General features: G+C 34.3%; 2 protein-coding genes across 2 annotated transcripts; both read left to right on the forward strand.

The window, feature by feature from the left end:
* Positions 1–12,644: 12,644 nt before the first annotated feature.
* Positions 12,645–16,295, forward strand: LOC121241834 (cold-regulated protein 27-like). The gene is made up of 5 exons (XM_041139685.1): positions 12,645–12,821; positions 13,307–13,495; positions 13,611–13,917; positions 15,584–15,696; positions 15,808–16,295. The coding sequence occupies exons 1-5, from the start codon at positions 12,723–12,725 to the stop codon at positions 15,874–15,876; spliced, it is 777 nt and encodes a 258-aa protein (XP_040995619.1). The 5' UTR covers positions 12,645–12,722; the 3' UTR covers positions 15,877–16,295.
* A 32,639-nt stretch (positions 16,296–48,934) lies between these two features.
* LOC121241835 (abscisic acid 8'-hydroxylase CYP707A1-like) lies at positions 48,935–52,367 on the forward strand. The gene is made up of 9 exons (XM_041139686.1): positions 48,935–49,252; positions 49,369–49,690; positions 49,929–50,078; positions 50,195–50,443; positions 50,682–50,771; positions 50,907–50,985; positions 51,214–51,320; positions 51,423–51,541; positions 52,034–52,367. Exons 1-9 carry the CDS (start codon positions 49,047–49,049, stop codon positions 52,131–52,133), a joined length of 1,422 nt encoding a protein of 473 aa, XP_040995620.1. The 5' UTR covers positions 48,935–49,046; the 3' UTR covers positions 52,134–52,367.
* Positions 52,368–60,948: the final 8,581 nt, after the last annotated feature.

Below are 60,948 nucleotides of genomic sequence, written 5' to 3' on the forward strand. Positions count from 1 at the left end.
TGACATGAAATGTGTAGACATGAGCAATACTTGACATGCTTCTGATATATGCAAAAGAGCGAATATGATACCATTGAGATTTTTATACATGTGGTATGAAATGATTTGGATCTGTTTTTGATCAAATGGAAATGATATGAATATGTTTCGCACGTGTTTTGATATGATATGGATATGATAACTTTGGCATACTTATCTATTCTGAATCTGATTCTGAATATGGTTCTGATATGATGATACGGGTTCACGTGATATAGTTGGTACCAACATGATATGATATGATATGAGTGCACCCACTTTGGAAACAAAGTGGTCTTTTACGTGTTCTTTCCTGTGTGCACACTCGGGGCTCCGAGATTGAAAAAGGAGAAGTTTCACAACATGATACTGCCTGGTTTGGCCACCGGGGATAGCACAACCCTACCACGGGGGTTAAACATGGTATATGACATAATATGATATAATAAAATGAAGATGTGCAGTTACGTTATGCCAAAGCAGCTTTTGAATATGAATTTGGTTTATGAGTATGAAAAGATTTTAAAAGTCGCTCTGATTTTTCCTGATAATACGTTTTGAGATGTGCATATGAAAATGAAATGATTTATTTCTGCATACTAAACTTTCTAAAATTGGCTCATGTTTACATAGTAGTATATGTTTTCTGCTTACTGAGTTATGGATAACTCACCCTCTTATCTTCATATATTTTCAGATGACATTGATTACCTAGCTGGGGGTCAAGAATAGAATTGAAGCTGGCTAAATATGGATGGAAGGTTGGATACCTAAGAGTACCATTGTTAGTAGATAGATTTAACTTGAGTATTTGAAGTACTTTATGTTGTTTGGACCTATTGAGACCTAAAGATGTATTGTTTAATTTTGTTGAGGTTATTGGGAGATTTTGGACCGCCTTGGTTTATGTTTTTGAAATGATGACTTATGGAGTTTGTATTATGATTATTTGGAAAATATGAGTTTGTGTGCTAATCATGAAGTCCTTGGAGTTTTAAGTGCTTGGAGAGACAGGTTTGTAAGTAACATGTAGTAATTCTCCGACCCTTCCGGGTGCGGGGCGTTACATGGGGTCAGTACACAACCTCGCACATAGGGTTAAGTATATTGGCCAATTATATCAGTCAGTTAAATTTGACCAGTCAGTTAATTTAGATAAATTAGTCATTCATAACATAAGCATCAGAATGAACAATCACGAATTTAAGCTCTCAATATGAAAACTTCTATGAAAACCTTACGTTTATTATGTTTACGATGTGATGGATTTTCTACTGAGTCTTCGACTCATTTTAGTTTATTTCATGTTTTAACCACCCAAGTGAGGATGATGAACACGAGCAGACAAGCCAGACTTAGATGGAGCAGTTAAATTTTAATTCTAGATCTCATTAATTATTTAGTTTGATTTACTAAATTATGAAATCTCTTGCTAGATTATATTTTATGAAAAACACGTGATACTCCTAGCTTACGGTAAGGGTGTGTTACAGTATATTTCAATATTCACTTGAATTCAAAGTCTACCAATGTATGGAATGTGACCATGAAGAAAATTCTGAAGATAAAGACTATACATATACAACTTTCTTCAAAGGTGATCAGTACTCAAGATTTAACAAGTTTGGTTATGTCTACTTTCTCTATTTTTTTTTCCATTCAAACATCCATGTTCCTGTTCATAACAAAAAAAAAAAAAAAATTGTGGGTTCTAGTTCTTCCACACACAAGTTATGTGGGATCTGATCACAATAGAAAAATGTTGGAAAAGAGAGAAAAATAGGTATTGAAAATGAAAATTACAAAATATCTATCTAATTGCATATGCATAAATATTGAAATGAGATTGTAGATCATGTCATGGGAATAAAATGTTGTTGAGATCGAAGAAAAAGTTAAGAAGAATATGTAAAATAGTTCTTGTATTGGAACAAATAAATTTACGATGCCTGGTTCGATTATATCCTATATATATAAATCTGCCAAACCAAAATATGTGAAAAGAAAAAGAAAAACAAAGGTTCTATTGTTTTACATGGTTAGTGGCTGATGGTGATGGAGGAGAAGATCACATCAACGCTGGCAGACGAAGCTTAAATCAAAGAGAATCTGAAAGAAATATGAAACAAAAGTTCGCGAAGTGATATAGTGTCAAACCAGTACACGAGGAAGCCGGTGGTGGAAGAGGCCGATGGTGATGGAGGTGGCCGATGGTGGTGGAGGACAGAGATCGAAGAGGGAAAGAGAATCGCCAGAAAGAGTTGTGTCGAAGAGAATCAGTGGAGAGAGTTGAATTGAAGAGAATCATTGAAGGGAAGGAAGGATGGACTTCAGAGGCATTTTTGTCATTTAACCAGAATTATAGTGGAAATTATAAAATAGTTCAGTTCATGCGCATGTAGTCCCTGAATGGGGACTGTACGTAGACAGACTCTTATTTGGTACATCCCACCTCCTCCTCTTTTATTTTAATTTTCTTTAATGAATGTTTGCTTATAAAAAAAAAACCAAATAAAAGCTAATGGGAATTCAACACCACACCCTAGAAAAAAAGTTGAGTTTTACTCTGGCGATTCAGGAAGCAGTTACTCAAGGAAACCGTCTCTCTCTTGGGGCTCTAAGGTGAGAGGAATTGTTTTTTCAAGAGCTATCTCTCTTACACTATCGTGAGGGATATTGTATGCTTTTGGGCAAACTTTTTCTGAACTACGAGTGGATAAATAGTAAGTATTCTGATAATGCCTGATGATTTATCCTATTGTCTGCTTTGTAAATTATTCACTGATAGAGTTATTCATAAGAATATTATTCAGACTACCAAGTGTAATGTATGGCGACTCTCAGGCGATGTGTCTTTTACTATTTTTGGCTCCAATCTCTTTCTTATTGAATTTTCTAATGACAATGATCATGATAAGGTTATACTAGGTTGTCCATGGTTGTTTGAAAAAGTTTTATTTAGTATATAGGCTTTTGAAGGTCTTGTTTCTCCGAAAGATGTTGACTTTAATCTAGTTCCTTTTTAGATCCAACTTCACAATTTACCTCTAGCTTGCATGAATCAAACTGTTGGGGACCAAATTGGTTCAATGGTTGGGATTGTACAATAAGTTGATGTCGATGAAAGTGGTACTAGATGGGGTAAGATTCTGCGAATTAAAGTCCTTTTAAATGTAACACAACCTTTATCTCAGGGTCGAATTGTGATCATACAAGGAATTTCTATCTGGATTACCTTTCAATATGAACGGTTACCACAAATCTATTTTCGGTGTGGAGATATTTATCATGCATGAAGAGGCTGTAATGATGCCGATTTGAATACTTTACATGGTAGTAGTTCCAAGAATCAGTATGGGGCATGGATGAGGGCCTCTTATCAAGGTCCCTCTATGGTGGCTAGAAGTACAACTATTTTAAAGGCTTCTAAAGAGAACCAATGTGCAGAGTCTAGTGATGAGGTGGCTAATAATGTGGTAGTGAACTCCTCTGTGGAGAAGATTGATTTTTCCCAAACTAGCACTAGTAGGTTGAGTGGATGTTTTGGTGGACTATTTGTATCTAGTGATTAGGATCTGTCTTTGGCTAGGAAATTTGTGGTTGAACCAACACAGAAGCATTCTCTGGTTACTTATCTATCTCCTCTTACTGATGAGTCTGATATGGAAGCACATAATTTTGATCTTGCACCTTGTGATAGTTTCCCACTGCAGGATACTAAAAAAAAATGGAAGCGTCAGGCAAGGATCTCCCCACATCAAGGTTCTAAAGTAAACCCACAATTTGTGTTGCCTACTAGAGAATGAACAAGTCCTCTATTAATCTATCTTCAAATAGTGTTGTTGTTCCCAAAGGATTTATTAAAAAATCGTGTGTTAAGAAGTCAGGTACTTCTAACCCCTCTCTTATAAGCCAAAATTCATGTTTTTGATAGAAACTAAATTGTTTGGTAGTCATATTCAACCACTGAAATGGAAGTTGGGATATAATAATTTGCTGACAATTGATAGTGTGGGAAATGGTGGTGGTTTAGCATTATTTTGGGACGATATTGTTGATGTTAGTCTAATTAATTATTCTCTGAGACACATTCATGTTCAAGTTGCACATCACAAAAATAGCCCCAGTTGGTTTTTTACAGGTTTTTATGGTCATCCTGTTGCTAATAACAGAATGGAGAGTTGGGACTTACTAAGACTTTTAAGTCAAGCATCTCTGCCCCTTGGATTGTCATGGGTGATTTCAATGAGATCCTATCTTTCTTTGAGAAGCAAGGTGGTGCTAGAAGACCTACGAAACAGATTGTGGATTTTCAGTAGTCCTTAATGGATAGTGGTTTGTGTGATATGGGTTATCAAGGATATAAATATACATGGTGCAATAATAGAATGAATGATAATTTTTCCTTGGAAAGGTTGGATAGAAGCCTTGCTACTAAGGAGTGGCTTAACTTTTTTGGAAGATCTCCTGCATAGACTACTAAAATCTTGTACAGATCATGCTCCTATTTTATGCACTTTTTCAGGTCAAGGTCAAGCTTCTCCTTTTAGAAGGAAAGTATGGAGATTTGAGGCTAGTTGGAATATGGATGTTGATTGCAAGGAAGTCATTAAACATGTTTGGGATACTGGTATATCATCTTCTAATAAAATGGCAGATCTTAAGAGGCTAATGCAAAACTGTCGTGTAGCTTTGTAAGGATGGAGTAAAAATAGAGTGGTTAATGAAAGGAAAGAATTACAGCAAATAGAAGAAATGATGGAGGCTCTTTAGAATGAATGCTCTAAGGAATCTTGGGTTGAATTGAAAGTATTGCACTTAGGGAGGAACCTATTATTGGAGAAGGATGATATAATGTGGAAGCATAGGACCAAAGTTAATTGGCTCAGATTTGGGGATAGAAACACAAAGTTTTATCATTCATGTGCTAACAAGAGAAGAAGGCTTAATTTTATTAAGGAAATAGAATTAGAATTAGAATCTGGGAGGGTTTTGCAAGAGGATAATGACATCAAAGCTGCTTTTACTCAATATTTTTCTAATCTTTTTACTTTATCAGATCCTGAGGGTGGTTTTGTTTGTTTATCAACTTTGGAAGAGAATGTGACAATTGATATGAATTTTATGTTACTCAAGCCTTTCACAGAGAATGATGTAAAGCAGGCTCTTTTTTAGATGTCCCCTTACAAATCACCAGGTTCAAATGGTTATTCTGCTTCTTTTTTTCAAGCTCATTGGGAAACTATTGGAGCTAAGGTATGTAATATGGCGCTGGAATTTTTGAACTGTGGTACTTCTCTAACTTCTATTAATCAGACTTTTATTACCCTTATTCCTAAGCTTAAAAACCTAACTAAATTGACAGATTTTCGCCCTACCAGCCTGTCTTATGTAGTCTATAAAATTATATCCAAAGTCTTAGCCAATAGACTTAAACTTATACTTCCACATATTGTTTCTACTCATCAGAATGCTTTCATTCCTGGTCGTTTAATTACTGATAATGTGTTGGCAGCCTATGAAACAATCCATACTATGAATTCTGGTTTAAAAGGGAAAGAGGGGTTTATGGCTGTGAAACTTGATATAAGTAAGGCTTATGGTAGGGTTGAACAAAGTTTTCTTAAGCTATTTATGGAAAATTTGGGCTTTGGGCAAAGATGGGTAAGTTTGATTATGGAATGTGTCACTTCTGTTAATTATTCAGTTTTAGTAAATGGTGAACCACAATAAAATTTCTAGCCTTCAAGGGGTCTCAGACAAGGGGACCCCTTATCTCCATACTTATTTACTCTTTATGCTGAGGTGTTCAGTGGTCTCATCTCACATGCTCATTTGCATGGTTCTCTCGCTCGTGTGTCAATTGCAAGAGGGATGGTTTGAGTTTCACATCTATTCTTTGTTGATGATTGTTTACTCTTTATAAAAGCTTCTTCATTAGAATGGTGTAGATTACAAGATATGCTTTTGTGTTATGAGAGAATTTCTGGACAAAAACTGAACAAGGATAAGACTTCTTTTTATTTTAGCAAAAATGCAACATAGGTAGTGAGGCAAAATATCAAGCATATTTGGGCTAAAATCAACTGGATGTTTTGAGACGTACCTTGGATTACCATCAATGGTTGGTAAAAACAAAACTATTGCTTTCAAAGAGATAGTTGATAGAATTTGGGGAAAGCTTAACAGCTGGAAATCAAAGTTTTTGTCCCAGGCTAGAAAAGAAATCTTACTCAAAGCAGTAATACAAGCTCTTCCAACTTATTGTATGGGGTTATATCGATTACCAAATACTCTTTGCTGTCAGATTAATCAATGATGCAGAAATTTCTTTGGGGTCATCAGGACAATGATCATAAGATCTATTGGTTGAGTTGGAAAAGAATGCATACTTCAAAAAGGACTGAAGGTTTGGAGTTTCGGGATTTAGAGACTTTCAACACAGTTATGTTAGCAAAGCAATTATGGAGAATATTACAACAACCTTCATCCTTATCTACTGAGATTCTTAAAGCAAAGTATTTTCCTAATTCTTCCATTTTTGAAGTTGTGTTACCAAAAACTGGTTCCTATGCTTGGAAAAGTATTTTTTCAGCAAGGAACTTATTGAATGCAGGTATGTGGTGGAGGGTTGGGAATGGTAATAGTATTCGAATCTGGAAAGATAAATGGCTGCCAAAACCTATTACTTATAAGGTTCAATCCCCAATTACTATGCTTGGTGAATATGATTTGGTTTCAGCACTTGTTATTCCTGATACAACTGTTCGGAATAAAACTTTGGTGCAACCTATTTTTAGTAAAGATGAAGATAATATGATTCTTAATATGTGTATTAGTCCTACGTCAAGGGAGGATAGAATGGTATGGAGGTGTACTAATGATGGGAGATTTTATGTTAAGAGTGCATATTATCTTCAACTTGATTTCACCACCAGTGGTGAAATCTTTTATTTGGAAGGTTTTCCGTGACATACTTCCAACTAGAAGTAATCTTAAACTGAAGCATGTGCTACAGGAGGATCTGTCCTATTTGTGAAACTGAAGTAGAAATTATGACACATGTTCTTTGGGATTGTCCTTCTGCTAAGGATGAGTGGGCTCTTTGTTGTGAAAAGTTTCAAAAGTGTAGTATTTTTTTATCTTAATTTTATGCACCTAGCTCTCAAAATGGTAGAGTACTTAGACAACGCAGATTTTGAATTATTCTTGGTTATAACTAGACTCTTATGGCTGAGACGAAATAAACTGTTGTATGATGGCTTGTTCAAGCATCCCTCTCAACTGTTTCAGATGGCTAATGTCTCTTTGGAAGAGTTTCAATTAACTATTCAATCTTCACTTCTAAACACAATGCAAGAGCAAATTCTTGTCTAGGTTTGGCAATCTCCATTTTCAGGTTTTATAAAAGCAAACTGGGATATTGCTATGAATTATCAACGTAAGTTGATGGGTATTGGAATTATTCTAAGGGATGAAAAAGGGGAGTGTTATTGCTACAAAGCAGATTTGTAAGTTTGGAAATCCAATGCCTCAAGTTGCAGAGACTTTTGGACATTTCTTAACTGTTGCTTTTTGTATGGAACTGGGATGTGACAAAATTATTTTTGAGGGAGATGCCAAGAATGTTGTGAATTTTATTAAAGTTGCTACTAGTTTATATTCCTCTTGTGGTCATCTTATACAAGATGTTCTTGCTTTGCTGTCTACCTTCTCAAGTTGAGACTTATGTTATGTTCCAAGAGATTTTAACAATATGGCTCATCTCTTAGCTAAATCTACTATTTATTTACCTAGTGAATCTGTATTTCTGGATAAGGTGCCAGATTGTATTAAACATCTTGTAATGTCCTATGCAAATTTCTAAAAGCATCGTATGACTTTTTCTCTTAAAAAAAACCATACCTATTAATGCTAAAAATCACACAACAAGCCAGAACAAGAGAAAGAGTTATTCCCAACCGATGGTGTTGACTCGAGCCCCGTTTGATGTCGTTCGAAGCCCACTATGGCTGTACGGAGCAGTGGTATGGTGCTCGTACATACATCCATAGTAGTGAATAAAAAAAAAATGTAGGAGATGTAAATAGTAATGGAGACATACAGATTTATGTGGTTCAGCACAAGACTTACGTCTATAGGTCATTTGGAAACTTGGGCCTAGTGTATTTATCCCCAACAGATGCCCGTGATTTTTAAGGCCAATTTGCTCAACAAGAAGGCCTTGAGAATCTTCAAGTCAAATTAGCCTGTTGGAACCTTGTAGAATAAATTTCGGGAATTGGTCTCTAGGTTTTTTCTTGTTTATGTTAAGGAGTAAAACTTCCTGAGCGCGGAGCTCGGCTTGGAAAGGTAGGTAGGAGATGTGCTTGATCGTGCCAGTTGCGAGTGCGAAGCTTAGTTTGGAGTTTGTTTGTATGGACTCGGCTTTGAACGTGAGGGCTAGGTAGTCAAGGGACTGTGACTGCCTGTTGTTGGTGGCGAGTCAAGGGACTCGACTTTGTACTCGATGGTAGACCAGTCACGGGACTCTCACAGCCCATAGTTCGGGCGAGTCAAGGGACTCAGCTTTGTTGAACCTTTGGGCAGGGTCAAAGCAGTCAAGAGGTTGTCATCGTTGTTGTTTGCCACAAGTCAAAAGGCTCGTCTTTGAGTTTTTTTGTATGAACGCTTGCTTGATAGGTTGCATGAGACTGCTTTTCATTAGCAAAGAGTGTATATTCTTTTGATCATTTTTTTTTTCGATGGCGTTAGTGGATTTTTTCCCCTTGATGTGAATTGTTGTTGGTGTTTCCATTTTGGTATTGATGCTAGAGTTTTTTTGTAGTAACCCACATTAAGTGGTCAGGAAGCCTGTCAACCCCCCGGGCCCATCTCAGGAAGTTGCCAAGCCCGTTTAATCGTTCCCAAAGATAACCCTCATGAGGCAGTAGTGGAGCTCGGAAGTTCATTCCCCGAGGTAACTCACTAACAGCGTTTGGGGCATGAGTGTAACACTTGACATTTGCTAGAGAAGATGTTGTGCTCGTGTTGTTGTCCAGGTGCGAGTCCAGCGACTTGGCTTTTATGTGTGCGAAGGTCGGACAATCAATGGATTGTAACAGCCTATTGGTTCGCAGCGAGTCCAGTGTGCACAAAGGTTGAGCAGTCAAGGAACTGTCACCGCCTGTTGGTTCCCATCAAGTCCAGTGGCTTGGCTTTTATGTGCGCGAAGGTCAGACAGTCAAGGGATTGTCACTGCTTATTGGTTCACGACGAATCCAATGACTTGACTTTTATGTGCACGAAGGTCGAGCAATCAAGGGACTGTCACCACCTATTGGTTTGCACAAGCCCAACCCAGTGACTCGACTTTTGATTAGGGAGATTCTTCACCCGGCTAAAAAGCCAAATCAGTTAGCGTAGATAATCCAAATCACAAGCGTAAGATTTGCAAATCTGAATTGTTTTGCTAAAGCATGGTGAAAGTTTGAGTTAGGCTGTCGAGGCCTGTGGGCAGCCATGCCTTGGCAATGATGAACATCCAGGGTGTCCATGATATTGAGTAGTCTATTATGATGCAAATAGATTAAGATATCCGACCGGTGCTAGAGTGAGGTTGTGTAGCCAGTGTCATGTGCCACGCAAACAATTTCCAGCGAAGTATGCTTCCTGGGCGTGTAGCCACTTGGGACTCTGGCAGAACCTAGAGGAATTTTGTGAAGAGAAACTCCAAAAACTAAATTTTTTAGTAAAAAGGAAATTCAAATAGTGAGTTTTGAGAGAGACAAACCAGAGTGATTTAGCTGTTGTTTCTGATTTTTGCTTGAGAGATTGTCTATTGCTGATTTTTGTTGTTGTTGTTTTATTTTTGCATATTCCTTATGCTTTATTTGAATGAATTGAGACTGTAGGTTGGTTACAACTGGTTGAGCAACTATTGTAGGGCTGAGGAATTCGTGACCATGGATCATCGCTGTGGGCGAATAAAAATATTGAACGTTGCATGGGACATGCAATGTGTGGCCAATCACATGCAATACTCTGTCATTGTTGCCGTGGAGGATCTCCATGTCGAGCAACTCTATTGGTTGAGCCACTTTCTTGCGGGGATGAGGAACTTGGTTGGTCAAGCAAGCTGAGGCTGGAAGTTGATCTCGAGTGCACTGTGCACCAGGTTGACTCTTAGTGGTTGAGGAAAGGTGGTGGTCGGGTAACTTATGGCTGAGGAGCTGAGGTCATGTAACTCATGGCCAAGGAACCCATAGTCAAGTAGCTTTGACAATGGCGGTCGAGGAACTGAGGCTAAGCAACTTTGGTGAGAAGGAGCTAATGGTGGTCGAGGGACCTATGTTGGCTGAGGAACTAAAGTAGGCGAGTAACACCATGTGGCCGAGCATCCTCTTGTGTGTGGCTAGGTAACTCCCTATGGCTGAGCAAAGTGCTACCTGCCATGGGTCGGTGAGGGAGGTCCTTGGTTGAGGAAAGTATGCTCGCCATGGGTGGCCGACGAAGGTCCATGGCCAAACTCACTTCGTGGTCGAGATTTTTCATGGTGGGGAAGGTCCCACCAACACTTTCCATTGTTGGGGACCACGACACGGGTGACAGGAGTTGCCAGCGAGTCCAGTGGTGGCGTTGGGCAACCTTAGCAACATGTGGGCAACTGGCAGATGGCTGGGACAGGGTCATGTTATGTGACATAGGCGGTAGGCCTAAATGCCCACCGCTATGCATATCTTGACCGAGTGCATACGTTATGTGCACCGAATGAGATTGGCAGGTGCTCCGACCACCATGGCGGTTTGTGGAAGGGTGTCGTGGTGAAGATAGGCACCACTGCTTGCATCGTGCACGACATGCATGGATTTTATGGTTAGGGACCACCTTTCCGGCAATAGAATACACCGATAGTGGTGTCACCAAGTCACAGACGCCTAGTTCCTGGACCTTCGGCAACTCCCGTGGCTTCCAGCAACGAGATACTGGTGGGAGAGATTTCGTTGACTCCTTCTGATGGTCCGGCTAGACAACTGGCCTCGAGCAATGCCGTGCAAATGAAAGCCCGCCACAAGGGTCATCGGGTGCACGATGCTGTGCACTCGTTATGCACCATGCATGGCACTATGCATGCCATTCACGGTTGGGGGGACTCCTGGGTGCACGTAACCATGCACCCATCATGCACTGTGCGTGACACTATGCATGTCATGCATAGTTTTCGTGCACTATGTATTTAAGTGCACGGTTTAAATGTAGAGTGTACAATGCATTTAAGTTAATAGTATACAACCATGTACTTGGTTCTTGCCCCTGTTTTTGCACAGTTCACTTGCAGCTCATGTGGCTGAGGAACTTGTCTTCCCAGGTGTTACATGTTCGGTGTGTATTTTATGCACAATGCACCAAAGTGCATAATATTCTTAAGCCTATGGGTGAGGAACTCTCTTGCCCATTTTATTGTAACAATGTTACTAATGAAATAAAATAAAGGTGTAAAGTTGAAAATACTTATTTAAGGAAAATTCTTTTGCTCATTTGAAGATGATTTTGCAAGCCAGAAAATCATTCTTCTCCCACTTCCAGTATAAAAAATAATCGATCCCACAACCGGTGCCAAAAGTTAATGCCAAAAATCGCACAACAGGTCAGAACTAGAGACAGTCATTTCCAGCCTACGGTGCAGACTTGGGTCTTGTTCGATATCTTCTGAAGCCCAAAATGGTGATGGTAGGGTGCTCGTACGTACATTCATAGTAGTATAGAAAATAAATAAATAAATGAAAATAGAGATGAAAATACACAAATTTACGTAGTTTGACACATGATTACGTCCACGGATCGTTTGGAGGGTAAATCTACTATAATATGAGTATTTTACAGTCTCTCATAATTTTTCGTTTCTCTTTTCTTCAATGGTGGTCGATAACCAATTTTTTGGAGAAGATAATATCCTGAAGCTCTTGTTCTGAGGTTAAATATGACATTTTTCTTCTCCTCCTCCCCTAGTCACATCTCTTAAATCCCTTTTATTTTGACTCGGGAGCGGTGAACGATGAAAAAGGGCTGTTTACGCCTCCTTTCACCTGTCTGGCTTACTTTTTCTCTCGTTTTTCATTTTTTCCCTTTTTCTCTTCCACGAGACCTTGCATTCTCTTATTATCTTCTCCCCCATCCCATCCGTATATGTTCTTTCTATCTCTTTTTCTCCTCTTTCTTGACCTTGGCTTAACCATTTTCCTTTAACTTGGGCAGGATCTTGTGTATTTATCCCAACAGTACCTATGCCTCAAAAAAGTAAAGAAATGTAGCTTGACATTTTGTTAAAAGGTAAAAGAAAAAAATCCCAAATAAGTAGCTCAACAAGTCCTGGTTGGTCCACAACTTTCAAAAAGGTTAAAACCACCGAACGACAAAGCAAGACATTTCAATGACTTGACTTCCATGCAAAAAATATCTGGTTGTTCAGAAAAGACAATAAAATATCTAAAACAAAGTTAAAAATTTCAAAAAAAATAAAATATCTGTCCACCGGCGGTCTCAGAGCCCAGAGGTAATCAGCAGTGACGTGGTAACATCATTCGCTTGACACGTGTAAAAGTGATAGACAACTGTAACGTTCTTTTGTCCTTTCTCCGGTGACCATAACCCCCTAATACACCACCGCCTCCTTCTTCCTCCTCCTCGTCCTTCTTCTCAATTATTTTGAAGTTCTTATCGCAAATATGGGGGATTTAAGAGCAGGAGAAACTCGGACGAGCCAACCCACTTCTTCTACAATATCTAACGACGGGTCGTGCGAGACCAAGGAGCCTTCCAGCTTGGTACTTTACGCTAGTTTTTTCTAAACTAATTTGTTAGAATTTCGCAGATACTTTTTTATTTACTTATCTTCTTCAGGCGTGTGTATTGGTTTTTCCAATGATTTTATTTTTGGGTTTTTTAGGAAGATGAAAATGAAAATGAAAACTCAATAATGTTCGGATTGATCGAGTAAATCACTCTTCAACCATAGTTTATACCCCTGTTTCTGGACGAAAACTGATCTCTTTTGGACAAGAATGTATTACAATATACACATGCATCTATAGGTAGTTTGGCCGTTTGGGTTTGACTATTCTATCTAGACTTACATTTTTTTTCCTGGCCGTTAATTTGAACAAGAAGGATCGGATTATGTGTGTTGATTTTTGTCTATTGTTTCCTCTGTCATAATTTAATAATATGTAATGTGTTTGGTACATAATTTATTGAAATTATTTACTTTTTCAAGGATTTCTGAAAAGTATCGTTATCTTTATAAAATCAGGGCAATCTGGTGACGGAATCTATGTCTACAGAATGGACAGATGAGAAACACAGCTTGTACCTCAAGTCCATGGAAGCATCATTTGTAAACCAGTTATATGATTCCACGGATTCTCTTGGTTTTTGCCGCTTGTCAGATTCAACATACTCCAGGAAAAAGTATCTTAACACTCGCACCTCTTCTGGCCAGGTTCCGACTTGTCTCTTCTTTAATTTGGATTCTTCTACATTGTGTGTGTGTATATATGGTATGTTAATTAGAGTTTTATTTTTTGAACTGCTTCTTTCAATCTTTCTGTTCCCAGTTTAAGGTTCTTCTAGGTGGCCGCTGGAAGGGGATTAATTTTGACAGAGCTGTTGAGCTTCAGCTCAAGAAAGCAGACGGGTCTAAAGGTTTTCTGGCAAGTCCTTGGATACGGCACTTTAGATCTGGATGCACACCACGTGTTGTAGCATCTGCAGATCTCCAGAACAATGTTGCATCCACAAGTGAAGCTTTGGATTTAGTTGGGAACCACACACTGTTCTGCGGATCAGATACTTGTAATTTGAAGCACAATCGTGCGTGTCACTTTCATCTAGACCATCATGATTTGGTTAGCAGCGACACAGGTGCTTTCAGCTATATGTCGATATCCTTTTATTGTGTTAGCATCAATAGTATTTGGATTCACATGTATTGCTTATGCTTTTCTTTGTTAAATATATCCTTTAATCTGCTCTAGCCATTATAAGAAAGGAAGAAAAAGAATAAAGGAAATTATTCAAAGAGGAACAGTATTATGATTGATGAATTTTAGATCACCGTGTCCTGTTTATGGTAGAAATAATCTTCTTGATGAGTGGCTCAATGTTATTTGTAAGAGGAGGTTTGAGGTTCACTCTCCGAAGAATTTTAGCGCTCAATAGTAGTAGGAACAAATTCAGGTTGCGTTTGGATAGCGAGGTGATCTCAGATATTCTATGAATGTTAGTGAGAAAGTAATGATAGAATATTGAATAGTAGTGAATAGTAATTAATAGTAGTGAAAAGTTGGTAAAAGGTAATAATAAAATAATGAATAGTAGTGATAGCAACAATCTTCTGAAATCCATTCTGGATGAGAACACAGTAGGTGCAAGGGGATGATTGGGAATTGTTGTGACAAGGGGACGTGGATGGGGCTACGAAGGGGAAGAGGTAGCTAGCATCATTTCAAGTGTATTGTCAAGAGATGGCCCGAACAGAAGATGCTATAGAATGAAAAAGGAATTAATATTCTGAAACTAAAATGCTTCGAAAACTGCTCAGCATCAATAGGATTTGTCCATTAAGGGTCAGTCTCTACTAGCTGATTACAAGTATAACTTGTGATTGAAAATCGGAGATGGGCTGGCTTCGTTATTGATGCATAAGATAAAAACTCAATGAGAGCTGAAATTGAAGAGCAACATTGTAGTCTCGAATATTATGAACAACATTTAAATGGAAGGAAAAAGGGTGCAGCCTACTCAAATGGAAGGAAAAAGGGTGCAGCCTTGAGTATTTTGAGTAACATTTCAGTGAGAGCTGAAACTCAGCATTCATTGAGTTGAGAAACTCCAAGTAGCTTTGTAGTCTTGAATATTCTGAACATTTAAATGGAAGGAAAAAGGGTGATGGCGAGTTAGGACATGATCTTGAAATGTGTGCTTTCAAAATCTTCTAGACGGTCAAACAAAATCCATAACGGGCTCGTGATTACATTGGCTTAAGGGAAAGATGTCTATTTTGAGCCCAAAGATTGTGGTGAAGAACACAAGGAATTTTGGTGGAGACCGGATTTTGTGTTCAGGAAATTATGCAAAGAAGAATATTCTGATTGAACATTTTGTGTACACTGTTGGGACTTTTCTAATTCTTGGTATGATTAATATCACATTGGCTAAACAGTACAACATGATGTTATAATGTTTATAACTGAATAGAGCTTCAAATGTCAGTATGTTATGTGTGTGTTTTCAGAGTCACAAAATGATAAAAATGGGATCGGAATTGGATAGAACTGTAGAAAAGGATACATGCGATCAACCTCAATTTGTTTGAAATCCATTGTGTGAACCCTAATTAAATGGAGTTAAGAACTACTTCTGATAAATTGAATTGGATGTTGCAAATTGATGGTTTATGTACCCCTTTATGTTCAACGAATGCCTCAAACTCGGCTGCTAATGTCTATTAGAGAAACATAAAAAGACATTTTTCATGAAAACATTGTTCTACATGCCAAAATGACCCAGAATGTTTTGGTTTTTGCAGAGGTGTCTGATCAGAACTTTGCTAATGAAGAAGCTGAAGGAGAAAAGGAAAGCCTTATGTGCAATGCAAAAAGGATGAAATCTTGTTCAAGTAATGCTTCTATCAATGATCAGGTAATTTGCAAATTGAATTACTTTGTTGGCATTCTTGATTCATGCTCAAGATGAAAATATAATGTGGGAATAGAAGTCTCATTGTTGTTCATCTCTTACATAATCTTCAAGGTTGTTCCACATAATAACTCTCCCACAACAGAAGATGTTACCAAGAATTGTGTCTCTTCGGCTAGGTGAAATCCGTGACTAGCCGACATGGAAACGACCGACTTCTAAGAAGGAGGTTACTGATCGAACCGTGCATATCAATAACAAGGAGATCTAACAGAAGTATTAAATGCTGTGCGAGATGAAGGGGAAAAGTGGCTTTGCGGTTCTTAAGCTGTTCTGGTGGTTCTTGCCTAGCATCAGTGCTACCACATAGGAAGTATAAAGATTGTGGGAGCATGTGCTGTCCTGGCCATCGATCTATGTGTGTACATACATACATTGATATATATCACTGCCACTATTCTGGTAGTATACTAGGACTTTTGGCTGTGTTGGAAATTGGAGTCGTGTTGAATGACATCTAGGCGTTACTGATTGATTATCTGCAAGAATTTCTTCCGGATGTACTGAATATTGAATAGATTATCTGATCTATTTCTGGATGATATGGCAAAAATGCTTTTTTTTTTTTCGATTGGCCCGAGTGTATCTTGGGATAATTCAAGGATAAATTCCTCTAATCTAATATCTCCTAATATCTCCTAAAAATTGTTTGCACTCAATGATGAATTAAAATGCCTTTTTACGTGTTTGATTTATTAGCGTTGAGATATTTTGCGAGTTCTGTTAGATAGTCACTTTTGCGTATTTATGGTGTATTTTATTGATGTGATTGGTTAAAATAGTTATTTTATATTAAAAGAAAGTGATACAGTCAATCATATTAGTGGAGTGCACAAAGAGTATTGCAAAGGTATATCATTTTTGTTTTGAGATAAGCCTGTCCAATTGTGTCGTGACTATGGGCGGCCTTTGACGCTTTCAGGCAGGCCATGAGCTATTCTTGGCCAAGAAAGGTCCAGGATAAATGAAAAATATCTATTTGTTTTTTATTGATGTGGAAGTCTTTTGCAGAAATAAATGCATAAAAAATTATCGGTATTTTAATTTCTTTTTTTTCAAAACTATAATAAGTCTCGCATACTTATGTGGCTGATTTTCATGTATTCTTGTAAATCCCACAAGAAGTTTTTTTAAACATACTGGCTGATTTATATAAACGTTAGCAAGGCCGAAATCTTAAAGAACGGTAATGCTGCATGCAGCGGCTCATCATCATGAGTTAGACATGAGGTAATATGTGAGTGGAGATCAAGGCAATGCTGCGGCTTATCATCAGTTAGCAAGGCCTGATAAAACCTCATGTACTAGTTGATTCTCTTGTCACCTCAATGATATCTTCACTTTTTAAAACTCAATGATCAAAATACCCATACCTTATAGTAATAAGTTTCAAGTAAAATGAAGGGAATTCTGTTTCATATTAGCTGAAAAGTATGGGATTAATGCTAGATAGGGAGAGTGAGTCACCAATTATAGCCTGGGTGTTCTGAAATTACTTACTGCAGCACATATAATATCATTATGTTGACATTACTTCAATGTTCTGATCTCAATCCAAACCAGTCGTGGGTGGTTTTCTGTTTTGTCTGCTGAATTGGTGAGCTCATTGATATTGTGGTGATTACAACTCAATTAATTAAAGCCTTAGATATGATCAGCTCGATCCCTCCTTGCTGCTTTCATCTCTTCTCAAATGAAACGCCATTTTAATTACTTTCTGCATATAGTTATTGAACTATGCAAATGATCATGCCTGTGCTTATAAGATGATGAAAGCTCAACTTTACAGTGGCAGGCACTCTAAAAGATATTGCAGCACCTGACCTGAATGCGTTGTTGGCCAAAATTGTTTAGAAAAAATAGAGACGAACTAGCAACTGCAATTAAATGACAACATTCATAAATCCACGACATTATGGGCTGAGGTTCAAAGTAGACAGCCATTTCTGAAGGACTACTCAAGCTTCTGGGTCTTTTACAAGTCCAAGGCAACTCAAGTTGATCAGACTGATTGGTGTTGTGTATGGGCTTAGGTGCAGTTGTCAGAATCCATGTTCTTTTATGAGCGGTCCCCAAAACTCATGACCGCCTTAACAGTATCGTTACAACATTTATGAGTCTTATAAATTGCCTTAACAGAATCAAAACTTTTACAACCTTATCCAAAGAATCAGCTTTCACTTTTACGTACCCTCATGATCCCACAGTAGGAGTAGAATTAATGTCCTTTCCCTTCTGCCAGAAGCTGCAGCTAGTTGAACTAGCTGATCAGACCTTCATTGATTTTCATCCAAGGAACAGGTTTAGAAGTTGCCTTCCCGGGGGCCATTTTCTTGGCCTTTTGGTTAAAAAAACGTACAATTGAATCGAACCAACTCATGAGGGACCCCATTTCTCAATTTTTTTTACTTTAATTAGTACTTGCATGAGTATATGTCCAGGGGTGTTTAATTGAGGTCCTCTTTCCCTACATCTTGCATGTAATTGGTTGATTTATTCAATCTAATCCTATCTTTCTTAAAAAAAGATGCAGTTTATTCTTGTTTTGTGCAAAAGATTACATGCAGTACATAAGGATTTGGTCAAACCTACTCCATTAGTATATACCGAAAAGCAATCATGTAGAGGAAGATCGAAGCAATGTACCTTGGAATCAACGGTGCCAAAATTTTGTCAAAAATTATACCCTTTTCTTTATAGGTCGAATCAAGTGAATATATTGGAGAATAAAGAAGTTTGAAAACCAAACTGGTTGCAAAAGTTGTTCTCCAAGGTTGACATGAACCTCATACAAAGAAAATCGAAAGAAAATGGGGAGCAAAGAAAAAAAAGAAAGAATAAGGATTTGATAGTGATATTATGAACAATAGTAATGTTAGTTACAGTTACAGGTTATGCAAGCGCCACACACTAGCTATCATATAAATATCATCACTACTATCAAATCCTTATTCTTTCTCTTTTTCTTTGCTCTCCATTTTCTTTCGACTTTCTTTATATGAGGTGGTTGTCAACCACCTCAAACGACTTTATTCTCGCTATATATTCTCTATTCGACCGATAAAGAAAATTGTATAATTGAGTAATGTTAGATATAGTCATTGATTTTATAAGCGCTGTGCACTCATTTTAAAAAAGAATGAGATCCACTATTAAAAAATAAATTTTTTTATATAGATTTCATATATATTTACTCCCTTTTTAAAAAAAATAATTTCTCTATGAGCAAACAATTGGGGCATGCAAATGCACTAAAATAAATCGATCCATGCATGCAACCCCATTGATCGGGATATAACGTTGGATGCCATAGAGACCTGTCACTGTGTTGGATATCCTTTTGGTTCATTGGATTCCCATATACCTCAACACTGACCAATAATTCACACACTTTCGGAGATCCCTACAGCTGGAAGAGCGATCATGTGGCAGATTGAGAATTTGCATTGAAGATCTTCTCATTGGCCAAATGGCTTGGGTTGGATACGGATGTCAGTCTCTTTCTCCTCACAGCCACGAATTTGATTTTTTTACAGCAAATGTGAAACAGCTAGCCAGCTATAGAATATCTATATCTTTTCATCCATTGGTCGAGACGATAGGAGGTGGGATCAGAGAGTGTCACCATCAGCCGTATGTTACAAAATTAAAAAGCAATATTAATCCTTTAGTCACATTTCTTTTTAATTTCTTAATATTCTTTTTGTTTATCTTCCATCTTTTCCTTTTTCATTGTCAAATATCTTTTGTAATTGATTGATAGATCAAGCAAGATGATCATCAGGCCGGAGAAAGAAGTTAAACAAGCCAGACAGATATGAGACGTGTAGTAAAAATGCATGCTTTGATTGCTTTTCTTGTTATTTTCTGATCGATCTGGCCGTTCAAAAACTGCCAAAGATCGATCACGTACCTATTTGTGTTGTTATGATCATGATCACCAAGATAGATCTGTAATGATAAATACAGGGCGTCATCAATGGGCTAGCTCGATCGCATCGATCGATATCGTACGTACATGCATAATATCTTCTTTCCTGTGCTTTTGAAAAGCCATGCAAAGAAAGTAAAAATCAAGTTGTTACTGCATATAATATATGTGTGCGCGCGCGTGTGTGTGAAACAGAAGTTGCATCAATTGTTGCCTAAATGAATATGTATATCCCAGTCAATGCTGGCATGCATGCATGCATCATGCATGCAGGCGCCTGTGTTGCCAATGAAGATTTGGAGATAGGGTGGCCGACTTGAGTTGACATTGGATAAGACATATATGATCTGTAGATGAGCATATTGGAATGTAGAACGCGACCGCCCTGATTCAATGCATTAACTAGCTAGCAACGTTCAAAGATCTAGCATATATAGTGCGAATGTTTATAATCCAATTGTACTTTGTCTTACACTCTCATGATTTGTATTGGTTTTACCAGCTTTTGAAACCCATGCTTATCTAGAATATATATATATATATATATATATATATATATATATTTTGACGATATGTCACATTCTTACTTTACTTTTATTTCTCTAAATTTATATGATATTATTATCTGTATACTGATTATTTGAAGATGGTATGCTGCAACGTACTGATATCGAAATACTTTATTCTAATGTCTCAACTGAAATGTAATTCAAAACTTTTTTTTTTTCCTTTTATAAGAATATATTTTTTAGTATTTTGAATGAACCTTCATAAAATTCATAGATACGTATTTGTTGGGCCTTAAAAGGGGTAGAACCGTAGAAAGATGGGCCTTAAAAGTCAAGGATAGAGAAAATACACAATCCCTTCAAGCTACCATACAATTTGTAATAATTTTTAAATTATTAATTTTGGCAGCTCCTCCAAATCTACGAAAAAACACCACGTAATGACCCATTTTCATTTAAGTCAAAATTACATCTAAAAAGGTTCAAAACATGATATAACCCTATACATTAATTAGAAGAATAAGAAAAGTGAGAAAATCAACCCCATGGTGTTTTCTCGGGTCTTTTTGCTTTGCTTTTCTTTTTCTTTTTTTTTTTTTTTTTTTTTTTTTTTTTATGAAAACTTAAATTTTATGAAGGGTATTTGTATCGACTTTTTACAAACGTGTACACTACAATTTCTTATAGTGAATACAAATTAGGAGGTTGTTGAGTGGATTATCATGTGTAGATTTTTACATAATAAAAGCCAATTAGTAATCATGTTTATAAAGTAAAATCCAAATTGTTAGTGATGTTCAGCTTGGCGATTCGTGTCAATATATGGCACCCCAGACAACATCGTTCACAACGATGACCGACTCTCTTGTAGGCAGGATGGAGGATGCATGGAGGTCATCAAGGTGCTAGCCAAATGAGGAGGCCGCCGCAGGCATTGGGGAGTTGGTCGGCCATGAAGTAGTGGTTGATGTTGCTTCTGGAGCGGCCTGATCAGAAAAACCGAGACAACCACCAAAGCAAACAGCATTGTTGCCGGCCGGTCATGATAGTTATGAATTCAGCAAATGCATGTGTCTTAAAAGTACCAAACAAAAAGGAAGCCACTCCTAGAAAGCGACTAAAATGGTAGTATTAATACTTTTCTAAGGAGAAGTAACTGAACTTATTGGCTTGCTAGACATGGTGAATGAGACACGATGTGCATGCAGGGACATGTTTAAATTTGGTGAAACTGATTAACTAATTAGCGAATGACATAGTGAAGGTAAATAAACCAGCTTGACAAGCCATATATTAATTGGTGGAGGATGTTTGAATATTAATGATGCCGCTAGCTAGCTAGCTACCAAAAAGGAAATTCATATATATATATATATATATATATATATATATATATATATATATAATCGATGTGAATGATCAAAACGTGATTGCACAACGGTCTTAATTGGTTTGCAGGACGGAATAAAAGACTTCAAAAAAGAGAATCGAAAGGTGGAAGTCTTTTTGTACGTACCATCAGTAATTCGTATATGGGGATCAAGATTCTTGTCAGGATTATATATAAACCACAGGCCAATGCTCATTCACTTATTGGGGACAGCAATAATACCGATATTCAAGTAGCATGCCGGGCCTGCAAGGATTGTGCTAGCTTGCTGGTACCCATGCGCGCAGCTTACTTGATGGAACCTTAGTGCATCGACCACCTCTAGTATGGAATAATAATATTCAATATTCAAATTCATGCAAAGGACAATTAGTTTATCTTACAATAATTCTTCGGCAGAAAACTCAGAAGCTGTTCAAATATATAAACCTATCGATTAAATAAAAACCTGCATTATGAAGTTCCCTAAGCTGATGATCATCTATGGTGTCCATGAATACACAGCAATCTGGAATTAAAGCAATTTGTACCAAATTAATATATAAATATTACCTTCCAATATTCAATAATCCAAAAGTAGAGACCATGCAAAAGTTTTCCAGATTATAATGTGACCATAAATATATAGAAAAATTATATATATTATACTACCGTTTCACTTTCATCTCATTAAGTATGATGTGACATATTTATCACTATTAAATAATTATTTATTGTATGTTTCTTTATTATCTAATAATAATAAATATGTCACATACTATTTAATATGATCAAAATGGAATGAGAGTGTGATATATAGTATTACTCATAAATATATATATCAAATAAGAAAATTTTTAAAAAATGATTATGCTTTTATAATTATTTCATAAATTATTTTATGAAAATACTATCCATTTAAAATGTGAAAATAAATAAGAAAACGTGTTTATCCTTTTTCGGATGGACTCTCTCAAAAAGTAGTACTGCTTCGTAAATGGGATGATCAGCCCCCATCAATTAAGCTGCAGCAAAAGCGTGAAGATTAGTACTGTTTATCTATATGCACGTATATTCAGCTAGCGTACGTACGAAGTGACAGTTCAGATATAGGACCATCGTAGTGCGGTCGGAGTGCAATGCTGTTGCTCGTTGGCTTCATCGTACCGAACTCGAGCATGTTAGCAGCGGACACCTGCCCCAATTGATTGATCATAATCTGAAGGTTCAGTATCTTTCGCAGAATCACGACTACCATTTTGATTGACAGCCTCTCGGGCAAAAACCGACCGCACTACTGGTCATCAGACACTTCGGAGAGGAGGAAGATGGAGTACTCGACACGTATGGAGTTCTTGGTACCAGCAGGGCATGCTTTTACATTCCTCTAATGCATGATTGCCCATCTTGAAAGGATTCCGTATCCCAAAAAGAGCAAACCAGATCCTAGAATTTTGCTACAACCCTCGTACCAAACTATCTATCTAGCTATCTAGTATGTCGCAATGTGTGTAAGTCATGCATGGGGACGAAAAGAGGAAAATAGATGCAGACAAAGACCAACACAATTAATGAGATTCTATGACGAATTAAAGTTATTATTTTAATTATTTAATTATTTTATACATCTTTAATTGTATCACAGGTTAGTTATATGTACTTTTATTTCTTCACGTACTACCATAACAATTCATTTTCAGCCTTTTATTTTTTTTTCAAAAACTTCTCTATCTCGACTTTTGCTTTGCTAGGATTTCATCCTTTGCCATGCTATGATTTCGTTCTTTTGTATTCTGTTAAGATTTACATTTTACATGGTATCAAACGTCATTTTGTATTGTTTCCATGGCGCTGTCTCATAAATCCGTCTCTGAGAATGCCACTTCTCCTTATTTTCTTCATCCTAGTAATAGTTCTGATGTTCTTTTGGTCACACAATCTCTTCTCGGTGAGAACTACCATGCTTGGTCCCGTTCAATGTCTATGACCCTCTCGGCGAAAAACAAGTTTGGATTCGTTGATGGATCTATTCCTAAATCTTCGGATCCAACGGATTCTCTAATTTCTCCATAACTCCGATGTAACAATATGATGATAACTTTGATCTTAAACTCTATTTCTCTTGAATTTTCTTCTAGTGTCTTGTATATTATAACTGCTTGTGAGATCTGGTCAGATCTTAAGGAACGATTTTGTCATAAAAATAGACTTCGCATTTTTCAATTACAGAAATCGATTTCCTCTCTTTCTCAGGATTCTCTTTCAGTGAGTAATTATTTTACTAGTCTTAAGGGCTTTTCGGATGAACTTACTAATCACAAGCCTGCTCTTGCTTGTTCTTGTGGACATGTATGAACGTTGAACTCCTATGTTCAATAAGAATGTGTTTTACAATTTTTATGAGATTGAATGAATTATTTGCACTTGCTCATGCACAGATTCTACTTATGGAGGCTTTGTCTCCTCTTAATAAAATTTTTTCTCTTGTTTACAAGAGGAATAGCAACGAGAAATCTCTCTTATTTCTCTGCCCCTGTTGATTCACATATTTTTGTTTCTCAAAATGATGGAACCAAATTTCTCAAAAGAAGGATAGACCAGTTTGTAGACACTATGGAATTACTGTTTATGTAATTAAAAAATGCTACAAGTTGCATAGCTTTCCCCTAGGCTACAAACCGAAACAGAGGCAACAGTTCATAGCTAATAATGTTGTCCTCAGTGATAGCAATTCCTCACTTGTTTCTCCTTTTTCCTTGACTGAGACTCAGTATCAGCAGCTTCTAAATCTGTTTCATCCTTCTAAACATGCTAATGAAATTCCTTTTGCTGTTAATGCAGTTGTTTCAAATAATTTTTCTAGTATTATTTTTCCTCGAAATAATATCCATTCTGTTTTTTCTGTTGCTCAGTCTATCACATTTAATTCAAATTCTTGGATTCTTGATACTGAAGCCACTGATCATATGGTTCCTTCTATTAATTATTTTACTTCTATTACCAGTTATCTTAATGCTTCTGTGAAGCTTCCTAATAGTCAATTTATGTCTGTTATACATATTGGCTCTGTTTCTATTTCTATTTCTATGTGTTCCAACCTTTAAATTCAAATAGATTTCCATTAGCAAGTTAAAACAACCACTAACTTGCTGCTTTCTGTTTTCTTCTGACACTTGTCTAATACAAGACCTGATTCATTGGAGGCTGATTGGAGTGGGTAGATTGTAGGAAGGTCTTTATATACTGCGACAATCAGGCCTTTCTATTACTAAGCCTACTTTTTTTTCTAGTACATAAGCTGCTTGTTTACCTGAAACAATATCCTCACATGTTTTCTCCATTTCTTCCTAATGCTCTAATTATGAGTTTTGGCATAATAGAATTGGTCATCCTTCTAATTCCAGGATGTTGTTTGTGAATTTTGTTCCTAAATTGACTACTTCATGCAATCCATGCATGATTTATCCTTTAGCTAAACAAAGGAAATTTCCTTTTCCTAATAATGTTTATTTGTCTCTTGCTCCTTTTGATTTTGTTCATTGTGATGTTTGGAGACCATATTCTATACCTATTGTTGAAGATTACAAATATTTTTTTATTATTGTTGATGATTCAACTCATGCTACATGGCTTTATCTTCTTAAGCACAAATCTGAAATTTCACATATTTTTAGAATTTTTTTATAAAATCGTTAAAACACAATTTTATTTAAAAGTAAAATTACTTCACACCGATCAGGCACTGAATTTTTATTTGCTCTTTTTTTGCATTCTAAAGGCATCATGCATCAACATAGTTGTGTTGAGACTCCTCAACAAAGCTCTATTGGAGATAGAAAACATAAGCTCATTCTTAATATAGCTAGAACAATGATGATTCAGTCTCATCTGCCTATTAATTTTTGGGGTGATGCTGTTTTAACAAAAACTTACCTCATTAATAAGCTTCCTTCTTATTTTTTAAAACAGAAATCTCTTTTAGAGCTTTTGTTCAGACTTTTCCCTCTTATGCTCATTTAAGAACTTTTGGTTGTCTCTGTTTTGCTTCAACTCTGCAAAGATCTCGAACCAAATTTGATCATAAAGCTCGAACTTGTATTTTTCTTGGTTATCCTTTTGGCATAAAAGGTTACAAACTTCTTAATTTAAAAACTAATCAATCTTTTATCTCAAGAAATGTTGTTTTTCATGAACATATTTTTCCTTTTACTTCTCAAAACACCATTGATTCTTCTTTTATTATACCTTTTATTTTTCCAGTTGAATGTTCAGCTTTAGATTCTTTAATTGTGCCTTCAACAACACCTTCTGTTGATTCATTCTTTAACTCCTCTTCACCTTCTCATTCAAATGATTCTTCTGTTCAGTCTTCTTCCCAAATTTCTATCACTGTACCATTGCCTTCTAATCTTCCTAGAAGATCTTCTAGAATCAGAAATGTACATGGTTATTTACAGAATCTTCATTGTAATTTCTCTTCTGCACACTCCACATAAGATTGTTCAATAATTTCTGATTCATCAGGTTGTGTTTCCCTTTTTGTCTTCATCTCCTAAATACAATATTTTCAATTTTCTATCTTATGCTAATCTTTCTCCTTCACATACATCCTTTGTTATGTCCATTTCTGCCCATACTGAACCTACGTTCTATCATTAAGTTGTCAAGCACTCTCATTGGAGAGATGCCATGTTAGCTGAAATTAACAACTTTGAAAATTAATAATACATAGATTGTTACTTCTTTACCTCCTGGTAAGAAGCATATAGGCTGCAAATGAGTTTATAAGATTAAGTATCGTGCTGATGGTTCAATTGAAAGATATAAGGTAAGGTTGGTTGCAAGGGTTATACCCAAACTGAATGATTGAATTATTCTGAGACTTTTTCACCTATTGCTAAAATGGGTATTTGCAGAATCAGAAATGTACATGGTTATTTGCAGAATCTTCATTGCAATTTCTTTTCTGCACACTCCACATAAGATCGTTCAATAATTTCTGATTCATCAGGTTGTTCTTCCTCTTTGTCTTCATCTCCTAAATACGATATTTTCAATTTTCTATCTTATGCTAATCTTTCTCCTTCACATAAATCCTTTGTCATGTCCATTTCTACCCATATTGAACCTGAGTTCTATCATCAAGCTGTCAAGCACTATCATTGGAGAGATGCCATATCAGCTGAGATTGCAACTTAGAAAATTAATAATACATAGACTTTTACTTCTTTACCTCCTGGTAAGAAGCCTATAGGCTGCAAATGTGTTTATAAGATTAAGTATCGTGATAATAGTTCAATTGAAAGATATAAGGCAAGGTTGGTTGTCAAGCATTATACCCAAACTGAAGGATTGAATTATTCTAAAACCTTTTCACCTATTGCAAAAATGGCTACTGTTAGAACTCTTTTGGCCCTTGTTGCTGTAAAAGGCTAGCATCTTACACAACTTGATGTAAATAATATTTTTTTGCATGTGGACTTATCTAAAGAAGTGTACATGATTTTACCTCCTTTACTAATACTGAGGGTTCATATTTTATTGTCCTTCTTGTTTATATTGATAATATTCTCGTTGCTAGTAATGATATGCAATCTACTGAGCTTTTGAAGTCCTAGCTTGATAAGAAGTTTAAGCTTAAGGATCTTGGTAAGCTTAAATATTTCCTTGGTTTGGAAGTGGCTCGGTCTCCTACTAGTATTTCTTTGTGTCAAAGAAAATATTCTTTGAAGATTCTTCAAGATACTAGTTTACTTGCTTCTAAACATGTTGCCTTTCCTATGGAACAAAATATTAAGTTGAGTAACGTTGTGGGAGACTTGTTGCCTGACCCTATAGTTTATAAAAAACTTGTAGGTTGACTTCTTTACCTCACATTAACTTTGCCAGAGTTATGTTATTATGTCAATAGGCTTAGCCAATACATAGCTCAGCCTAAACAACCCCATTTACAAGCAGCCTACAGAATTTTACAATATATTAAAGACACTCTTGGTCATGGTCTTTTCTTCCCAGCTGCCAATACATTATCTCTCAAAGTTTTTGCTGATTTTGATTAAAGATCCACAAGTGGTTATTGTGTGTTTCTTGGGGATTCTTTGGTTTTCAGGAAGACAAAGAAACAAACCATTGTTTCTAGATCTTCTGCATAGGTTGAGTATAGATGGCTTCTACCACTTATGAAATCATTTGATTTCTCACTCTCTTAATCATCTGATTTTGGTATTTCTCATACTCATAGTGCTCAACATTTTTGTGATAGTCAGGCTTCCTTACACATTGATGCCAATCCAGTCTTCCATGAAAGAACAAAGCACATTGAGCTGGATTGTCACTTTATTCGGGAAACAATTCAAGCTTGAGTTATCAAGATTTTTCACTTAGCTTCTAGTCATCAGCTTGCTGATGTGTTAACCAAACCTCTTGGTTTTTAAGATGGGAGTCTATTTTATATACTCTTCATTTTGAAGGGGGTATCACGAATTAAAGTTATTCTTTTAATTCTTTTATTCTTTTAGTTCATCTTTGTATCACATGTTAGTCACATGTATTTTTATTTCTTCATGTACTGCTATAAATACCGGTCACTGTATACAGATGTAAATAACAATTCATTTTCAGCCCCCTTTTTTTTTTTTCTCCAGAACCTTCTCTGTCTCGACTTTTGCTCTGCTAGGGTTTCATCCCTTGTCGTGCTATGCTTTTATCCCTCTATATTTTGCTAAGGTTTACATTTTACAGATTCTCTTGCAGATACGGCTACATTATCATCTTGGTATGACATCGATTGGTTTTTTTTTTTTTTTTTGTGGAACAAGTGGTGGGGGTTTGTTTACAACTTAAGAGTAGGTGGTAGTAGAGATCAAAAGAGAGAACCTTCAAGATTGGGGTACGTACAAAATGAGTGAACCTTCAATCCTTTACATTTGATTTTTTTTCTTCTTTAAATTCTAAGCCAGAGAAAATGCATGATCTCAAGAATAAAAGTCAATAGGTATGAGAGAATGAATGTCAATTGTTGCAATTTTTTTTTTTTTTTTTGGTGGTGTTCTCGGATAGGACGATTAATCTGTCTTAGGTCAATGAATGATTTAACGTCTTAACACATTTCTCCTACGGCACTTTTAACTCGAATATATATATATATATATATGTATATATATATATATATATATATATTTGGCCAAGAGGACGACACCCCGTAATTTATTAAATGACTTTCATTTATGACGGATGATCAATACCGTGATTACAATTAAGGACTCTTTGATAGTAACAATAAAACTAAATTCTACGAAGTCATAAAAACATTCCGGCTTTGTTTGCTTCCTAAACTTATCTCAACTCATCATTACAACTTTTTTAAATTCCAATACAAAATATAATAAACAATTCAACTATTTCAAATATCAAAATAATAATAATATTAAAAAATAATATTCTAATAATATTTTATCATCTAAACTAAACTAAACTCAACTCAATTCAACTCAGTTCAATATCTAAACGTATCCTCACAATCTAAGGACACTTTTAACTCGAATATATTTTGTCAATATGGCAATTAAGAATACATGATCAAAGATGGTGTAACAATTTCTTCTGTACGTATTCTACTTGGATTCGTGAAGAATATTTTTCTTTTAGGTCATGAATGATAATCAATATATGCAATTTCAATGTCCATTTTGGTTCACGACGCTGAAAGTTATTGATTGAAAATACGTACAGCTTGATCGTCATGCATGCACATCATGGGATCGATTTATATATAATGTCCTCTCGTTCAGGATATATGTATGTCACAGTAGTACATATGTTATCATCAGCTAATTAACAAATGTCTTTGACCTATAGATATAATATATTTATATGTGTGTTTACATATAGGACGTGCGAATGTGTTATGGGAGATATGGATAGTGAGTTGAGATGAGATGATGATCAGTTGGAATGAAAATTGAAAGTTGAATAAAATATTTTTAGAATATTATTTTTTAATATTATTCTTATTTTGAAATTTGAAAAAGTTGAATTGTTTGTTATGTTTTGTGTAGAAATTTGAAAAAATTGTAATGATTATATGAGATGAATTGTGAGACTTTTTGTATCAAAACCAGCCTAATTGTCCTAGAAAATTGGGAAAAAAGGAAGAAGAAAAACTTGTTAAACTGCATGTTAGGAGGTTAACAAAGTCTCATCCAACCAGCAGTTGTTTTACACCTTTAAATTAGTTGGTAATGTTGATAATCACTACAACAAATTTGAGTTTTTGGGATGAAATTATTTTTCGTCACTAAAAGTCATCTTTTGGGACAAAATTTAAATTTCGTCCCAAAAAATTGATGATTTTACAAAATCGTTCGAACGGTCAAAATACCGTTCGAACAATAAAATCTTGGCGGGGAAGTAACTTATTATGGTGGGAAAGTTCACAACCGTTCGAACGAAAATTTGTTGTGTTCGAACGGAAAATATTTGATGGCAAAACATAGCGGGAAGGTTTCTAAACCGTTCGAACGGAATATATTTAGTTAGAACATATTCAAGCACCATATTTATACATTCGAAGGTATAATATTAATCTCGGTACGAAACTCAAAATATAAAAAAGATATATCATATAAACAAATTCATTAATTAATTTTATGTAATTAATTTAAAAATATTTTAATGATTTCTTTTATGTTAAATAAGATTTTTAGTTAAATAAATATTATGAACCATACACTACATAATATAAATCAATAATTACTCCAAAAAGGACAAAATATTTAATTTACAAATAAAGTAAATTATCAAAACACCATATATACTGTCCATAACTATAACAAAAAAAATATAAATAAAAAATAGAAACTACTGTGATGCGAGGTCTCTACACACATCCTCGACTGCAGCTAATTGTCTCTCTACTTGTGCCAATCGAGTACTGAGCGTGACCTCAGTTGCATTATTGGCATTAATCTCTGTACGTAACTCATTAACCTCTGTACGTAACCCAGAGACGGCAGTCATAATCTCTGTACGCAACTCAGATATGGCAGTATGCACTGCATCAATCACTGTTTATGTGTGTACGCCGATCTCAGCACGCAATATGTCGGCCATCCCCTCACGAGTATCTGTGCGTGATGTCTCAGCATGTGCATATGTCTCACCAGCCGGTACTCCAGTATCTCCCAGCTGTGTATCTCTCTGAATCTCAGCCCTGTCAGGATCAGCTCCATGAAAACGGAATCTCGAGTGTCCCGTGCTCCGTGACAGGGTGGTGCTGTTGATCGGTCCCATTGGCTCTTGGGAACGCTCGGCAGGTTCATGCACGACCCCGGCATGTAGCAAAAATCGAATGATGAGAATCCCAAACGACAGTATATCTGTCGTAATGAACTGTACCTCTGATCAGATCCTCTCAAATATATAACCCACAAGGTCGATTAAGACGCCACGAGCGACCCATATCATAAATCTTGCTCGATCCATGCCGACCTCGATCTTGTGCTATCGAGGGTCAATATTGTTGGCGACGATCAAATTCATGATCTTGAAAAAAGAAGATAAATTTGCTTGCCTAATACTTTTCGTCCCGTCGTATACTGGAGTATCTGGACCAACAATCAACTCTCTGACCTCATGATCAGCAAGTGTATCAATCTCATCTGTGTAAACTGGTCCCTAGTCCTGAGACATCTCTGCATCACCCGAAGGATCAGACTCTCTAGGCCACAAGTTCAGATAGGCATCAAGAAGCCTAGGAATACCCAAATACGTAGCGAGTCTGTCCGCTGAAAATATAATAGGAGCTCCTCGGACACAAATCCTGTATGCCCCTCCATCGTCTGGGCTGGCACCACCGAGCTCTTTATAGAACTTAGTAACGATCTCAATGTAGAAAATGAGCTTCATTCCTTCTTCTCGCTGATCTAAGATTGGTGCCCAACCACGATCATTGAATACTGATGGGAGGGAATGACCCTCCTGTATAAGAGCCACAAAATCAAATAGTTTTATCTGTCGCTCAAGTAAAATAGTTTGCTCTCGAACTATTTGGATGGAAGGTTCCCCTAATTGACCACGTTTTTGGTCCCTATAAGATATTATTTTGAACTTGAAATTATAAAAATAAAGTATATATTCAACATTAGTGATAAAATCTAATTACGACGAAAAGATTTACAAAATTATATACGTTAATAAATTAATTGATAGAACAATCCAATGAAACGATGAAAACAATTTAATAAGCTAATATAAACAAAATGGTTCGAATTTAATATAAAGCGTTCTAACGAATATAATATATGGTCGAACGGAAACTGAAAACTGTTCGAACACTTAATAGATGGTTCAAACGTAAGGGTTAAACTGTTCGAACGCATTCGAACAGAAAACAAATCGAGCTCGGCCATGGCTGAGTCAACTCAGCGGCCATGAAAACACCCAAAAATCCATCGATTCCGTGGTTTCTTCGACAAAACACATACTACTCTTCATTTCTAAACATCCTATGGTAGATTTATGGTGTTCGATGGTGACTGTTGATGAAAAAATATAAATTTTCTAGAAAAAATGAATAAAATCATAAAATCATAACATAAATGGTAAAATAGCTTATAAAATGCAGACCTTCACTTGGGTGGGAAGTGTGTTTGACGTAGGTGCTGATTACGGCGGCAGACGGCGGTGATTGATGGGTGTTCAAATGTTTTCTCTCATTTTCAAACGGTGGAAACGGCAGCGTGAGAGAAATATCTGTCCGCGATAACTTATATGTGCATAACCGTTCGAACGTTATATTTTACCATTCGAACGGTATTTGTTTTAAGTTTTGTAAAAATTCATATTAAATGTATATTATATTTATAATCCTATAAATCAATATAATATATATACTATTATAGTAGATTATATATACTGTAATATATATGTAATATTATAATATATATTAAGGTGATGTGTTCGAACGGTACTCGTAAACCGTTCGAACACATATGTAGCGTTTGAACATATGAAAAAAACATTCGAACAGATTATTGCAATGGTGGGAAAATATCCCGCCAATTAATGACTCTGGAAACCGTTCGAATGTTATTTGTTATAGTTCAAACGGATTATTGTAACGGTGGAAAAATATCCCGAAAATTAAAGACTGCTGGATTACAGTTCAAACGTAATTTTTAGCCAATCGAACGGTAATACAGAAATTTGCGCGGGCGGGAAAATTAGCCTGCTGAAAAATTTCGCGTTCGATCGAACTTTAGTTACATTCGAACGATTGGTCAGAACTTATAATCTTTCCGCACGCCGTCAGTCCCTTATTTTTCTCTCATCTCTTTCACTCTTCTACGTTTTCTCTAAAAAGTCTTACATTTTCTTCACAAACTCCTTCATTTTATCATCTTTCAAAGATGATTGCTTAGTATATTTTGCTTAAAGGTATGACTTTCTTTATCATTTTAGTTCTAAATCTATCATTTTTTATTATTGATTTTGTGGTTTATATATATATTGCGTAGGTGTTTGTTAGTTTAAACACAAAATATATTTGTTAGAGTGTTTCTATTCAAAGTATATATGTTGTATGTTTGTTAGAAGGTTGCTATTGGAAGTATATATGTTGAATGTTTGTTAGAGGGGTGCCATTCTAAGTATATATGTTGTATATTTGTAGTGTTTTCTGAATATGAGTTTATGATATTTTGTGAGATACTAGTACTCATCTGAACTGGCTGGAGTTTGGAATCTGGGTTGAGACCGTTCGAACGTGATTATATACCGTTCGAACAGTTAAACATGTTCGAACAGGATATTACCGTGTTCGAACGGTTGTAAAAACTATCTTAAACTATCATATAAATATGTAATATTGTAGTAAATTATATATAGTATATATATGTAAGAATTAATAATACTTAAACTTATATTAATATTTAAAAGATAATAGTTGTAAAAATTATCTTACAACTAAATTATATATAGTATATATATGTAAGAATTAATAATACTTAAACTTATATTAATATTTAAAAGATAATAGTTGTAAAAATTATCTTACAACTAATTACTTAATATGTCTTAAAATTATATTATAAAAACATAAGAATTAATAATAGTTAAACTTATATTAATATTTATAATTAGAATAGTTATAAAAATTATCTTACAACTAATTACTTAATATGTCTTAAAATTATATTATAATTACATAAGAATTAATAATAGTTAAACTCATATTAGTATTTAAAAGAGAATAATTGTAAAAACTATCTTACAACACACTTAAAAGGGATAAGATTATATTAGAAAAGATAATTAAACTATGAGGACTAACTTAACAAATAATAAAAGATAATTAATATTAAACTTTGAGGACTAACTTAACAAATAATAAAATTATATTTTAATTAATACTTAAAATTAACTATAATGTATAATTAACCTAATAAGTAATACCCATGATATATTTAGGATACTTAAAATACCCATGATATATATAATGTATCATCTTGTATTTTCACATTTTTTTTTTATTATTGTTGTGTTTTAATATATGTTAGGATCCTTGCATATGTTGTATATTTGTAGTGTTTTAATATCGTATCTTCTACTTGGCATTGAAATAAACCTTAGACCTGTTCGAGAGTTATCAATCATATTGAACGGTTGATTGATAACTCTTGAATTGTCCAGAGTGGACAGTTTGGGATTATAAGATCATTCTCGTAAACTATGAAACTATATCTGTTGCATCCGATATTATGATTTTGGTAGAGTCATCCCTTATTGTTCTCTGAATATGCAGTTTCGATGAATGTGCATCGATGTATTACTCGCCGGTGTGCACGACCAAACGAGCATATTTGGAGAACTATGGGGAGATGCTGCCGAAATCTTGTAGGAAGTGACAGATAATAGTTGGTAGGTTAGCGATTATGATCTTATAATTCCGAATGGGATAGAACCAACTACCCGGTGAAATGAAGAAATTACACTACATGTTAGATAATTGATTGTTTGTGGATGCACGTGACTGTTTGCAATAGGATATTAGATATGGATAAGAGTTAGATGCGAGTAAGAGATCGGTTGGGTGAGGATTACAATGTATATGCTGAAGGAGTTAAGAAATTTTTAGAGTTCGCATCATGTACAATTGGTAGTGACAGTCGTATTAGATGCCCATGTTGACTTTGTAAGAATTTACGTTCTCATAAGATAGAGTTAGTGAGAGAGCATCTGTTTGTCAAAGGTATTGACCAAGGTTATACCGATTGGGTCTTACATGGAGAACCGTATCCAACGTCATTTGAACTTCGAGATGTAGAAGAAGATATCGATGAATATGTACATCCTGAGATTGTTGGTGACGAGCCTGAAGAGGATATGGAGCAAATGCTGGACGACATTGGTGCGAGAATGTTTATGGATGAGAGTGGGACAAATCCATCAAATTCAAATGATTCGTGCCATGACACTTTTACCCGCTTGTGGAATGATTCACAATGTGAGTTATATTCAGGGTGTAGAAGGCACAATAAGTTGTCATTTACAATTAGACTGCTTTATATAAAATTCATGTGCCGATATCTATTAAAGCTGTCAATATGTTGCTCGAGCTGTTTAAAGAGGCACTTCCATCGGACAATATATTACCCCGCAACTTTTACGAAGCAAAACAGTTGAAAAAAGGACTTGAGTTTGATTACAATGTCATATATGCATGTAAGAATGATTGTGTAATTTTGGCGAGAGAATGAGCAGTTGAACAAGTGCCCCATTTTCCATGAATCAAGATGGACAACTGAGAAGCAGAATTTGCCGTAAAAGGTTGTACGTCACTTTCCATTGATGCCTAGATTACAACGGTTATTTATGTCACGTTCAACGGCTGCGGATATGACATGACACTCATCATCTAGAGTCAAGAATGATAATGTTTTGTCACATCCTGCAGACTCTTAAGTTTGGAAGGAATTTGATTTGGAACACTCATGATTTGCTGAAGAACCTCGTAATGTTTGACTTGGGTTAGCAACAGATGGATTTAATCCGTTTGGGAACATGAGTACTAGTCATAGTACTTGGCCAGTTGTACTTATGCCGTACAATCTACCACCGTGAAAGTGTATGAAAGATCCATATTTCATGATGACTTTGCTCATTCCAGGTCCGAGATCACTAGGAAATGATATAGACATACACTTACAGCCACTGATAGCATAATTAAAAGATTTGTGGGAGAATTGGGTCTTAACATTTGATTCATCAACAGGCAAGTCGTTCAAGATGCATGTTGTAGTATTATGAACAATAAATGATTTTCCGGCTTATGGAAACTTGTTATGTTGGAGCACTGAGGGGAAATTGGCATGTCCGACTTGTAACAAACATACCCAATCTGAATGGCTTACGTATGGGAAGAAACTATGCTTCATGGGTTATCGTCGATTTTTACCTCGTGACCATAGATGGTATGGAAATGGTAGGATGTTTGATGGCACTGTTGAATGGGGGCACCCTCCACCATTATTGTCTGGTGAAGATGTTATTGCACAGTTTGTGAATGTCGGAAGTAATGATTTTGGTAAAAAACAACGGAAGAGAAAACGAAGTGCAAATGAGTTCAATTGGACAAAAAAACGTTTATTTTTTTAACTCCCCTACTGATCGACGTTAAAATTACGGCATAGTCTCGATGCTATGCATATTGAAAAAAATATATGCGAATTCGTGTTAGGAACATTGATGTCAATTGAAGGTAAAACGAATGATAATATAAACTCACGGAAAGATCTAAAGTGGTTGGGAATTAGACCTGAAATGCACTTGCAACAAAGTGGTTCGTCTGATATCAATTGGGTGGTATATATTGTCAAGGAACGAATGGCTACATTTCTTGAGTGATTGCAGAAGATTAAATTACCGGAAGCGTATGCCTCGAATTTAGCAAGGTGTGTGCGAACAAATGACTGGAAAATTATCCCTGAGGTGGAGGGACAAGATGAAGAAAAAGATGATCCTTCTACTCAAGAAGCATACCAAGAGAGTCAACCTGCCATTTTACTTATTTGTGGATTTGAGCCAATATAAGATGATCCAATTACATAGGGAAGATATTGAGGCTGAAATAGTTGAAGCGACAGTTGATCAAAGTGTTGACTCATCTGAAGTATCTACAGATGATGAGAGTGAATCTATAGATGAAACTGATAGAGATGATTGATCATTTTTGTGTTCACATTATACAGTATCTCGCAATTATGCCACCAAAGAGGAATGAAGTTCGCATCCCATCTCAACCTATTCCTAGCTCTCTGTCTAACTCACCATTAGAGACTGACTTTACGGAACAAGGTAAATAACTAATACTCATTTTTTTTAATTAAGATATATAATAATTGATACAAGGTAAATAACTAATATTATTTTATAGAGATAACACATAGTACTCGTCACGGACGAGGCACTACTAGAGGCATGACGTTACAGAAATATCGTAAAGTAGGTAAGATTAATGTTAACATTCCTGACGAACATACCGGAGGCGAGGGACAACAAGCAGCTTGGCTTGCTTCGCATGTGGGTGCTCTTACACGGACTTATGCACCTTTGGCTACGAGTTCATGGCATAAAGTTCTGCAAGATGTAAAAGAGCTTATAAAGAAGCGTCGTTTGGTTTGTAATATTTAAATAAAAATATTTTTTTTTCATATTATTTAATATTCTAAATGATAATATCTTTGTGTATATACTTTTTCAAGGATGACTTCGAACTAAATTTTGGTCGGAGAGAGGAGCATATGACTGTTGAAGAGCTTATGTGTAATACATTCCGCAAGTATAAGGCAATATGTCACGAGCATTACAAGAAGTACGGTAACAAGGAAGATGCACGCCAACATTCTTTTCAGGATGTCTGAGCTAAAGAATGGGGAAAACTTTGCGACATGTTTGAGGATCCATCATAAAAGGTAAATTAAATAAATTCTTTATGTGTCATATTTGTAATTTTTCACATACTAACTTTTACAACTTCTATGCAGGAGCGAAATTCTATAAACAAAACGAATAGATCAAAGTTAAAGATTCATCATCATGCAGGCTCAAGATCTTTCCATCGCCTATCTCAGAAATTGATAATGTACTTTTTATTTTATTTTATGTAGTTTGTTTTTAATATAAATTTTATATCTTAACAATGTCTCTTGTAGCAAGAGTCAGACACCAATTATGATTTGACAAAATTATATGCTGCATTACATACTAATAGTAATGGAGAGTTGACTCATCCTGATGCTCGTGATAATTATGTAAGTATTATAATTTCTTTTAATTAACTATATTTAAATTATTGTGTCAATATTAATTTTATATGTTGTGTGTAAGATAGAATGGTTGCCCTTCGTGCTGAAACTTCATCATATCATAATTCATCAACAAGTGATATTGAAATTTTTACACAAATTTTGAGTCAACGTTCGGGCTAATTGAGGGGTTTGGGTCGCTGTGTAAAGCCTTCAGGCTCTTCATCAACATCAAGCACTACTGCCATTGCGTTAGAGAATGCAAATTCTAGGATTGAAGAATTGATGGCAAAACAGCAGGAGTTAGATGCTCAATTAACAAAACAAGCAGACATGGAGATGCGCATAAAACAACAAGAAGATCAACAAAGAGAGATGCAACTCCAAATGCAAGAACAACAAAGACAGATGCATCTTCAAATGCAGATGCTTATGCAACAATTCAGGCCTCCAAACAATTAAATTTCATTAGAAGTGTTTTTGCATATTGAATAATTATGTATCATGTACTGATAATTTTATTAGTATTATTAGTATTTTATTTATTTAGTTCTAACTTATTAGATTAGTTTTATTTATATTGAACAATTTGTAATGTATTTTTGAAATATAAGTATCTATTTAGTTTTAAATTGGTATTATTGTCCAAGAAAATAATAACCGTTCGAACTCTCATTAAACGTTTGAACATATAAAAATGGACGCAACCGTTCGAACATTGAAAGTTAGAGTTCGAACGATAAAAATTTTGCGCCATTCGAATAGGCAATTCACTATTTGCATTCGATCATAAATTTTTTTGTTCGAACGTTTTTTCATGTGTTTTTGGTCGAACGGATTGATATCGATCGACCAGCCATGAAATATCCGCTCGAACAATTAATCATGGTTCGAACGTTATTTACTACGCTCGAACGAATTTCTGAGACGAATTTAAATCGTCCAGAAAAAAAATTCCGTTCGAATGCGATCGAATGATCCAGCTTAATTTCGTCCCAAAAGATATTTTTTGGGACGAATTTGTCATTTTCGTCCCAAAATACCTTTTGGGATAGTTTTATAGGGACGAACTTGGGATAGTTTTTTTTCGTCCCAAAAAATTTTTTGGGACGAAATCTCAGTCTTTCGGGATGAAAACGTTCGTTCCAAAAGACCTAATTTGTTGTAGTGAATGTTTAGAAAACACAATGGATTCCAACATTTCATGGCATGCATTCGATAAGTCTGGTCTGACTTCTCGACATGATGACTTATTTGGATAGTGAGGTGAGATGAGATGATATGAGATAGTTTTGGATGAGTTGAATAAAATATTGTTAGAATATTATTTTTTAATATTATAATTGATTTAGGATTTGAAAAAGTTAAATTATTTATTATATTTTGTGTAAGAATTTGAAAAAATTATAATGATGAGATGAAAAAATGAGATGGTTTCTCTATCCAAACAAGCCCTAAATAATTAGTTGATAATTAAAATTCAAGTGATAGTTTTTTTTATCATTGTTTGATATCATACTAAAAGATGGTAGATTAAGAGGGGTGTTACGTTAGTGGTAGTAAAAAATGTTTAAATAGTTTAAAAAACTCTTTAATGATAAAATTATATTATTTGATTATTATGTATTTTTAATCTAAAAAAAAGCTAAAAAATATGTTTCAGGAAAAGTATCATTTTGATTTCTTTTCTCAAATATGATTTTTCAGTTAATGTAGAATGTAATTCAAATTTTAAAAAAGACTGTTAATAAGTGAAAATATTCATACTTTAAATTATTACAATTTTACCATTTGATCTTATCACTAGCTAGACACTATGAGAATGCTATGAATATTGAGTGTGATGGTATTGTTATTTCACTTATGAATCATTGAATTGATTTTTTTTTTCATTACCCTTACTAAAAATCCTATTAGTACTATTTTTGCTGTTATTTGATTATAAGATTTGATTTCTATAAAAAAAAAAAAATATGGTCATAATGTTTATAAAATCAAATGAACATTTATGCCATTTTTATCTCAAAAAAATATTTTTTATATTATTTTTAAACAAATGTAACATGTTTAAAAGTATTTTAGACATATAATTAACAAATAGTAAATAGCTCATAATAGTAGAACTTAATATTTAACCTCTACAATCAAAAGCCCTAAAACTAAAAGCTATATTACCTTATATAATTCTAAACATGTACTAATAGAACTATGAATAATGGGTGGCTCTACATAGTGCATTTCATGTGTTTTTTTTTTTTACTTTTTTTTTTCACATGCATTTTTTAACACTATTTAATATTTATTTTAAAAGATTCACATTAACATTATCAAAAAATAATTTCTTAATTATTAAGTTTAAAAAAAATATACAGCAGGAGTCCTAACGGGAAGACTAGCATTTTCATGAATAATTATATTAACAATCGATCTATCGTCTGAGCTAAACTCTTTGGGGTTTTTCATTATAGCAAAATTGCTTAGTCAAAATAAAAACATGAACGAATCAAGTCTTAAGATCATGATCCCTTTCTTGGATAACGAGAAATGGGATTGAAAATTAAAGAAGTCTTACTCTACATACAATTTCTAAATAGAAATTATTTATATAAATTTATACAGGATTATATTTGAAAAAATTTTAAAATTATAATAATATCTTTTTAAAAGTATTTTCTTTTTTCTTTTTTATCCCATTTATCAATGAGATTCCAGTCAAAAACTGTAAATAGAATTTTTCATTAAAGAAAGAGATCAGGTGAATTGGAGAATAAGGATAGCTTTGAGATGGGTTTTGCTTCGGGGGGCCTTCTCGTACTCGAAGCCTCTCGATCGAAATGGACCACCAGAAAGGTGACAAGGTTCAAAATTCCAGCTAGCTCTGATGTAACATCTCCACACTCACGAACATCAGTGGGTCCAAGGCTCAGGAGAGTTCCACGTTTGCCCTAATTTTTCCGTACATATCAATATGTTGATGGCGGGGGCTACAAGAAGTCAAGAGATGGCTAAATTCGATCTTAATTATAAAAGAATCTCCATATGATTGAGCTGTATGCCACTGCCAGCATATATGCTTCGGACCCCATCAAGATTCCCATATAAAAAATTAGGAAAAAAAAGATAAAAAAAAAAAAAAAAAAAAAAAACTAACGAACGATTATAGGCAATTTTTAAGTGAAATTAGCAAATTACAAATCTAGCAGCTCAAAGCTCCAAAATGTGACTATGCTGACCAATTTTTTTTTTTTAGTTTAATTTTTTTAGATAAATAATGATTTCACATAGTATCAGATTATCATAAGTTCGAATTTTGACTCTACATTTCATTTATTTAATTAAATATTTCACGGTTTAGACTGACTTATTAATAGAGAATCTCACCCAACGTGAGATGAGTATTAAAATATAAAATAAATAATAAAAGTAAAAAATATTGAAGAATACTAAGAAAAGTATAAATGTAATTTAATGAAAAAGAAAACCCAAAAAATAGTTTCATGTTTGATAAATCCATGCATTTAGTTGTTATTTGAAAAGTGAAATAATTAGTATTAATCTTTACACACAAATTAATGTTCGTAGTTAATTCTTTTTGCGGTATCTATATATAATATAATGTAGAAACCACGAACCATGACCATTTTATGAGCCATGATTAGATGCAAAATAGCCAATATGTAAGTGATCCATGTCGTCCGAAGTTCACATTTTTGTGACAGGATCGAAACTATACTTTTACCTACCTATGGTTCGTAGTCCGTATAAGGTGGTAGGTTTTATTTGTTATTTTGTGATCTGAAGTGACATTTCTGGAATTTAGCCACCAGAGGGGGTTGATTCTATCTATATTTGTGTAAACTCAATTTTTACCTAAACCTCCGGTGGATAGAGTGTCAACTCTCAAAATCACGAGTTAATAAAAGTGAAATTAATTAATCATTAATATGCCACGTTTTGATGGTGATTTTTAAACGATAATCGGTACAAAACATTTTGAGTTATTCTATTATTATTAAGATGGTGCATGTGTAGAAGATATTATATATATGAAAAATTCTTTTCATCAGTTATTATTTACTATTCCACACTCCACACCTTACGTCCTATGTAAAACACCTCCACGATCTATGAAAAAAAAAAAGTTGTAAGTGCGGAATGTAGGAGTAAATAATAACTGATGAGTAGAATTCCTCTATCTATATAATTTAAAGTTTCATTTGGAGAATGAGATGAGATAGAAATTTATAAACAGTAATGAAATGATTTATGAATAGTAGTGAAACAATTTGTGAATAGTAATGAAATTATTTGTGAATAATAGTGAAATAATTTGAATTAAGATATTTTATTGGACTTTGAGAAATGAGAGAAATAGTTAAATAAAAATATTATAAATTTAAAATACAGTTAAATGTAATTTTTTAATATTATTTTTTTTTAAATTTGAAAAAGTCAATTTGCTTTTGCGTTTTATTTGAAAGTTTAAGAAATTTATAATGATTAGATGAAAAAGTTAAAGATTTGATATTTGGGAAGAATATGAGATGAGATAAAATAGGTTCCCAATAAATGAAAAAATTTGATTTATAAGATTTAAATTTTTAAATTTATAATTTTTCAACAAATTATATCATGTAAACATTTTATTGGGTATGCTTTACACATCGACTTAAGAATAAAACTTTTCTTTTTATTGAGATCACAACATCAAGCTCCGTGACAGAAATGTTCCTATATTTCAGAACTCATTCAGTGTTGAGATGATATGAGAAATTTATGAATAATAGTGAAATAATTTGATTAAAATGTTTGATTGGACTTTGGAAAAAGGGAGCGAAAGAATTGAATAAAAATATTATAAAATATAATTTTTGTTTTGAAATCTGAAAAAATTGAATTGTTTCTTATGTTTTGTTTAGAAGTTGGGAAAAGTTGTAATAATTAAATAATGATTAGATGAAAAAATTAAATATTTAAAATTGATAAGTACTTGTATTTGTAATGTTTGAATGTTGAGACGGGATGAGATGAAATGAGACTATCTTGCAATGCAAAAGGTTGAGGGACCTGAGTTAGAGTGACTTGGTAATATGATAATATCATGCCAACTATGAAACCAAATAATCTCTATCCAATTGAAGCAACCAAAAACATGCATGCAATAGCGCCTTGGCTACATGCAGCTAATCACCAGTGGATAGAGTTTTGCTTCCTTTAGAACGAGTGTATCATAGAGTTGGGGAGTGGATACGGACCAATATCCCGTCAAATGGTGGCCTTGACCACAATGCAAGGTGGTTGAGGTCTTGTTATAATAAGGGGAAAATCTATCATATGATGAGATGGCCGGACACATCTAGGTGGAGTGGGTCCGCCACGAGGCATGGTCTCTCGCCTGATGGAGCCACCCCTCTTTGGCTTGCTAGCTATACGCTTGATGTTTCCCTCTTTGCCCCCCATCCTTGCCGGGATGATCAGGTGGCTTAATTGGTCTGTGAGCTGCAACCTATATATATAGATAGATTGTTACCATTCCGCATGTATTCGCCCAACATTTGCAGCAAAACACACAAAATTCAAGAACTCCATCGGATCCAACAAAAAGTCATAAAAATCTGATAAATATATTTGTAGTCGTGGAATGTACAAATGTTATGTAATTTTTTTTTTTAAAAAAAGTGAGTAAATAAGAGATCTATATGAAAAAAATTAATTTTTTAATAATGAATCTCATTCTTTTTCAAAATAATTACGCGGAGTTTGTGCACTTTACGATCGTATCTAACATAAATCTAAAAATTTAAGATTGTCATAACAGAAGAGAAAGTGTTACAGTTACAAAAAGATTCAATAACAGTAAACTCACAAAATTATATGATTTCATATTATATATTAAATCTACTTTATAATAAAAATAGTTTTATAATATAATGTATCTCATAAAATTATTATATCAATTTATAAATTTAATTTTACAAAATATTTTTATAGCTAAAATATTTTTTTGCATAAAAATGTATTGCTAAAGTGAAGACAAAATTAGTGGATTTAGGTATATTATGATCGAGTAACCAGGCGAGTAGGTAGCCCCACATGTCAAAGAGAGCTCAATCTGCTCGCCAGGTGGCCTATTGTTTTCCCAATGGCCGGGGCCCAAGCCAGATGGCTTTGCTCTCTCATGCATGCGGTGATTTGGTAATTAAGTCCATGTGTCACAATGTTATTAATGCTAACGTGGGCACTATTATTTTGATCTAAAATTAAAAACCTACATATCAAGTTGAGTGCTTATTGAAATCATCCAGTGACACGTACTTGAAAAATAACTAAGGGACTAATAAGTATTTCACCTTTTCTTTAAGGTTAATTACAAAATTGGTATATGGGTTTTCATGTTTTTACACTAATTTTTGCAATCCGACATCCTAATTTTCAACTTTTATAACATCGATATTTGTACTACTTTAAGAAAATGGTCGTGCTCCTATGTCGCCTATTAGTGATTGTTGGACTATACCGCTAGTTAATTCTGCATGGTTTTTTTTAATATTTTTGTATATTTACAAAATATACAAATTCATTAGTGATAATTTTTTTAACCATTTAAAAATAAATAAATAAAATAAAATACACTAGTGGTCAAATCCAAGAGACAAACATAGAGAACACATTAGCATTTTCCTTAATAAATCAATCACAATTCAGTACATCCGTTAATGTGAAAATACAATTTTGCAATTAACACTGTTTTATTACCCATCTCAACTATAGTATCTATAAGGCAAAACAGAACAAGGTTGGAGACTTTTGAAGAATGAAAACTCACTTTTGTTTAGTATCTATAACGCAACGTATTTTCCAAATACCAGCTTGTTCTAGGCTAAAGCTAGTTTCAGATCTTCATATAGTTGGAAGGGGATTTGGAAAGCTAGACACTTTTTATAGAAAGGCTGCAGGTGGCGTGTAGGAAATGGAATGAATATAAGAGTATTCAAAGATCCTTGGATACCAGGATGTGAATTGCCTGCTGTTCAGTCAATTGTTGATGAAGATATGTGAGTAAATTCTCTAATAGATGAGAGCACAAGGTGGTGGAATGTTCAGAGTTTAAGAACTCTATTCAATCCAAATGAGGTGAGGCAAATCTTGAAGCTTGAATGTATGTTTAGATGTTGAAAATTCTGTTTTTTGTGTAAATGAGAGAAATGGAATGTATTCAGTTAAAAGTGTATATATGATGTTTCAAAATTATGGTGTACAGATTTTGGGTGAAAGTTCAAGACAAAAATTTGTGACAGCTTTTTGGAAATATTTGTGGCATTTGAAGTTACCTAAAAAAAATGAAAATATTTGCTTGGAAAGTTTGTCTGGAAAAGTTGCCTACATATCAGAATTTAAGGAGAAATCATGTTATTAATGATGATGCATGTGTGTTCTGTGGGAGGAAAAGAGAGGATGTTGCTCATGTTGTTTTTTATTGTCTTGATGTGATACAGATGTATGTAGACCACCTCAAGCAGTATAGAAATGCTGATTTTGGTTTGAGTTTCTGGGATTTGGCTAATATGGCTTGGGAAAGAGGGTAAGAGGAGGACTTGGCTATTTTTATTGCAATTGCTTGGGCTCTTTGTATAGAAGAAACAATTTTATATTTGAGTAGGTCCTTAGAACACAAATGGTGGTTAATAATGCTCTATCTTTGAAGTTAGAGTTCAAACAATTTCAGATTTTTGATGTTTCACAGAATCACATTAAGAAAGTTGTATCTTGGAACTCTCCTCCAATAGGCCACTACCTTAAGTCGAATGTTGATAGTGCAATCTTTTATGAGCAACATACAGCTGGGGTAGGAGTGCTTCTTCGAGATCACAATGACGATGTTCTAGTTTCTTGTAATAAAGTGGAAAGGGAGCTAGTTCTGAATTTACTGATGCTATTGTTATGCTTAGAGGATTGCAATTGTGTGTCCAATGGGTTGTTCCAAAGTTAATGTTTGAAACAGATTCTTTGCTTCTTGTGAATTTTTTGAATAACCTTACTGATTATATTACTGATTTTAATTTTCTACTTCAAGACATTCTAAGAATGATGATTTGCTTTCAAGAAGTTCAAGTTCTACATGTAAACAGGCTAGGGAATACAGCTGCACATCAGTTGGCAAGGCATGCTTGAAATGTTAGTGATATTAAAATGTGGTGCGATTTTTTTCCTTCATTTATAAGTCAAGCGGTTTGGTTTGACAAAAGCAATCTGTCGTAATAACTTATTTGATTCAATGAATGAGATGTTGGTTATCAAAATAAAAAAAAAAAAAAAAAAAGGGTAGGTATATCATCTTAAGTCCACATTTGTGGAGCCAAATTTTCCTCTAATTTTATTTGCATGGAAAAAGTAAAATAATCTGGAATTCCGATCCTTTCTTAATTGAACTTTTATATGACGTTAAAACATGGCTCGGTTCGACGGTTTGGATGCAAAAAGGCCTCAAATTCATCTCATCTAATTATTATATTTTTTAATATTTTATATAAAATATAATAAACAATTCAATATTTTTAAATCTCAAAATAATAATAATATTAAAAAATAATATTTTATTCAACTTTCATTTTTCATGATCTCATATCAATTTACTATCCAAACTTCACCGTTATATATAATGCACAAAGAAATAACTTTTATCAGGCGTCAAAACATTTAATAAAAAGAGAAATCTAGGTCATCATGAGTCGACACATCTAAAATATGTACAATCTTTTTTTATAATTTTTTTATATAATCATATTTTAAATTGATGGTATTATTGTAAAATGATGTTACTTTTGCAAGTTATTTTATAAAATTATTCATCATTTAAAACATAGTTATATATGTAAAGAGTGATAAAAATGATTGTATTTGTATCATTTTTCCTATTTATATTTTAATAGACCGGAGTGATTGTTGAGGCTTCCAATATTTATTGAGTAATATTACTAATCATTTCAATTCTTATCATTCTTTCATTATTTCATGATCTGATATTAAATAATTAATTGGAGACTATTTATTATATTTTATTTGTAAACTAATAATTTAATGCCGCATTATGAAATGATGAGAAAATAGATGATGAATAGATTTGTTGATATTTTTATATCTCATTCTTTTCGTTTTTTTCATTTGCCCAATATCCTACTATATAGTACTTCCAATAAGTAGCAACCTCGTTTGTTTTCGTAAAAGAGATGAGATGAGTTGAGATAAAAGTTGAAAGTTGAATAAAATATTATTAGAATATATATTTTTAATATTATTTTTGCATGTTTTGGATTTGAATGAATTATGTATTTTATTTTGTGTGAAAATTTAAAATAATTATAATTATTAAATTATGAGATGAGATAATTTTTTTTATAAAAGTGAACCAGACCTAATTTATAGGTTAAATATTTAAACGGATAGTCACTTAAAATAATATAACCTATGAGTAGCCGATTAAATTAACCTCAATAATGCACACTTATGACCCAGCTAGCTGAGTAGCCATATATATATATATATATTTTCCTTTTCCTCCAGTCTAGACTTGCAATATATTACCCTCATAATTAATTTCCACTGGTCCTGCATGCACGTGGCGTTAGAAAAAGACATAAGGGGCCCGAAACGGGTCGGATCGATCGAGTACTGCTGAATGAATTAATCTCAAACTTTCTTTAAAACCCCATGATTTGACAATAATTAATCCCTACGTATATTTATGTCTGTGTCATCATGTATGTGAGTCATATCCTTTAGGATAAGATACTATTAATCTTATACTTTCTTTCCATATATATATATTAATATATATAAGCTATTCTATTTGTAATCTAGTGTACAGAACGTATCAATCATATCACTTACATGATAAGATTTGATTTATAAGATTTAAATTTAAAATTTTTTTTTCTTAATTAAATTATATCATGTAATAAAATATTTACTAAATGTCTTATTCACATCGACTTTTGTAGGATTGAGATAGTATCCTATTTAATATAGGTATTATAAGATTTGGTGGGTTCATTAAATATAATAAAACTCTCATATAAATGTATTTGAAAGACAAAATTGAGGGGATTATGATCCTATCGAATATACTTTAACTTTGACCAGTTGGCAACGAGTTTTGTTTGTGTTTAACATCCACTTGACATGTTACAAAATTTGATAGGATGCAGACTTGTCTCACTTTTATTCTATTGCGATGATTTAACACTATATAATTACTCTTAAATCTTTCGTTTTAAAAATGAAGAGCTACCTACTTTTTTTGAAAAATTATATTTGCAATCTCTATTTAAAGATTGTATGTACACACCCTTTATTAAATGAGAAAAAAATTTATTTTAGGAGGAATATTTTTATAATTTTAAAAAATTTTAAAGATAAAATTACTTAGGCTTGCATTGCAGTCTCTAAAATAAAAATTGTACGTAACATTGCTCAATTTTTTTATGGATAGTATTGTATTAATACAACGAGATAAAAATGTGGACATCGGAATGTGGTATATAACAAAACTCAATTAATTCGTGAATTCTTTTTTTGTTGTGAAATAAAATAGAAGTGACAAGAAAATAGAAAGATTGCAGTATAAACTTATCTTTTTAGCAGTTCAATATCATTTATTTATAATTTCATGTGTTATATAAATGATTCTCAAGACATCCTTTTATAGGTATAGAGGGATAAAAAATATAAAAAGGTGAGACATGAATTACGAGATACATTGATGAATTTAGAAAATTTAAACTAAAATTCTAAGAGATAATTCATAAATGATTCATTTATAAAACTTTCCCTTTACCTTTTTTTTTTTTTTTTTTTTGTTTTTACATTTTTATATATAGGAAGATTATGGATTTGTCTGTATGGCGAAATAATAATGACGTCCCCCATGGACTTGTTGGATGACAGAATGAGTAGAAATTTTGCCATACATACTTTAATTGGACGTATAATTATTCTTGGAATATTGAAATTTGTCCCCATTAGCCTCTACCTGAAACTTGCCCTTCTATATAAGCCTCCACACTTCTCCCTCCCTCTCTGCGCGGCTCAAAGAATATAATATTCTGCAGCACTTCCTCAGAGAGGGGAGGAGAGGAGACGAGCAAAATCATCTGTGCTCGTATAGAGGTCTGAGGGAGCTGATGGAGATGGGTGGATTTTTGTTCTATGTTTTTATCTTTCTCCTTACAACTCTACTCGCATATATATTTCTAGGAGGGGACAAGAAAGAACGTCCCCAAACAAGAGCTAAGCTTCCGCCAGGGTCAATGGGCTGGCCATACATAGGAGAGACTCTTCAACTGTATTCTCAAGATCCCAATGTTTTTTTTGCAGAAAAACAGAAAAGGTCGACACTCTTATCTTATATATAATAAGTTGTGTGTTTATAACTTTGAAACTTTCTGTTCGTTTCTTTATAAACATGAGTTTTGAACGTGGTGGAGTTCATGATGGGTGTTTCAGGTATGGAGAAATCTTCAAGACCCATATTCTTGGCTGCCCTTGTGTCATGCTGGCTAGCCCCGAGGCTGCTCGGTTTGTGCTGGTGACAGAGGCTAACTTGTTCAAACCCACCTACCCGAAAAGCAAAGAGCGCCTGATTGGCCCTGCAGCGCTCTTTTTCCACCAAGGGGACAACCATATTCGTCTGAGGAAGTTGGTCCAAGGATCCTTGTCTCTCGACGCACTTCGGAACTTAATGCAGGGTATCCAAGCCATTACAGCCTCTACCTTGGACTCGTGGGGAGGCGGCCATGTCATTAACACTTTCCATGAAATGAAAAAGGTTGCCTAAATATTTATGATCAACGAGTTCCGTTTCTGGGTCTTCTGCACTTAACCTTTTTGACTTTGCCATTTTGTGCCATTCTCAAGATTGTTTAATTATTCAACTAAGGGGTCAGTCAACTTGGAGACATATCTAATCCAAATGGGTCTCTAAAAAGTTCTGTTCATGCTTCATTCTTATAAGCATATACTATGGTTCGCTCATGATTAAATTGGTCTTCCTCGAACCATTGCAGTTTTCTTTTGAGGTTGGAATACTTGCAATTTTCGGCCATCTGGACTCCCATTATAGAGATGAACTGAAGAAGAATTACTGTTTAGTAGACAAAGGCTACAATTCCTTTCCTATAAGTATTCCTGGAACTCCCTACAAAAAGGCACTTCTGGTAAGCAAAATAGTAAGACTTCAGCAGTCCATTCAAATTCAATTACAGTCCTCTCCAAAGTGACATTTCCAATTGATTTGTTTACTATCTTTCTGTGTCTTTTGGATTCTCTGCAGGCAAGAAAGAGGCTCACAAATATTCTTGCTGATATTATATGTGAGAGGAAGGAAAAGAAATCTCTTGAGAAGGATCTGTTGGGATGTTTTCTGAACTCAAAAAATGAAAAGGGAGAGACCTTAACTGATGATCAAATCGCTGACAATGTCATTGGAGTGTTATTTGCTGCTCAAGACACTACAGCAAGTGTCATGGCATGGATTGTGAAGTATCTCCATGATAACCCGAAACTTCTAGAGGCTGTAAAGGTATGATCATTGAAGCAGCTTCACCATATGCGTGGTCTAGAACTAGTCTCTTTCAACTCCCCCCCCCCCCCCCCCCCCCCCCCCCCCCCCCCCCCCCCCCCCCCCCCCCCCCCCCCCCCCCCCCCCCCCCCCCCCCCCCCCCCCCCCCCCCCCCCCCCCCCCACTTTCTCTGTCTTTTATGTTGGGACACTCAGAGCTCTATGGTCCTATTGATTTATGAAAGCTGCCCTCTTTGCAGGCTGAACAGAATGCTATTCGTAAAGCTAATGATGAAGGTAATCGGCCTTTGAGTTGGAGCCAAACAAGAAAAATGCCAGTAAGTTACAAGGTATGCACTTCAGTATCCATCACAAGCCATGATCATGTTTTGAGTAAATTTTTGTTTTGGTATGTTGTTTTGCCCCAAGGGCAGGGTATTTTGTTGCATGAGCGACTGAGAGTTGGGAAATATGGTTTTGCTCAGGTAGTGCTAGAAAGCTTGAGAATTGCAAGCATCATATCTTTCACCTTCAGAGAAGCAGTTGCTGATGTGGAATACAAGGGTAAGAGGATCAGGACCTAAAACTTATGAAACTAAAAGAACAAAATTAAAAGATTAGGATCTTTTTAGCAGAAAGAAATGCTATGCTTTTTTTTTTTTTTGCCGTTTTGGGGAAGCTTTTCTTCTAGAATTATACATTGGAGGCTCTGATCAGGAAAAATAAATAAATAAAAAAGAAAAGAAAGTAGTACATTTGAGGTCAATAACTGACACTAGAATATGTTGACAGGGTACATAATTCCGAAAGGTTGGAAAGTGATGCCTTTGTTCAGGAACATTCACCACAATTCAGAGTTTTTCTCTGATCCTCAAAGATTTGATCCTTCGAGGTTTGAGGTATGTTACTGTTTCTGCACTCGTGGCCTTTCTATATTTCAAGACAGGACAGATCAGTGATTTTGCATGTTTTTTCTTTTCTATGTTTTACTGTTTGTTTAGGTTGCCCCAAAACCCAATACATTCATGCCCTTTGGCAGCGGAGTTCATGCCTGTCCGGGAAATGAGCTTGCAAAGCTGGAGATGCTGATTATGATCCACCATTTGGTCACCAAATTCAGGTACTACACCGAATAAAATCTATTGAACTCAATTAATTTCATGAGATGTTGATCAATGTGCAGATCATAATAATCTTGGAGATTTCGAGATATAAAAAGTTATAATAATAAAGAAATGAGAAAGGGATAAAGATCTTTGTTGTAAGTTTGGGAGGATCAACGTATAAAATTATGAACAATATAATTCTTCGTTCTAGATTTTGACTCATGCGATATATTTTAAATGATTTTAGAAAGAAAACTGATACATACACAAATAGATTATACAAAGTAAACTCATAAACTGATGTAATTTTATAAAATCAGTTAGATATACTTTATAATAAAAATAACTTTATAATTTGACGTACTATATCAAATCACATCAATTTGTGAGTTTATTTTTGTATAATTACTTTATATCTAAAATATTTTTCTTTTATAAATTAAACTATAAAAGATAACATTTTTCTAGAATTATTTGACAAAGGCATTTTGTTGGTTACTTTGCAGGTGGGAAGTGGTGGGATCCCATAGTGGGATTCAATACAGCCCATTCCCAGTGCCTTTGCATGGACCCCCAGCCAGATTTTGGAAAGAATCTATGGAATAGAAAGCAGCATGCATGGGTTGGAATTATTATGACCCAGATGCCATTTCCCTTTCCAAATTCTTAATTCTAAGTGTATTTTTTTTTTTTTTTTAATTCTCTCTAGCCCATCCCCACAAACTCGTGGTGATGCTAATTAAGATCCTTTATTTTCCCTTAATTTTTGTTTTGTACTCATTGTCATCAAGGAAAGCTTTAGGGTTTGTTTGAGAACACAACTGTTCTCAGATATTTTAAGATTATTTCACTATTATTAACAAATTATTCACTATTATTTTATTTCTACTTACAAATTATTTTATTACTATTCACAGATCATCGATACTTTTAGGCCTCGTTTGTTTTTAGGAAATATCTCATCTCATCTCACTTTATCATTACAATTTTTTCAAATCTCCATACAAAATAAAATAAACAATTTAACTTTTTCAAATCTCAAAACAAAAATAATATTAAAAAATATATTCTAACAATATTTTATTCAACTTTTTAACTTTAATCTTATCTCTAAAAACAAACGAGCCCTTACTCTCAAACCCTTTCTTTTTCTCCCTCATATTCTAGAACAATAGATTATCATTTTCTGCTTCTGAAATTCAATGTATTAAAGTTTAGAAGAAGAGTAGAGCTGAAGAGATTGGCCACAAATTTTGGACACTGAATTTTCAAGTTCACTGACATATATTCTGGAATAGAAATTAAATTAAAGAAATTGCAATGGAAAATTGTATTTCTACCCACACAATTTAGGAGATTGAAATGTAATTAATTAGTGGCGTAAATTTTTGTGTAATGATTGTCCCAACTCTATGATGGGAGACTTATATAGGAATAAATATAAAGTATATATTATTTCTTTTATAAATTTATTCGATAATGTTAAATTACCAATAAATCTTAAAATATGTATATCTATATCTACAATCTTTGTACTAGAATTTGAAAATTAACTCACAAGTCTCAATCCATTTGAGTCATACTTAGGGCCATTTTCAGGTTACGTCAGGAGTCTCAAAAAATGATTAAATAGTCTTAAAAGCTTTTTAATGTAAAAATTAGGTTGTTATAAATTGTGTTACATATATATTAAAATATTTTTTAATCTCAAATAAGGTAAAAAGTGTGTTTGAATAAGACATTCTTTTTTTGATAATTTGGAATGTAGTTCAAATTCTAAAAGAACTATCAATAGACGAAAATACTCAAACCAACTTCAAGATAATTACAACATTTAAATTTGTAAGAATATGTTCATAATTTTTTTAAAAAAAATTAAATGATCATCATTTCTATCTCAGAAAACATGTTTTTAAATTTCTTTTCAAATAAATTTAAGAAATTTAAAAATGCTTTAAATATATGATTATAAAATAATAAATAATTTTTATTGTAAAATTTATTATTTAAACTATAAGTTATAACCCCTAAACTAATGGCTATTTTTGTCACAATAATCCAGAAGATACTCTAGAGCACTAAATGACAGTGGTTAGTCGAAATTTGACTACGTAGCTTAAAAGTGGGTTGTATTGGACTAGGTAAACATCTAAAACTCTACTTTTAAGCTAAGTAAATCTATATCTTTATTCAAATTTGACTAGTCATTATTTATCTCCAAATTATTAATTTACTCTATAATTATTCGCAACAAACTCATAAGCACCATAATCTTCTATGGTTGGAAAACAATAATTTTAAGTAAAATTTAAATTATTAATTAATATATAGAGTGTATTTTTAAAATATAAAAATAAAGAAATTATTAAAATATAATATTATATTATTATTTTACTTTTAAAATGATTAATCTAATATAAATTAATCTCTCTAAAAATTTAACTTTTAATAAAACCCTCAAATTTTAGTAAAAATTTAGAATCTAGCCACTGCCGATGGTCTATAGATGCCTGAGAAACCACGTTTACATTAGACTAGCCCTGCCTTGGTGGCTACGAAGTTGCCAGGTGTTGCTACAGTGATTGGCGAGCTGAAAGTTTATGAAGTACATTCACATTATTTCAACCTCTGGGTCCTACCAAAGATGTGGCTATTAGAGCTTGGTAGCCTTAAAGCGGCTTTACTTTCTCCCACTGTCCATGGTTGTGTTATTTTGCTGCTCCAAAGGACCCTTTGTCCCAAGTTTGAGGAGCTCTATGTGGTCCTCTGTTGCTTTTTGAGTGCCTTGTTCATCCAGTCAAAGCATTCACCATTTCTGTACTGTCTAAGTTGAGGCCTAATGGTTTTAGAACAAGTTTCTTATTCTGTTTAAGTGTTTGGGTAATTATAAATTCTCAAACCTTGTGGTAATGAATAATAGAAAAGGAGGTATGTGGAGATTACAACCAGGAATATATTAACCATCATAAACCTAAAGAAGAGGTCTAGATTTATTTTATAATATAGTTCTTAGGCTGTTCTGTCAAATACAATTCTTAAATCTCAACCAGCTTTATGGATGCACATATATAACAGTGGGTCACTGATCAACAATGTCCACAACTTTAAGCCCACTACCCAATCCTTTTGCATTGGCTAAATGAACCTAGTTTCACCTCGACAGTTTCTAGAAGTCTAGTTACTTCTAAGAAAATAAGTATTTCTGACGGATTATTTACGATGATAACGACTATTTGTAACAAAGATAAACTCATTTTGATAGGATATAATAATTTTTACTGGAAAAAAATAGTTACAAATAAGCAGTATTCTTGTAATTATATTCAGCCATATAGGCATTGTACTCTATTTCTAGGAAAGTGCAATCCTATTCTATTGTATTGATAAGGTATTATCTATTAACTTTCAAACTTATTATTATATGAAAACATAGTAGTTGATTTAATGGTTGATAAGCAATGTCAAATCAACATAATATTATAAATGTAAGATGAGAGTATCGTATATAATATAGCTCTTACTCTTTTTCAAGTGAATTATGAGAATGGTTCCTGACATGGATTAAGTTAGATGATTTTCATGGATAATATAAATGCAACGACTCCATTAGTTCTCTACTCTTAGTTTGCACATGACTGAAAGACTTTATACTCAGCATTACTGTATAGTTTAATCAACTAAGCTGTTTTGCTAAGAAGTAATAGTTTACTCAACAGTAATGGTAAGCATTGTTCGAAGAATGGATCAGCATTGGAACATCCTTCAGATGCGAATGCGAAACTGAGCAATGGCTAGGATTCTGTGTTTAGTTTTTGGTATACTTCTTGCACAGATAGATGTGGATTTGAAACAACACCCCCCCCCCCCCCCCCCCCCTCCCTTCTCTCTCTCTCTACTTTGCCTCAATTTTCGTTCATGAGAATAGTCTTTTATACACCTAAAACTCACTTCTGCTGAAGATCATGAAATGAATGCTAAGTGTGAACTAGCTCGAAGCTTATGTTCTTACTAGGTATGAGCGAATCCAATTGAATGAAGCAGTTGGTTTCATTTTTGGCTCTATATATTTGTCCATCAACCTAATATAGAGCTGAAAGCTAGAAGAAGAAGTACTGGTACCTGTTCAATTTTTTCCTTTTGGACTATATGTCATTCATCATTCCAAGATTAGGATTTTCTTAAGGTTGTCTTGGGGAAGATGAATAAGCGGTATGTTTACACACCAGTTTATATGCTTCACCAATTTATGAGAAGCATAACTCTTTATAACCATCTTGTAAAGCAATCTATAGAAATTGTGGTATACAAGGCTACATTTCATTTTCATACTGCCGATGCAGAGAGTAGACATTTCGACTGGAAAGTATGACTGTTTAACCAGGTATGGATCCAAGTACTCGATTGTACCTAGACTCGAGCATGTAATATGACCCTGGTACTAGCCGAGGTTAACTTAGGTCATAATCTAGGCCGATAACTGAAAGAATCCGAATTTTTGGAACCCAAACCGATTCCCTAAATGCCTCTCTAGATGTTCCTAAATGTCTCGGCTATTTACAGAATGTGAGAAGCAGAGGAAATCTGGGTACTCGGACGGACCAAATTTTGCAAAAAATAATTTTTTTTAATTATTTTTTTAAAAATCTAGGTACCCAGGTTGTACTCAAGTTGTACCAAAAAATCCGAGTAATCGAGTTGGGCATAATTTATTTATTTTTTAAATGTAAACCTGGGTTGTGGTACCCAGTACCCACCTAATGAATCTGTACCTGCCCTCGGATATGCAGGGTGGATGTAATCTAGCTATCGGTTCAGGTAGGACGACAACTGGCCCGAATGAACCAGTGTAATCTCTATTTAAAGGCCCTGGTTTGGACGAAGATGCATTGATTTCGTTTGATTGCAACTTCCAACTTGTTGGGTTTTGAAAACAAAGATGAAATGTCCTGATTTGTAGAGAGAGAGAGAGGCCACAACGGACGAGAAAATAAAGCGTGTGAACAACCGAGGTGGAATTGTAGAGAGTTTGCAATTAGTGAAATCAAATGGTATCGAGGATTAAAGTGAAACTGAAGGATATTTTAATTAAGGAGAAAATAAAATAATAAATAAATAAATAAAAATGCTGAGGGTGGCTTGATAGAATATAATAAAGATGTTTCAGCTTCTATATAGGTAATAGATTATATCCAGTCTTATTTAGTTTTTCTTAATAATCTAATGAGAAAATATGAAATCCCAGTCTATGCTAGATAAAAATAATAAAACCTAAATAAATTAATATGAAAAAAAAAGGTGGATGACTTCCAAGGCAGCCACCACGAGGGACGACCGGATTTATGAGTTTAAGGAATGGTCTACTTCTCGGGATAGCGGTAGGGTTGCTGCGCAAGGCCTTTCATTCACCTAGCTAGTAACGTCCTCCCTTCCCGGTTAGGAGTTGCAAATCGTGTTAACAAATTATATTCATGTCTTGTCAAAGTATGTACGTTATATTATATGGATCAACACAAACATGATCTATTAAGTTTGATGTGTCAGAATTTTAAATCCTAACATGACTCATTAACATAACAGGTTAGCACGACACGACCTGTTATGACTAATTATTAATTAATAAAAAATGCATCGACACGACACGACTCATTTTGATCAATTTCAACCTATTTTATATTAATGGGTGAACTGACGTGAATAACTCATTTGACCTAATTCATATAAACATATTGATATTTTCATTAATTTTCATATTTTAAGATCAAATAAAAATAATATTACAATCTAAACAATAAAAATATAAATCCAATTTAAAATCCAATATTACAATCCGAACAATAAAAACACAAAAATCAAAATCCCAACAATACTAAATATTAGCATAAGTCCAAAATTACAATACAAACATAAAAATATTGTAATAATATTAAAGTTACAATTCTAATAATAATAAATATAAATATAAACATTTTATTGGTTTATAGAAGGAATTGACGCATCCTCCTTGCTCTTGTTATTGATATCCAACTCCATAACATCTTCAATTAGCTCCTCTAATGTCATTTCTTGTGTTTATTTAAAAAAAATGCATTAGTAAAGTAAATAAAATTATTGTATTGAAAAACATTACAGTCCATTATTTAATAAAACTAAAAATAACGTTACCTTGTCATATAATCAATCTCTTGTGCAAACCAATGCTTTAACAATATTTAGTTTTGGTGCACTCCTAAACTGATCAATAATATGCCCACCAGTACTAAAGGTTGATTTAGATGTAACTGTAGAAACTTAAACACTTAAAATGTCACGAGCCATATAACTGAGATCAGGATAATGAAATTCATTTCCTTTTCAAAAGTGGAGCATTTCTATCTGCCCTAGGTTCATCCAAATAGAGCTTTAATTGAATTTTTTGTATGTGGGTAGTAAGATCATCAGCATGAAATGAATCAAATTCCTATATATATATAAAAGACAAATATTTCAAGTTAACATGATATAAAAAAAAAATATAATATAAATCATTAAACAAAAAATATTATTTGTATTTACCTTCATTACTTGTATAGTCCCTCTACAAAGAGATTTGAATTGAGTTTCCACACTACAGACATTTCTTTCAGAAGTTGTGGTTAAACTTGTGGGAGCACCAAAACTATGTTCCAAGAAAAAAGATGTCAATTTCATTTGATCATTCAAATACTCAAAAGGAAAAATTTCCATAAAACTTCAGCTAAGAAACTCAACAATTTGAAGCTTGTATAAAGGATTCAATAGAATTCCTATAGCTAACATCAAATTGAACTCTGACCAATATTTCTCAAAGTTAGCAATCATTTGTATAGAAATATTTCTCATGAAGTCATCCTCACTCTCACATTGTTCCTTTAATGTCAAATAAATCATAAAAACTTCTAGAAAGTACAAATTGGCTCAAGGCCCTAAGGGTATTTGGTTCCAGAAAAGTTACAAGTGACGTCATAAAAAATAGCCAAGAAAGTGTTGATCTTCTCCACTTTATCTCACTCATATGTGGATAGACAATGCTTAAAATTTGAATCAGTCAACTCCAAATGGAAAAGAGCACGACGATGGAAAAGAGCACTCTAAAGCATAAGAAATGTAAAATTCCATCTAGTAGGGACATCTTGTCTCAGCCCTCTCTTTCTTAATGTTCGATTGAATTCTTAACATCTCCATTGAAACATCATTTGAAGAAGTATTGTCTAAAGTCAAAGTAAAAACCTTGTTTTCAATTCACTCACATAACAAATTATAAATCTTTTCAGACAATGATATGCCATTATGTGGTGGTGTCATAAAAGAAAAGTTCAATACAGTTTTCTGTAAAATCCAATCCTTTTCAAGAAAATGTGTCATAATGCACGTATAACTATCATTAGTTATATAAGTCCAAGTCAAAGGTCAAACTAATTCTACCAGAAGTATCATATAACGAAGATTTAACCATTTTTCCCGATTATGCAACTTAACAAAATCAACATTGGCAGCATTTCTACATATGAATAGAACATATAGACACAAATGTTGTAATAAGGATCTTACGCTAGAATATTCGACAAATTGAAATAGAATTTCATGCTTCACAACGCAACCTACCAATATGTCTCTATATTTGTTAGCATCAAATTTAGAAGCGCTTACCGACACAGATCCATTACTTTGTACGAACATCAACTGATCAATATCATGTAAACTTCTTCTAGGGCAAGAGTCTGTGATGATTCAAATTTTTGGTTCCATATTTGCTCGTTGCCAAATAATTAGCTCCATACATCTTGCACTTGTCACGTGGCTTACTGATGTTACTATCACTTTTGTCAGAATCAAGAACCATCTAAAAAAAACTCCACACACTTGATCGTTTCTTTCGTTTCATTTTTCCTTCCACATTTTGGGATCAACAAAACAAGTTAGATTTTAAATTTAGTCCCATTTTCATTTCTATTATGATTTCTTTACATATTTCTCTTATTTTATTTATTATGCTTCATGATTTATTCACACCCTTAAATTAAAAATAGGATACGTGTAGAACTAGGATTTAATTGTCCTCAATTTTATCTCCTCCTTTCTCTCTCTTATTCCAGACTGTAGAAACTCTCTATCTTTCTCATCTTCCCTCTCTCCCGATCCCTTTTCTCCCTCTGCAGCTCCTTTGCACGACAACAACAAGAAGTAGCGGCAAAAAGCAACCCACAACTATACCGCCTATCACAAACCATCCCACGCTAGTGTTCCCTTTAGTAGACCCTTTCTCTAGACTTCTCCATCTCCCTCCCAATCTCCTTAGCCACGGCAGCACTACCTAGGCCTCATGGCCAGCCACAGGAACAGAAAGCCACCTACACTGTAGAAAATAGAGTAAACTGATCACTTTGCCCACTGCCTTCCTCATCCATGACCAAGAACCAGCCACTGACAACCAACAGAGCAACCATGACACCAAACCAAAAAACCCATAGCCTTATGTTCTTCAACCATGAGTCACCACTGTGCATTGTCATCCCTTGTGCGATAACCACTAGCCCCACACCTAAGCCAATAGGCTCCACTGTGAGGCCCATCCAAGACAACGAAGTCCAACACCTTCCATCGTCACATAGAGCCACCTAGCATGGGAACCCACCTCAACTACTCTGTCTACATTTCCACATTGTGAGAGACCAAGAGCAAGTCTTTTGGCTTAAGTCTCAGCCTTGCCTTGTTGCGAGTTGCAGCGGAGTTACCAAAAGGATCTCCAAACACCATGAAGCTTGCCCATGCGCGTACAACCATGAAGCCATTGATTTATGAGCCATAGTCCAACCAAGACCAGATGTAACACCTTGTTTAAAACGTCCGTTAAGTCCCTTAATTTTAGTTAGTGTAAGTTGTTATTGTTAGAAAAAAAAATTTGCGATTATTTTAGCATGAGAATCACATTTTGAATCATTGGAAGATTTCCAATATTTTTTTTTTCTTTGCCAAGAAGCCAATAGGGGAATGACACTTGGCATCCTTAGTGGGTTAAGCTAAAAGGACGAAGTATGGACAGATTTAGAGATAAGCCCAATAGTGTTTTATATAGGCCCTCAATCACTAAGGATGTGATGGGCTAAGGAAGAGCGCTTCTCCCTTCTTTGCAAGAGGGTGTAATGCCAAAAGGAGAATATTACAAGTACCAGTCAAGGGTAAAGGCATCATGCCAGCCCCACCCACTACTCGTAAGAAATGCAGAAAGATTCAGGGCAGATAGTGATGTGTAGATTTAGGGGTGTGCTTTCGATGCAACCAGCCAAGGCACATGATTCAGGAGTGCCCCCAGAATGCACAAGGCAGAAGGAACGCTCCTAAAAATTGGCCAAATCAGAGGCCGCCTGCCCAAGATCGTGTGTATGATATCACCCCCAAGGAGATA

This window comes from Juglans microcarpa x Juglans regia, chromosome 8D, assembly GCF_004785595.1.
Source record: "Juglans microcarpa x Juglans regia isolate MS1-56 chromosome 8D, Jm3101_v1.0, whole genome shotgun sequence".
NCBI classification, from domain to species: Eukaryota; Viridiplantae; Streptophyta; class Magnoliopsida; order Fagales; family Juglandaceae; genus Juglans; species Juglans microcarpa x Juglans regia.

Coding starts and splice junctions, on each gene's coding strand:
- LOC121241834 (XM_041139685.1), top strand. CDS start 12,723: ATGGGGGATTTAAGAGCAGGAGAAACTCGGACGAGCCAACCCACTTCT. Junction 12,822..13,306: donor CCAAGGAGCCTTCCAGCTTG/GTACTTTACGCT, acceptor TTATAAAATCAG/GGCAATCTGGTGACGGAATC. Junction 15,697..15,807: donor ATGCTTCTATCAATGATCAG/GTAATTTGCAAA, acceptor ATAATCTTCAAG/GTTGTTCCACATAATAACTC.
- LOC121241835 (XM_041139686.1), top strand. CDS start 49,047: ATGGAGATGGGTGGATTTTTGTTCTATGTTTTTATCTTTCTCCTTACA. Junction 49,253..49,368: donor TTTGCAGAAAAACAGAAAAG/GTCGACACTCTT, acceptor TGGGTGTTTCAG/GTATGGAGAAATCTTCAAGA. Junction 49,691..49,928: donor CTTTCCATGAAATGAAAAAG/GTTGCCTAAATA, acceptor GAACCATTGCAG/TTTTCTTTTGAGGTTGGAAT.